Source organism: Terrapene carolina, unplaced genomic scaffold, assembly GCF_002925995.2.
Source record: "Terrapene carolina triunguis isolate 2854851 unplaced genomic scaffold, T_m_triunguis-2.0 Scaffold193, whole genome shotgun sequence".
Classification (NCBI taxonomy): Eukaryota; Metazoa; Chordata; order Testudines; family Emydidae; genus Terrapene; species Terrapene triunguis.
In genome coordinates, this window is record NW_020664544.1 from 3,889,683 (window position 1) to 3,960,604 (window position 70,922).

A 70,922-nucleotide genomic window follows, 5' to 3' on the forward strand; every position below is an offset into this window, starting at 1 on the left:
TCCCTTTATGCCAGTAGGGGGCAGCAGGACAATGTGAATGCTGGGAAGCCAGTAGCAATGTAGGCTGGGTTGCAGAGCACTGACTCTACCTTGCCAGGGGTGTAAGGGAATTGTAAAGCAGGAGGCCAGGACACGCTGCTTCCAAGAGCAGAAGGGAGATTGCAAGAAACGGGATCAGGCTGGGCCTCAGGAGCAAAGCAAACGCTTCCTTCAGTTCTTCCCTGAGCCCTGGCTGCTGCTCCCTCCGCCCCAGGCCTGTGCAGGGTGGATGACTGACTGGAGGCTGCAGCTTGGTCCAACCTGCCCCCCCCCCCCCCCGCTGAGCCAGGTGTCATTCTGTGCAGATTCTCTCCCCCCTCTGTCGCTGACGACCTTGGGGTAGTGTCACAGTCAGTGACCCTTCAAGCTCTGGGTCCCTCCAGTCCCTCATGTGGGGCTGGGACTGGGACTGGGCAGGGCTTTCCTCTTCCTTCCCTGGTGCACTGGCACCCCCACCTCTGTGGCCAGGCTTGGGGGGTGGGACATATCCCAGCGACGATGGCCTCTTTGGCCTCACATTACCAAGCAGGGCAGTGGGCCTGGCTCAGGCCCTGGGGCAGCCCAGCCTGTGGTCCTGGGCTGATGGACTCTGAGCATCTCCCTGTCTGTGCCAGAGCGCTGCTCGGAGAATCAGTGAGGCAGGCAGCGGCTTGGCGCGCACATGTTTGTGTGTCCATAAGCAGGATCCGGCCAGGAGGGGGAGGGGATGCTGTGCTACCACACAATTGCGGTGGGAGCGAAATCCTGGGCTCCCAAGTTTAATTGCTCAAGAACTACATTAAATAATGGCGGGGGTGGGGAGAGGGAAACAAGGGGGTAAAAGTTTCTCCCAGAGCCTCTAGGAGCCTCGGGTGGGTGGACTGGCCCCGCTGTGGCCCCGAAAGTAACAAGAAGAACCAGAACTCCAGCTCCAAACGCTCCTGAAGCCTAGGGAGAGAGGGGTCGGATCTGGATCTCAACCTCCTGGCAAAGCCCTCCTGAACTGAGCCCAGGCCCAGCCCCGCCTGCCCTCCCTCTCCGTTGCGGATATTAGCCAGCCCCCTTGCCGGTGACATGACAGAGTGGCTCAGATTGAAGGTATTCTTCATCTGCCTTTTAAAAAAAGGAATTGATTTATGGCCAAAGCTAATGAAAAGGGAGCGTCTGATGGTGCAATTGGCTTGCATGTGCCCTCTTGCTGTCTGCAGACCAGACAGGTGTCTGGGTTGGGGGGAGCTAATGGCAGGCATGTGCTGGCTGAGCCAGGGATTTGCCTACACCCCTCCTGGGGAGCTGTACACCCCTCCTGAATCCCCCTCACCCAGTGGTCAATTAGTTACACAGTGTTGCTACGTTAGTCATTTTCCAACCCCTCTGTAAATTCAAACTGCCTCTAATTTCAATTCCTGGGGGAATCCCTGCCTGGGTCAGAGCAAATTCCAGGTAATCCAATTCTGTCATCGGAGCCCCATGCATGGAAGAGCAGCCAGGGATGGCTAGGGAGCCTCTCAGACCCTCTAGGGAGTCATCTGGGAGGAGGAGGGGGATGGGCTGATGGGAGCATTAGAATTGTGGATACCCAGGTTTGCCTCCTGTCAGCATGTCCCAGATCCGGGGAGCTCCAATTCCGCTTTCAGTGGGGGTTGTCTGAACCAGGAGTAGCGAACGCCTGAGGTCACTCCGTAAACAGCCAGATCCGGAGCAAGTCACTGTGCCTTGGTGCCTCAGTTTCTCCAGTCAGGGCCAAAAGCAGAAGAGGCTGTGGGTTGGGATTGAGGAGCATCAGGAGACGGGTGGAGGGCAGGGGAGCCCAGGGCTGGAATAGGGAGGAGCTGCAGGTGGTGCTGCTGAAGCAGTAGGTTTGTCTGGGGGAAGGGGGGCAGCTTGCCCGACCTCTGGCCACGCTTTGCCCAACTCCACTCAGCCCCCTTAGCCTTTGGTGCTCCACAAGCAAGGATAAATTCACCTCACCGCTGAACCAGGGGCTTCGACCCTGCTGCTGGCTTGGCTGAAAGAGGGTTAATTCCCTCCAGAGCTTGAATCCTCTCATGGGGGAAGGGGGCAGGCGCTGGAGGGGGTGGGAGGTGTCTGCCGGACTGGATCATTATTTCGTTTAATCAAGGCACTGGGACTCCGGGCTTGGCCCAATCCAGCTGAGACAGGGCCGGGTTATTAATCATCCTCATCAATTGCTGCACTGGTTCTGGTTGCTGCTCATCTGCCATGTGGCTCTACTCATTCATCTTCTTTCTTTAGCCTGTCAGAGCGTCTCTCTCCCCAAGCTCTCCCGCTGTTGGGTTTGCCTCCTGTCCCACAGAGCCACCTGGCACTATGGGTTTGGGTGTCAGGCTTGTCTCAGCGCCACAGTCCGGGCCTCAATCTTCAGGGTGTGCTGGGCTCTGGGGAATCTGGATGGCTGGGCCCTGCTCGGGTGCCCCGAGAGGTGCTGACCGGTCAGCCTCACCTGGGGAGACAGCCAGCCCCTTGGTGGGCAAGTTGGATGCTTCTGATCCAGGCAGAGGGTGTCAGAGCAGCACGGGCAGGAACAAAGCACTAGGCCTCTGTAAGCCTGAATTCAGGCAGAGGTGGGGCCTGGGGGTCAGCAGTGTCAGACAGACACCCCTTCATTGCGCTAGATGAATCCTCCCCCGACTCTGCCAAGATGAATGGCTGATCCCCACTGCCCCCAACCCTGCAGCCCCCTCCCTGAGACCACCTCTCCATTCAGGGCTTGGCACCGTTGACAGGCATGTGCAAATTGCTCACTGTGGGGGGGCCTCCCTGGGTAGGTTAGGATGGCATCTCTTTCCTGCTCCCCAGGGCCAGCAACCCCCCACCACAGCTTGGAGCAGAGTCCCGGCTGAGATCCCCAGAGCTCGGAGGACAAGCCCCAGTTTGAAATGGGGAGGTCAGTTCCATTCAGCGCAGGGGCTTTTCCTTTCCAAGGGCTGTCACTACCTGCTGCCCAGCTCCTATACCCCAGCCGTCTCCCCCTGCACGGAGGTCTCGCTCAGGAAAGCTCCTGGGAATTTCCTCCAGAGCCGGGAATGGAATTTACAAGTGGCGTGACCCCATGAGTGGCAGGCAGAATATGCTCCCGGGGGGCCTGATCTGAAAATGATCATAGAAGATTAGGGTTGGAAGAGACCTCAGGAGGTCATCTAGTCCAACCCCTACTCAAAGCAGGACCAACCCCAACTAAATCATCCCAGCCAGGGTTTTGTCAAGCTGGGCCTTATAAACCTCTAAGGATGGAGATTCCACCACCTCCCTAGGTAACCCATTCCAGTGCTTCACCACCCTCCTAGTGAAATAGTTTTTCCTAATATCCAACCTAGACCTCTGTCACACCCCCCCCCCCACTGCAACTTGAGACCATTACTCCTTGTTCTGTCATCTGCCACCACTGAGAACAGCCGAGCTCCATCGTCTTTGGAACCCCCCTTCAGGTAGTTGAAGGCTGCTATCAGATCTTCTCCTCTTCAGATTAAACAAGCCCAGTTCCCTCACCTTCTCCTCGTAAGTCATGTGCCCCAGCCCCCTAACCATTTTCGTTGCCCTCCATTGGACTCTCTCCAGTTTGTCCACATCCTTTCTGTAGTGGGGCCCAAAACTGGACACAATACTCCAGATGTGTCCTCACCAGTGCCGAATAGAGGGGAATAATCACTTTCTTCGATCTGCTGGCAATGCTCCTACTAATGCCGCCCAATATGCCGTTAGCCTTCTTGGCAACAAGGGCACACTGTTGACTCATATCCAGGTTCTCATCCACTGTAATCCCCAGGTCCTTTTCTGCAGAACTGACGCTTAGCCAGTCGGTCCCCAGCCTGTAGCGGTGCATGGGATTCTTCCGTCCTAAGTGCAGGACTCTGCACTTGTCCTTGTTGAACCTCATCAGATTTCTTTTGGCCCAATCCTCTAATTTGTCTAGGTCACTCTGGACCCTATCCCAACCCTCCAGCATATCTACCTCTCCCCCCAGCTTAGTGTCATCCGCGAACTTGCTGAGGGTGCAGTCCACGCCATCCTCCAGATCATTAATGAAGATATTGAACATAACCGGCCCCAGGACTGACCCCTGGGGCACTCTGCTTGATACCAGCTGCCAACTAGACATCGAGCTGTTGATCACTACCCGTTGAGCCTGATGATCTAGCCAGGTTTCTATCCACCTTATAGTGCATTCATCCAATCCATACTTTTTTAACTTGCTGGCAAGAATACTGTGAGAGACCGTATCAAAAGCTTTGCTAAAGTCAAGATATATCTTGTCCACTGCTTTCCCCATATCCACAGAGCCAGTTATCTCATCATAGAAGGCAATCAGGTTGGTCAGGCATGACTTGCCCTTGGTGAATCCATGTTGACTGTTCCTGATCACCTTCCTCTCCTCCAAGTGCTTCAAAATGGATTCCTTGAGGACCTGCTCCATGATTTTTCCAGGGTGGTCTCAGGGAGGGGGCTGCAGAGGCCTTCTGACCCTGCCCAGCTTGAACAAGGGTGGGGTGGGCGGGGGGAAAGCAGTGTCCCCATAACCTTTCCTTTCCCTTTGGAGCCAGGCAGCATTTGTAGCTGAACCTGGTTCTCCCCATGTTCTGTGCCGGAGCTTCCAGCTGAGAGTTCAGCTGATGGAACAAGACCATAGATGTTTGCTGGGGGGGGGGGTTCCACTGCCCGGCTCCCAAGGGGCAGCACTACAGTCTGTCGCATTATCAGCTAGTGCTTTGTTCCTGACCGTGCTGCTCTGACACCCTCTGCCTGGATCAGAAGCATCCAACTCGCCCACCAAGGGGCTGGCTGTCTCCCCAGAGCGCTCCCTCCTCCCTGCAAATCTGCTGGGGGGAAGGGGCAGGCAACTGCTTTATTTTCACCATCCCTGCCAGTGTAAAAGGACCCTGGTGTCTGGTTTGTTCTCCAGCTGGGGGAAATATCACGCACCATTGCTCCCAATGACCACCTCCCCCCCCCAAGCCGTGGGAAGTTGGCTTATTAGCTATCCCTTGTTATACAACTGGGGAAGCTGAGGCAGGGAAAGGAGAAGGGATGTGTCTGTCATCAGACAGGGACTCAGTGGTAGTACTGGGACTAGACCCCAATAGCCCTGACGCACAGGCCTCCCCTTGCTCTAACCCTCTAGACCCTACTCCCCTGCCAGAGCCGGCAGAGAACCCAGGTGTCCTGGCTCCTAGCTCCCCCTCCTGCTCTAATCCACTAGACCCCATGCCCTGACCAGAGCTGGGGACAAATCTCAGGCGTCCTGACTCCCAGCACCCCCCACCCATTAGAGACCCCACTCTCCTCCCTGAGTCAGCTGTCCTGGCTCCCAGCGTGTCCCCCATCCACTAGCGCCCCTGCCCTGTCCAGAGCAGGGAACAGAACCCAGGCGTCCTGCTGAGGAAAGGGAGGGGCAGGGAGGTGCCAGAGGCTGGGTGGCAGAGTCGGGCTGAGCAGCGGGGAGGGAGGGGGAGCTGGGGCAGGAGGGGGTCTCACCCCATCTCTGGCTCTCGCCCCCCCCCCCCCAGACATGGCACCCACACGCCAGCAGGGGGCACGAGCGCTCGCTCTCCCTGGCTCAGTCTCTCCCGCACGGGCAGCAGCGCCGGGCGGCTCGTGTCCCCCCGCCGGGCGAGCCCAGCCTACGTCCCGTCCCCCCTCACCGCCCTGGTTTGGTCCGCGGGGGCGCTGCGCTGCTGAGCCGCCGGACAGGGCGCTGCTCGCCCGATCCCAGCGCTGCCGAGCCTGGGCGGCCGGTGCCCGGAGAGGAGCCAGGGCTGGGGGGGAAGAGGCGCCCCGGAGCCCGCGCCCGCCCCCCAAGATGCGATGGGGGGTCCTTCTGCTCCTCGCCCTGCTGCGCGAGGCCGCGGGGGAGGCTCGCGGCAGGCTGGAGGCAGGTACGGCGTGGAAGGGGCAGAGTGCACCGGCGTGCGTGGAAGTGGACGGACGGACGGGCGGGGGGGGGGGGGGGGGGGCGGGGGCGAATGGGGGGGAGCGGGCACACGAGGGGAGGCGTGTGTGGCTGAGCGCGAGCGACGAGGGGTGCAGGGAAGGGAGAGCTCCGCCACGGGTGCCCCTGAGCGTGGGTGGAGGCGAATGTTCCCGAGTGGGACTTGGCAGGTCGGGTGTGCACACAAGGGTCACTGTGCGCAAATGGGAGTGTGCACCAGCGTCCCGGCGCGCGTGGCGGGGCGGGGTACAGGTGCCCCGCGCGTGGCGGGGCGGGGTACAGGTGCCCCGCGCGTGGCGGGACGGGGGGGGGTACAGGTGCCCCGTGCGTGGCAGGGAGGGTGCATGGACAGTCGTGGGCACGTTTGTGCATTTTTCCATTTGGCATCTCCACGGCTCCCTTTGGACAAGCTTCCCAGCAGAAGCAGCGCTCCCCCGAGCCAGCCGGGGGTCTGCAGGGTGCATTGGCCGCTGTGGAGGTGGGCCAGTTGAGCCAGGGTTGCAGCTCCGGGGGTTGGGTGTCCGCAGAGGCCCCCAGCTCAGGGCGGGAGAGGAGGCTGCTGGCTGGCTGCTTTGGGGGGGGCTCCCACGCAGCCCGGGGAGCAGCCTGCTGGAAACTAGAGCGAAGCCAAAGCCACGTGGATCCGATGGCTGTAGTCAGTCCCCCCAACCTGGCTCAGCCTCTTTGGATGTGGCCAGGCCACCTGGTCACCCACTAGCTCTCCAGCCACCCCAGTGTGTGCTCTGGAGTGGATGGACCTTTCCCTGCTACCCTATAGCTCCTACTGCGGGGCTCCTGCCGGCTGTCTGATGTAGGGTGCATGGGAGGTTGGAGAGAGGGACCCAGGAGTGATTGCAGTTTGCCTTGGGGAACCCCATGTGATGTGTAAGTCTAGGGGGCTGGAGTCTCCCCCTAAGCAGATCCCACTCCCACCTCTTGACCTGAAAAGCAGCTGCAGGACACACTCCCCCACACACCCCACTGAGCTGTACTAGGGCTGAAGGGATTGGCTGAGTGGGCACGGTCTCAGGTGTGAAACGACCAGACTGCCTGCTGCCACAAGCTTCGCTCAGCGCTTGCCTGCTGTTCTGCTGTGCACTGCTTGGATTCCATCCCAGAGGTGGCTGCATTTCCATGTTTCGAACACCAGACTCTTCCCCGTTCCTTTCGTTCCTCCAGCTGTGGAGTGAGGAGGTCTCAGAAAGCCTGGTGGGAGGAAGGGGTACTCTGTTGGCTGGGCCTTGGATTGCCTTGGGCTGCCCCTAGAGGGACTGGGGGGATTTGGGGGGATGCTGGATGGACGGCTGGGGGGGGCGGGAAGTTGTGAATGGAGAGGGAGAACATTTCACCTCTAGGCTGCAGGTTTGAAGCCAGCCCAACAAGCTAAAAGAATTGCACTTGCTGGAGGTGGCAGGAGATGAGTTTGGCAGGTCTCAGGCCAGTTCTTAGCACGGTTCTTAGTTCTTCTCCTAGACTAAATAAACACATCCTATTCCAGGTAACAGCAGGGCAAGTTTCCCCCCTCAACCCAGCCCTGGAGGGAACGCCCACCTTGATCCCTCCCCAATCCCGCCAGGTCCCCATAGAACAGTCAGCTCCCTCACTGGAGGGACCTGGCGGGATTGGGGAGGGCAGGACAGAAAGGAATCTGCTTAGTTTGCAACCAGGGAGATTCAGGTTAGATATCAGGACAACTTTCTAACTCGATAGTGAAGCACGGGAACGGGTGACCTAGGGAAGTTGGAGAATCTCTGTCATGGGAGGTTTTTAAGGACACGTATGACAAACACATGTTGGGGTGGATACACTCAAGTAGGGGATGGACCAGATGACTTCTGGTCCCTTCCAGCCCTACATTGCTATGATCTATTCCCCTCTCTGCCTGGCACAAGGTTGTAGGTTTTCAGCCTGTCCCCTCTCATCTGTCTCCTCTCAAAGGGAGACAGCCCTGATCCTTGTCTGTCTGGCCCTTTAAGCGAGGTCTCAGAGTGCCGGGCAGCATGGAGGAATACACTGCATCAAGCCAGCCTTGGATGTTTGGCTCAGACAGCTCTGTGGCTTGGCCCAGCCTCCCACCACTTCCTGGCGTGAAGTTATTAGCAGAGGCTGGTTATGAAAGAGGCAGCACTGACAGAATCTGTGCTGTGGTCTCGAGTGCCGGCTTTTCCTGTTTATACAGAGGGCTCCATTCTCAGGCTGGGAAAGAACTGGAATTGGGGAGGGATGCAGGGGGGGATGGCGTGACCAGCAACTTGGACAGTAGAGCCCTGGTTTTGCATGGTGTTTCCACAGTGAGAGAGAGCCAAAGGGCTTGGCAGATGATCTTGGCTTGAGTCCAAGCATAGGAAACAGGTGGCAGTGGGTTCTAGAGCAGACACTGTGATCTGTTGGGTTCTAGATCGTGCTCCATGCTGGGCTGACAGGAATTGTGGGAATGGGAGTGGGGTATCAGACGGTGTAGCGTGGATCCTGTGAAACATAGTGCAGGTTCTAGAGCATGGGTTCCAGAGCGCAAGGTAAGGAGTAACGCGCTGGAAGCAGGGCAGCAGGGAGATCATGGCTGATCACAGCAGGAAGGGCCCTCTGCACTCAGAGAGGGCAAAATTGTGGGTCAAAGTGGGGGAACACGGAGAGGAGAAGCGGGGTGAATAGACAGGCAAGATCCCACCCATGACCAAAAAAGTGGCTGAATACCATGGTGATGGGAGAGAGACTGGATCTATTCAGTGTAACTCAGCTATGGGACTGAATCTAGGGGCCAGGTCCTCACTGATGTAAGTTGCCAGGGTTGTATCCGTTTACAGCAGCTCAGGGTCTGGCCTTATCTCTGTGGGTGTGGCCGGCCCAGTGAACGTGGGAGACGTGGGGTCGCTCAGCGGCTCGTAGGGATGGGGGAGCCAGCAGTGTGTGAGTGAAGCTTGGGATCCAACCCGGAGCATCTCCTCCTCCCGCGCTGGTAACCGCTAAGACCAAGGGCACTGCTGCATGGGGGACCTGGTGAACTGCCAGCATCTCTCAGGCATCAGCCAGGAGGCTGGGACTCTTAGACGCCTGCCCCAGCACTCAGGCAGCGTCACAGTGGACAGACCTACCTCATCCCCACAGACCTTCAGGCCAGTTAGAGACTGTCAATAAGACGTGTCCTGACAGGCTGATAGTTAGGGACCCTCCATAAACAGTTCTGTGTTCCCAAGGGCTGTTGCGTGCCCGCCACCTCCCTTGGGGCAGGGCACAGACAAAAAGCAGACGGAGCCCACTCCTCCCCCAGGTGGAATCCTGGCATGAAGGTAATGTAAGCCATGCTTAATTCATAATGAAAGAGGTGCCAGGGCTCAAACCATTGCAGGAAGCCCAGAGGTGGCGGGGCAATGATGTAAGTAGTAAATTTGGGGGGAATCCAGCCGTGGGTCGGCCCACTGGGGTGACGGCCTGGCAGGTGGCATGGCTCCAGACGGCAGGCTCAGAGGTGAATTGCACATGCACGGGGTGGGGGGCGGATCGGACCCCCATACTGCTGACTAACTGGAAGGGTCACAGGACACCACTGCCCCCCGCCCACCCCAGCAGGTCAGTGCTGAGAGGCAGCAGCAGGGCTGTGTCTAGACTGGAATAACAGAGGGCGGGCTGCGCACACAGTTGTCAATCAAATATCCTGAGGCCCCCCTGCTTCCCCGTGCGTCGGGGGTGTCGGTGGGGGGAGGGGGATCTGGGCAAGCCCCTGCGGGTCTGTGGCGGAGGTGTCAGTTTGATGGATGGGGAAGCTGTTTGAAGGAATCCAGAGCTGGACGCTGAAGAGTAAACACGGTGCTGCGTGGGGAGCATGATCAGGGGCGGATGAAGGGGAGGAGGTTTGTGCGGGAGTCGGGTACCTCCCTTCGCCACGCAGGTCAGACTGTGCATCGCAGCCAGGTCCCAGAGGGGCCCTGATGGAGGCAGGGGATGCCCGCTGCTACGTGGCATGGGATTGTGTGCAGCATCTGGGTTAAGGGATCGGGGGTCCAAGCTCAATGCCCAGAGGCATTTCCCGGGAGCAGTGAGAGCCTGGTATCCTGGCCAGATTCCCAATGTGTGAGCCTAGACATTCCCATCCCTCTATGGTGGGGTCCTTCCTTCGCTTCCCACCATGCCCTGTTTAGCAGCTAGCGCGTCCCACCCAAGAGCTGGCTGCATTTCAGCGGCGAGTGAAGCGATCCCCTCCTGAGGCTTGGGATAAGAGGTGCCGCATGGAGGCAAATTTCTTCCCAGCACATAGCCTGTCTGCAAGAAGGGGCATGGGATGGGAGATCCCTGGCTGAGCTGGGAGCAGTGGGTTCTGGTGGCTACCTTGGGCCTGTTGCTTAAGATGCTGGGGTATTTTCAGGCTACTCTTGGCTCCTATCTCTAGGGCCCATCCTAGAGCTGGGAGGAGGCTGAGTGTCTCTCTCAATATGGAGTCATGTTGTACTAGCTGCATCTCAGGCTGCTGCTGACATTTACAGATATAGGCGCGGAAGGAGCAGAGTGTGCCGCAGTCGGAAGGGGTTTGTGGAGGAAACTGGAGCCTCCGTGGGCTGCTTGCTCATATGTGACGGTTAATCAAGGCTTGTTAGAGCTGGTCCTAATTGAAACCAAAGCACGGGGAAGGCTCTGCTTTATGCAAACATGTCAGGCCTCCGTCTGTGGGAAGGGAGTTGGGGATTTGAACCTTGGGCCCGGGTGGGCAGCCCAAGGAGGGGAAGCAGGATTCAAAGCCGGGTCTCCATAGAGGCCACCTCGACTTCAGGGGTGGGATTCGAGCCCTGCCCTCCACATGCCATTTGAGAGCACAGCTGCTTCTAGCATAACACCAGCAGTGTGGCCTCAGATCAGTCACGTCCCTGCTCTGTGCCTCAGTTTCCCCATCTGTAATATGTGCAGTGCGTTGAGATCTGTGGTTGAAAAGCACTACACAAGAGCTACATATTATTATATGTTTGGAGACAAGACAGGTCAGGGACAAGGGGGGCTTGAGGGGTTCTGCTAGTCAGCTGTCTCATAGGGGGCTTGGTGACAGAGTCAGAATCTGTGGCTGGGGCTGTTAGCAGAAGGATGAGCTTGTGGTTAAATCTCAGTGCAGGAGGGAGAGGCTCTCTGGCCTATGTCACGTCAGAGGTCAGACTAGTTGATCAGAAGCCTCTGGCCCGATCTCTTTGTGTGACCTCTGGGCAACACATCTGAGCTAAAACCCCTTGACCCAATCTCTCTCGGTACCTGGGTGAAGATCGGATCTGGATCAGAACTTCAGCAACTGGATCTGAATTTCACTGCTCAGGCTCATCCTGAGGGGAAACTCCCCGGACAGCAGGGGCCGCTGCTGAGGTCCCCTCCACACACACACAAGTAAGCTGGGTGGAGTTGCCCCCAGCTACCCAAAGAGCCAAGGCCCCCGTGCGAGGAGGTAGCTGCTTTTTGCGAGCAGCCCTGTGCAGGGGGAGTTGAGCAGCTGGGAGCTACAAAATGCCTGCAGCTGTTTGCGAGTTGGAGCGACACCCTCTCCAGAGCTCAAGGCTGCTGTCTGGGCTCAAGGCTTCCAGGGTGCGAGGGCTGGGGCAGAAGCCCTCGTGCAAGACACTTCCACAGCCGGGCCCTAATCCCGCGGTGTCTGATCACAACCCTCAGCGCCCGCCGCTTTTCGGTACCACGCAGCAAATTACGCTGAGGTGCATCAGCAGAGCAGTGTGTGTGTGGGGAGTCCAGGCTGGGATAGTGAAGGAGGGGCTGCGAGTCAGGAGTGAGGGGCACTGAGGAAGCTGGTTGCGTGGGGAGCCCATCTTGGAGCATGGGAAGAGGGACTTGGGGGTCCAGCAGTTGCTGCTGTCTGTGCTGACGGAGCCTGCCCGAGTGAATCCTAAATCCAGCCAGTGCCATCAGGACAGGCCTGGAATTGGAGAAGCAGAGGGTATGGGGACAGTAGCAGGAAGAGGAGAGCTGGCTGCCCAGGCAGGTGGGGCGAGGCTCGTATCTCTAGGGCTGTGGATGGAGCACCTCCTGGTGGCTGTAGGAACTCCCTGCATTGGAGAGGGAAGGGAGGAGTTGGGATCACGCTGTGAGCCCTCCCATCCAGTTTGGGAGGGGGGTCCCCTTTCAGCAGTGGGGCAGGGCAGATCCAGCCCACCATGGCTTAGACTGAACGGGGTGTTGTGCACCACTGGGACAGCCCCCCCTTGAAGCCTTATTGACCTCTTGGGGCCCCTGGCACATGGGACCCAGCTCTGGGCTCCCAGGCCCTCAATCCGTCTCTCCCCAGAGCCTGCGTGGCCGGCTAAGTGCAGGCTTCGCGGTGAAGCCAGGCTGCGCCAGTCCCTGGGCGGGGCACGTCCCGGAATAACAGGCTGCGGCTTGGGCCATCGTCCAAGTGGCCAGGGCAGTGTCCCAGCCCGGCCACAGGGCCTGGAGGCAGGGAGCTCGTTAGCAAGTCCGTTAGCTGGCTGACCTCACTCTCTCACTGCCCTACAGCATCCCTGCCCCATGGAGGCAGGGGGACAGGAACAGGGCAGCTAGGCCTGGAACGCCTTCCCAGGCCCGGAGACTCCGAGAGAGGCCATGGCTGGTTGGCATGGACTGTCCAGAGGGGTGTCACTCGGGAAGGACCCTGCACCCAGTGAAACCACTGGGAAACTGCCAACACACCCTGCTCGCTCAGCCTGCCCCAGGGTGCTTTTGTGCAAGACACGTCACACCAACATACACTGTGCTGTAAAGTCTGAGTGGGCAGGAGTAAGTGTGAATGTCTGTGGGTTTGTGTGGAATTCAGTGTTTTGAGGAGGTGGGTTTTGTGGGCTTTTGGTAGGGAGTGTGTGCATGTGTATGTCTTGTCTTGTGTGTTGCTGTTGGGTGTATGTATTTTGCATGTCAGTTTTTTTTTAAACAGAGTTCAAGATATACATGTGTCGGGTTGTTTTGCCTGCGTCAATGTTTGTGTGTGCTTTGTGTGCCTGTGCACCAGAGTCCCGTGTAGGTTTGCACGCGCGTCAGCTGTCTTTGCATTGTTTTTGGCAGTGGACTTGCCGAAGGGCTGGGTTGGCTGTATCATTAACGTGATTGTGAGTTTCTGCACTGGGTGTAGAAGTGCATGCGCGTGCAGGTGGCTGTTGTGGGTCTGGTTGTGGCAAACGGATGTGAGCATGCAGGGGGCTGTTGTGGGTCTGATTGTGGCACACGTCGGGTGTGAGCGTGCAGGGATTGGGGGTCTGGCTGCGGCATGCCCTGGCTCTGAGCGCTACCCCCTGGGGCCCTTTGCAGAGACTCAGTGTCCCAAAGCGCCTTTTGCACTCCTGCACCACCCCCAAGCCCAGCTGGCATGTGGTTCCAGGGCTCGGTACACGCTGTCCATACGCCCTGGCTGACAGGGGAAGGGCTTACTCAGCCAGAGGCCCAACTGCACAGTGTGGGGAGGGGCAGTGCAGGGAACCATGCACCGCCGGGGAGGCTCCCTCCTCACTGCACCTTTCCAGGGGACCCCTGGGCAGAATCTCCCCTGTGCCATACAGATGGCAACCCTGGGCACCTGTGCTCAGCAAGCCGACCTAGGGTGTGGCCCGTGGGCACATGAGCCTCCTGATCACCCGTGCAGAGGTGGCCAAGCTGGGATCTTTCCAGGCCCAGCCGGGGGCTCTGCTGCCACCCCCATCATATCCCCTGTGCAGCTGGTTTCAATTGCAGCTGGATCAGCAGCTACAGGTGGGAAGCCCCTCCCAGGGCAGAGCTGTCCCCCCTCCCCCCCACTAATGGAGCCACTTTTTGTTCTGCTCCACGTGGGACGTTTTATGCAAACGACAGGGTTGGCTCATTTGCATATTGACAGCTCCCCGGAAAGGCCACGTGGAGCTGGCGCTGGTATTGGCACTGACACCGGGTTTGCTTGCTCTGGGAGTGGGGCTGGACCGGCAGGTCCCTATCCCTGACCTGCCTCCATAATGGAAGAGGAGGCTTGTGGGAGCCAGAGGTAACCAGAGGACTATGCTATTAAGACTGTTCCTCCATAACCCCTCTGACCGCAGCTGCCCCCAGGGCTCCCTGTCTGTGCTGACCCAGGGCTTGGCTTCTCGCTGCTCTCCGCCCGTCCATAAAGAGCCATTCCAAGGCCGGAAAGGAACATTTATAATCATCTCCTCTGACCTTCTGTATAGCACAGGCCCTAGAACGTCCCCCGATAATTCCCAGAGCAGACCGGTGAGAAAAACATCCTGCCTTGATTTAAAAATTCCCCATGATGGAGAAACCTTGGCAAGTTGTTCCAGTGGTTAATTACTCTCACGGTTAAAATGCTACCCCTTCTTTCCAGCTTCAACTGCCAGCCATCCTCTCAGGTTAGACCATCCTCTGCTAGACTGAAGAGCCCCCTGTCAAATATGTGTGTCTCCCCCCCATTGCACCCCTGAGGTACGTGTAGGCTGTGATCTCACCGCGTAACCTCTTTGTTAAACTGAATAGACTGAGCTCCTGGAGTCTATCACTCTATGGCAGGTTTACTAATCCTTTAGGGGCCCCCCTTGTTCCCTCTGTGATCTCACAGACCTGGAACCTTGTCAAGGTTTCAAAGGGGTGGGTCTTCCCCAGACGACCCCATTACGTCTCCTTCTCCTTCACCACGTGACTGAACGCCAGCTGGCAGCGGAGTGCTGGCATGCCAGGTGGTGCCCAGGCTGGGTGTCCAGGCTGCAGTGGGTAGCACAGAAACTTTTGAGGGCGGGGCCGGCTGAAGGGAGGTCCCTGGGGTGAGGTCAGGTGCCTGGCAGTTTCAAGTGGCTCTTAGTCCATTGTGGGTCACATCACTGTAGCCCAGTGACTAGGGCATGGAAGTTGGAGTCAGGACTCCTGGGTTCTCCTCCCAGCTCTGCCGGTGACCTGGGCCATGTCCTTTCCCTGCTTTTTGCCTCAGTTTCCCTTCCCCACCCGTAGTCTGTTTAGACTGCGAGCTCTTTGGGGCAGGGACTGTCTCTCATTCTGTGTCTGGGCAGCGCCTGGCGCAACGGGCTCCTGATCTCGGCTGTGGCTTGTAGGCTGTAGTGTAATGCTGCTATGAATAGCCAGTGCCTTCCCCTTAGGGGCTGGAGCATTCCCGGAGGTTCTCTTACACTCTGTGTCCCGGGGGGGTGAGGGGGAGGGTAGTCGGGGGAGCTGGTGGAAAGGGCTGGTGTGACAGTCTCGGAGGCTGAAACTGCTTTCTTCACAGGGCAGAGCAAGCCTCCCTGTTCGCCACCCCCTTTCCCCAAAGCCCTGCCAATGGGCCCCATCTCTACTGGTCTCATCACCGGCGTCCAAGCCCTTACATTTACCTCCCACAGTCCATTCAGTCCCTGGGGTTAGCTCAGGCCCAGGTGTTCTTTGGTGATGTCCCCTAAGATCTGGCCTGAGACACCAAACTCATCTCTCCTGGTCACACGACAGTCCCTTTGGGCCACCAGGGTGGATCCGAATCTACAGCCCTGGAGTAAAAGGTGGCATTTGATCCCGGACCTAGACTCTCTACCTCGCTGGCTCCTTCCGCCACCGACCGGCTGATTCCCCTTCCCATGTGTGCTCCACAGGACGCCTCCACGGCCGCTTCTTGGAGCGGGGAGCAGGGACAAAGCTGCTGACCTGGAGGCGGAAGACTCAGGAGAGTTTGCTGGAGACCGACAGGACCCGCATCAGCCAGGACCTGGTAGGAGGCAGCTTGGCCATTGACACCCTGCCGGACAACGAGACGCAGATTGTGGTGAGTCGGCGTGGGGTGTTGCTGCCCGGTGTCGTGGGGGCAGGTGGGTGGTTGTGGGTTTGTGTGACCTTAGCACAGCTCATGTGTGTTCTGAAATGCCACCTCTGGAGTGAGACGTGGCAGCTGGTTATACAGAGATCCCTGAGAAGCAACTGCCTCTGGGGTGGAGGGGAGTGCCACGGCAGCTATTTTTATACAGGGATCACTCACCCAGCACTGAAATGCAGCCACCTCAGTGGTGGGACATGGCAGCTGCTTACCAGCCATGCAGCAGCACTGCAGTACAATTTAGAGCAGGAGGCAAAGAAGCATCCCCTCAGGGCAATTTAGGCCAGCAGGATTCCTGGGATAATATCCCTGCCCTTGCAAAAAGAGTTGTGGGCTCGTTAATGACCACAGATGGTTGGGTTCTCTCTAGCCCAGGGGTCAGCATCCTTTCAGCAGTGGTGTGCCGAGTCTTCGTTTATTCACTCTAATTTAAGGTTTCGCGTGCCAGGAATATGTTTTAACGTTTTTAGAAGGTCTCTTTCTATAAGTCTGTAATATATAACTAAACTATTGTTGTATGTAAAGTAAATAAGGTTTTTAAAATGTTTAAGAAGCTTCATTTCAAATTAAATTAAAATGCAGAGCCCGCCCGGACCGGTGGCCAGGACCCGGGCAGGGTGAGTGCCACTGAAAATCAGCTTGCGTGCCACCTTTGGCACGCATGCCATATGTTGCCTACCCCTGCTCTAGTCACAGCACCTGCTAGCACCACTGTCTCCAAGGGAAGAGCGCCCCCTACTGAATCGCTAACTGCCCTGCAGGAAACAGTGATGGGCATCAGTTTGATATGGGCTCAGAGGGAGGAGCATCCACTACTGAACCCCCAGCAGTTGCAGCACTGCTGCAAGACCCCCGAGGTCTCCCTGCCGATGGCTGACGCTGTTGGGCTGGGGAGAGAGGCCCTGATCAAAGCCTGGGGTGGCTCAGCTCCAGGCGGGGGTGGCATTAGGGAGATGGGGGGTATCCCCGAAGGGAGGGGCTCTGTGGCTTGATTGTGTGCGAGGTTTCTGAGCCTGGCACGGCGCCCGGATCGATGGCACGGTGTTGGTGGAGCTGGAACTAGAGTGGACGCTGCATCCCAAGAAATGAGACAGAATTTAAATTCATTAAAATCAATAGGGAAAATGTGTTGCACATGTTAATGGCGTTGTGATGTTTACACTTCAGCCGGGGCTCTGTTCTCGGGTCACTTCATTTTAAGGCTTTAACTGACATGCTGGAAGATTTCAGCTGCCACGGCATGTAATATGTAAAGCAGTGAAAAATAGATCTGCAGCTCCGGGCTCGGCTCCCTCCTGGTGCTGCACTAGCAGGGACTGCAGCAGCCTGAGCTGCCTCATGACAGTGCCTTGTCTTTTGTGGGTCCCATTCTGGGGGATCCCCAAAACCCTCTTTTAAAGAGGGAGGGAAACAACCTTATTTTAACAGCACCTATGTAATACCCGCCCGTATTGCGTCTGAGGCCCTGACAAAGATCAGAGCATCATTGTGCTAGATGCTGCATATATATTGCTTCTGCCCCAGAGAGTGTACAGTGTAATGGACGAGAGGGGAAAGCGAGGTACAGAGATTTCCCCTAGATCAGTGGCACGGCTGGGATTAGCACAGAGGGCTCCTCACTCCTAGCCCAGCACCCTGTCCGCACTGGACTATGTTGCCTCCATTGAGGTTGGACTCCAGTGTGGTGAACTTCCTTCCAGCAGTGCCCTCTCTGTCGCAGAGGATGGCTTGTTGCCTGATGCCGATGTGGGATGGACACATAGCCCTTCTACATCCCGATGGGTGAAGGGATCTCTGTGAAGGGGATGGGGAGATGGAGCAGGAGCTGGGGAAATAAGGAGACCCGCATTTGACTGCTGAGCCCCCTCTCAGGTCCGACCCCAGTCATGGAGGGAGGAATGGCTGCTGTCAAACTTTCCAGACCGGGAGCAGCTGGGAGGTTGTGATCAGAATCTTCTCTGTGATGCATCCACATCCATCCTTGTCTCTCTTCCCCTTTTCCTCACATCCATCCCCTATTAGCCTCCATCTTGGCCCCCTCCCCCGTCCAGTAATCAGCATCTCTGAAGATGATTATCTCAGCAAATAGCCGTTGGTGGCTATTTTGTTTTGCCAACCAACACCACAGCTAGCAGCAGTAGCCTCCTTCCCTGCTGGTGGAGTCCGCGCTGACTCAGCCTTTTCAGGCCAGGATAATGTGAGGGGCGTGGGGGTGTTTTGCTTTGTGTTTAAAGAGCAATAAAAATCCACAAGCTCCTGTGTGTTTCAAGGGCCTGATCCCTGTTGTGGAACGTCCCTCTCCCCAGCAGTACTGGGTCTGTGCATTAAAGGCCCCGATCCCCATCCTGGTGCGGAAAGGCTCTCTTCTGCCTTCTGTGCTCAGCCCCTGGGAGCTCTTATCTGTCCCTCTCTAGGGGCCTGATCCTGAGATGTAAAATCAGTGGGAGCGCTGGGTGCTCATAGGGGGTCAGGCTCAATGGGGCTGCCCTATAGAGGCCCTGTAGGACCTTGGCTCTTTGAGAGACCCATGCAGGTGCTGTGTACCATACTCCATGGAAGACACGTGCTACAAGTGTGAAGCAGGTGACATGAGACACACATGCCATGGGCTTGCATTTGCACTAACATGCAGTCACTGAACCTTGAGTTTCCTCTCTAGCCCCATCAGAATGTGCTTCTCAACTCCCCCCACATGCTCCACCCCCGCTCCCTGGCCTCCTGCAGCCTCCCCCATGGGGGGGGGGGGTGTCTGCCAAGCATGCCCACACGTCACACTCTGCCCTAAGGCAGATCTGGCACATGCCAGGCAGAGGCCCATATATATGAGCTCTCACAAGCCTGGTTAATGGGGCATAGGGAGTTTGCATTAGGCTTTTATTTGTCTTCACATTTTCCACTGGCTTGTTTGTTTTTTTCAACAGCCCAGGGGGCCTTTACAAGGCAAGTGCTGCCAGGGGGCTGGGCTCCTCGTGGCTGATGGGGCCAACAAGGGGGGAGGGACACATGGGGTGCAGCTGTGCCCCATAAATGGCTTCCGAAGGCAAAAAACCCCAAAAGGTCAGAGGGGGACTATCCAAACAGCTGCACCCGCTGAGCCGAGAGGGGGCTGGATTGGAAAATCCAGGCTCAGGTTTTGACCCCCTTAAAGGCGGGGCAATCTGAATCTGGGGTTCAGGTGTGGGCTGTTCTCTAGCGCTGAGATAACCAGCTGGAGAGGAGGAGCCTGGCAGAGCTGTTCCAGAGGGACCTTACCTACTTATCGGCCCCCCATCGCTGTAGTGCCAAGCCTGCCGATCTCTAGTGCATTTGCCCTATCCGCTCCATTGGATAGACGGGGAGCTGAGGCACAGAGAGGCTAAGTGATCTGCCCAGGGTCATGCCGGGAGTCTGTGACAGAGCTGGGACTCAGACCAGCATTGGGCCCTGAATCTAAACCTGGGGGCTGAACAACCCCAGCCTTCAAAATCCAGATCCAGATTTTGCAAATCACCCCCTGGCTTTTGACCCCAGACTGAATATCCAGGTGGTTTGGAATCTGGATGCACCTTCTGCCACTTGGGCTCATCCCTGGCTTTGGGATGCGTCCATGGCAGGACTTTTCTCCATCCCCAGCCCCCAATGCCTTGGTTGCTATGACTCCCCATCTCCACTGGGAGGACCAGGGGCAGAATCTCAGGACTCGGACGTCCATCTATAGCTGGCTCCTCGAGGTGGGAGCTGACAAGAGATCAGACATTTGGGCAGCAGAGATGGATATGAACCTTACATCATGGAGCCTCTGTTCCTCTTGGAGGTCATGTGGAGATGGGCTTCTCCCTGCAAGGGACAGAGGGAACTAGGGTGACCAGATGTCCTGATTTTATAGGGACAGTCTCGATTTTTGGAGCTTTTTCTTACATAGGCTCCTATTATCTCCCACCCCCCGTCCCGATTTTTCACACTTGCTGTCTGGTCACCCTAGAGGGAACACGGGGCAGGGAGTGGGTTGCAATCAGTGCAATAGGCTAAGTCCGTAGTTGGAGGTGATGTTCCTTCGGGAGCTGATGGAAGTGTTGGAGGGTGGGGGCGAAGAGCAGCTTCAGAACTTTCTGCTCCTGACCTTAGTCTGCCAGGACCCTGAGACATTGCTCTTCAGGCTGGGTTGCATAGTTCCCCCAGGGGAGCTCCTAGGCAATCAGATGGGCTCTCATTATTGCTGCTGTCATTATGGGTGCATGTTATTGTGACACTTTACAGGCAGCTGATTATGTATTTGTTGGAATTATTTTTTCCCCCCGGTTCTGCGTGTTAGGGTGATTGTCAAAGCGCCCGGAGCGAGGAGTAGGCACTCTGGAGGAACAGAAAGCAATAAAAGGAAATAAACTTACAAATGGGATTTGATTCTGTAATGCAATTACTGAATTAAATTCCAGCAGAGAGAGAGGGAGACAGCAACCGATAAAGAGGAAGGGGTAGCTGGAGGAGGAGCAATATTTGAGATAACATTTGAAATGACAGGGAGAATTGATAAGAGAGAGGGGGCAGAGGAGCTGTTCCAGTCAGTAGGGTCTTAATATATTGAATGACAAATATTCCCAAACAGGAGACAATTACTAAAAAAGCAGCTACTGACTGAAACATACACAGCTTGAGTTCCAACCTTGTCTCTGGTTTACCAGGGACCACACACTGTTAGAATCTCTATACAACACACAGACACCTAGTGGCTGGATAAAGTACTGCAAGAAAACATATTGTGATAGGCAAGAGCTGCGTGGGAGAAGGCTCTTGCATCGGAAGAGGGTGATGGACGGTGTGGAGGGTCAGGACTTGAGTAGGGAAGGAAGTAGAAAGGTTTGTGGCATGATCGTTAGGGTCAGTATGGAAGGGTTTAAAAAGGAGAGGGTAACTTTTGAGCTGCATTTGAAAATGAACAGGGAACCATGGGGGGGGGAGGGGGTGATGCCTGAATATGGAGGGAGATGTGATTGCACTTGTTGGTACCTCCTGGGTAACATGGCAGCAGTTTCCTGGGAGGCTTTCGGAGGGTGGAGAGTCTTGTGGTTAAAGCACTGGCCTAAACATAGTAGATCTAGGTTCAGTTCCCAGTTCTAGACTGAGACCCAGGACTCCTGGGGTCTGTTCCCGTCTCTGCTGCAAGCTCCCACTGAGAGTCACTTAATTGCTCTGGGTCTCAGTTTCCCCACCTGTAGAATGAGGATAATCATGCTTCCTTTGTTCCACCTTTTGTCTATTCAGGCCATAAGCTCTTTGAAGCCAGGACAGTCTCACTGTGTACGTGCAGTACAACAGGGACCCAATTTCAGCTGGGGCCCATAGGCACATCTGTAATGCCCATAATAACAGAGGAGATAAAGGCCCAGGTGAGAATTTCAGCGTGGGGGGGTTGGGCCTGCGGGGTGGTGTCTGTAGGCAATTGGGGCTGGGGAGTGCATAGACAAATTAGCAAGGGCTGGGGAGCTCATCAGCGTCTCTTTGTGGCATGCAGTCTTGCCCACGGCCCCTGGTCAGGAGCTGAGCAGAGTAGTGTGGGCTGGGCCTGGCAGCCTTTCAGCACCTCGCATGGACACTGCCAGCTGGAATACGCAGCCTTCCAAACTCGGTAGTGGCTGGGCTTGAAGGAGGGCTGGTGTTTGCCAGGGTGTGGGGGTGCATGCAGTGCCCAGCGGCAAGATGGGGTGCAGGCAGGCTGGTGGATGTCTCCTTGGCATGGCTCAGATCACTAATTACAGCTCCCTTCAAGGAAACTGAGGCCCCCTTTCCACCCTTATTCTGTGTCTCTTCCTAAGTATTTTTCTCCTCCTCCTCCTCTGAACTCTCCCACCTTCTGGGTTTGTTTTTGGTTTTTTTCCTCTCTCCATCTCTCCTGCTCTATTGCTTTGGTGTGTCTGTCTTCCCCCGTGCCCGTACTGTGTCTCTCCCACTCCCATCCATCCTGTCTCTGTCTTTCTGGAAAGAACCCAGGGTTCCTGGTTGCAGCTGACTGCAGTTATGAGCTTCAGGTAGTAGTCAGCCCTGTGCCTGCATCGCTCAGTCTGCTGAACACTTCAGCAATGCTCAGAACTAAATGGCCAGGGGGGTGGCTTTCTACTTGCAGGAGAGAGAGGAGAGAGCGCGCGCACACACTCTCCCTGTCTACTCTCACACACCAGGGGTCTGCTCTTTCAAGTGCTAAGTGCAGAACTGCATATGCAAAAAAAATATATTATAATAATACAAAAAGCATCTGCAATAATCTCAATTGCAATTATCACAATCGAGAATGCAAATTGATTATTTGAACATGCAGCTGCCTTAATGTGCTTTTTTTGCACACACAACTGCACTGAAAATCTCGTGTGTTTGTAATATTCTGCCTCTGTGTGTGAATGATCTCTCTCTCGCTCTCTGTCAGGGCCCTCCCGCCTTCCCCCCTCCATTCTAAAGCTCCTCCCAGCCCAGCATTCACTAAGCAGCTGATAAAATGCCAGCAGCCTAGGAGTTAAGAACTCCCATCTGCGGGGTTGTTTTTCACTTCAATCTTGGCCAACCAGCTGAAGTGACAAGGCCCTGAGTCCATAGGAGAGGAGTCTGCAAGCTGCCTTCTCACAGACAGAGCTGGCAGGAGGGACAAACATGCCAGACTTGGCATTGTCCCCAGCAGAGAGGGCCTGGTTGGCCTGCAGAAAGCTGCCCCAGGGAGGGAGTTCGGGACAGGGGGCGCAGTCTCATGGTGTTTTGGCTCCAGCTGTGCCAAAGGTTCAAATTAGAAGTGAAAATGTAGAGGCACTCTTCCAAACTCCACCCGCAAAATGAAGTTCTGCCCACAGTACCAGCTCAGTGTGTGTCCCTATTTCCCTCTGTTGGACAGAGTAGAAACTGTCCAGCTGTGTGTCATATGCCCTGCACTGCTAGCAGAGATTCTCCTTTAGCTCAGGCTTGGGCTTTTGGAGCAGAAGGATCTGAGTTCTAGCCCTGCAAAGTTCCAAGTGGCTCTGGTCCATGTAGTGGCAACAAAAACTTCTGGGAAGCCATGGAAAAATTGTAGTTTTTCCCTTCTTTTCAAATTAGCATCTTCCATCCAAGCCCCTTAAATGACAAATGTTAATTAGCTTTGCAGCACAGTTTGGGGCTGAGTTATCTCCCGTTGTAAACAAGGGAGAAACTGAGGCACAAAGGGGAAGTGACTTGCCCAAGGCCACATAGTGAGTTAGTGGCAGAGCTGGGAATAGAACCCACAAGTCCTGACCAAACCCCTCTTCCCCCATCCTGAGCTTTAAGCATAAGAACAATCCTTTCTTCTCTTTGATCAGACAGAGAGAAGCAACAGGGGGGAAAATGCCTCTGATCTTGATAATCCCCCTTCCAAAGCAGTGAGCCCAGTGCAAAATAAGGCAGAAATTTACTAGCTGCAGCTCGTCTCCTTAAAGGACCTTGCTTTATGATCTCGTTTAACATCCCTGCCCCCCGCATCCTTTTTTTCACCCCCTGCTTATTTGTGCATCCAAAAGTTCTCCTCTTTAATTCCTGCTGTAACCAAAGCAAGGTGACGGATTGGGACATAATAATGATTCAGAGATGAGGTCATGAGGATGGCTGAGAACTCAGTGTAGCCGCTGCCAGCTCCCATCCCCATGTTGGCTGTTTATATTTTTTCCCAGTTTTATTGGGAACACATTGGAAAGGATGAGGGCAGCAGAGCGGGGGCGATAAGGACTCATTTGGCCCCTTCTCCCTCCTCCTGCTTACGCAGTCGAACATCCCGGGGGGTAAAATGAGCTCTTTGGAGCAGGGTCACCTCTGGATTCTTCCGCCCGCCTCCACGGCCTTGCTCGGAACACAGTGTCCCCTGGGTGCTGTGGTGTGTGAAAGACCAAAGCCCAGCGATTTTGGCGATGGAGATGCATGAAGCTTGCCCCACCCCCACCCAAAGAGAGAGGGAAGCCATTTCTACCCCCTACCTTGTTGACAATGCTGCCTCTTAAGGGAATGGTCAGGCTGGCTGGGATCCCAGCTTACATTGGCATAAATCTGCATTTAAGGCTAGTGGGGGTTACTCTGGATTTATGCTGGTACAAGCAGATTAGCTCCTGGCCCACTGTCAAGATGAAAACCATCCACCAGATCATGGAGTCCTGGATCAATGGCTGAATCCAGCCTGGGGAATCCAGGGTGTCTCCCAACTGAGAGGGTGAGTGGGAGGAGGATTCTGCTTCCAGTTACTCTGGGTAAATCCACCCGGCAAGCTTCTTTGTGCCGTTACTGAGCAAATGTTGGCACCTTTGAGGCAGCGGCTTTCCCCGTCTCTCTGCTGCAGAAAGCTGGGGTGATCTGCTGGTGCGTGTTGAGGGCCAGATACTGAGCTGACGTAAATTGGTGATGAGTGCACTGGGGCTACCTTGATTCATGCCAGCTGGAGATCTGACCCTCAGAGCAAATGGGGTGGCCTATGCGGATAGACACTCGCTGATGACCTAGCCGTCTGTGTGTGTGTGTGTGTGTGCGTGCGCATATGCAGGTAGGGCCAGCCCTGGGCATTTTGCTTGCCAGGGTGGAAAATGTTTTCGGCGCACACCCCTACGCCTGGAGTGGCTGAGCCAAAAGCAACACCCCCACAATGGGCAGCCAATCAGCAGAGCAAAAAAACACCCCCCTACAAAAGGCACAGCGGTGTGCCACCTCCCTGGAAGTTGGCACCCAAGCTAACCGTCCTGCTCGCCTGCCCCTAAAACAGGCTCCCTGTGTGGAGGTTATTTTAAGGTTTAGGATCCCAAGCGTTATCTGGCAGACTAATAGTCCATCTAGTCTGGTCTCTGACAAAGGCGACCAGATGCTCCAGAGGAAGCCATATTTTTCGTCCCACAATTGTACAGTGCTCCCCATTGTGCTAAGATTACTCCGGTGATGGTCATATTCAGAACTCCTCAGCATCTCCCACACTGGGAGAATTCTTCCCTCCCCGACCTGATAGCCATCTCATCCACCAAGAGCTTATATCCCTTGTTGCTGTACTCCTTGCTAGTGTTGCTCCGATGTGATTCTCATTCACATTAATGTCCACTCCTCCTGCTCAACTGTTTACCTCACCAATATCCTGCAGCAGGGAGTTCCACAGGTTACCGGCATGTTGCATTAGGATATTTTAATTACGTTGCTTTTCATTTGCTATTGTGTGATGGTGCTGGGGTTAGATAGAAGCAGCTGTTCATTTCTCTTGCTCTGTGCTAGGCTGTGAGACAACCTGGTTGCTAGCAAAAGCAGGGCAAGATCAGCAGTGTGCTCCAGTGGCTTAGAGGCAGGACACCTGGATTCTAGTCCCAATTCTGCCAATGCCTCTCCTGTGTGATCTTGGGCAGGTCATGCCACTGCTCTATGCCTCAGTTTCCCCTACCACCCTTTGTCTGTCTTGTCTATTTGTAAGCTCTTCAGGGCAGGGGCTGCCTTCCAGTCTGTGGAGCCCTGATCTTGGTAGAAGCCACTAGGGGCTACTGTAATAAAACCAATAAGATCACCATGTTTCCAACTACCCCCTGTCTTTCCATTGACTTCAACAGGATCAAGAGCAGAGGTGAGTGGGTTACCGGAACAGAGAGAGACTATGTTTTATGATGGTTAGAACTCAAACCTGAGCTGTGTCACTGACCTACTGTGGGCAAGTCATTTGCCTGCTCTGTTCCTCAGTTTCCGCACCTGTAAGATGAAGATGAGGATGCTGCGAGACTTTGATCACGCTCACAAATCACTTTGAGCTGCTGGGTGGCAGGCACTGGCGAGGAATGAAGGGCTAATCTAGTTCCCAAGGAAAGGGCTATGGGAGGGTTTCACATAATGATGAGGGTGGTTTTGTTCGGTTTTGGGGTTTTTTTTATAGGAAGTGAGACCATTTCGCTGGAGTTTTGCTGAAGCACGAAAAACTGCATTAGCTGATTTTAATCGAGTTTCTGCCGTGTTCCTCTCCACGTCTTGCAGAGCTACAGAAGGCTCTCTGGGAAATATACCAGACCATTCAAGTCAGGAGTGGTTTTCTCCTGCCATTTACAGGGACACTGTTAATTGTTTTGAGTTACAGATTTTATTTCCTTTGCTTTTCTGCTGCTTGCAAATTCTACAGCCCTCCGTTGTGCCCAGTTACAAGGTAAAGGGGATGGTGGTGAAGACAGCTGAAATAGCAGGATGACAGGCATATGGGGGGCCCAGGCATGGATAGTTGGAGGTGCTGCAGGTCAGAGTTAGGGGACGACAGCAGATCTATATGGGGAACAGGACTAGAATAGCAGGGGCTGTCACAGTTTAGCGTTGGGCATGTAGAAATGCCTATGAGACAGGTGCTGGGGGAATCCCAGGGCAGGGAGAACAGGAGGCCAGAACTAGAGTGCAGTGGCACAGCTGTGGCGAGGACAAGACTGGAGTAGCAGTGGGGGGCTGCACTGCAGGAGTGAGGTGTTCAGTACAGCGCCCCAGGCGTGAGTGTAGCATAGTGACTCAGTACACAGGGGCTGTAGAGAGCCCAGGAGTAATGTGCGATAGCAGAGCAGTGCGGGGCGAATAGCAAAGTGCTGCAGCCTTAAGCCAGCTCGCCTTGTCCTAAGCTTCAACCCAGACCAGATGAAGGGATCCAGACTCCAGGCTGCACCTGGCCCCGGCCAGAGGGGTCATGCGGGGGAACTCAGATACCCAGGCCTTTGTGCATGTTCTTTCCTGTCCCAGTCGCCGCTAGGGGATGCTACATTGCCCCCAGAGGAGACTGTCCTAATAGCCCGGCTATTCCCAGGCACAAAAGATGGCACAGTGGGGAGAAAAGCATGGGCCCCGGAATCAGCAGCTGCTGGGGCAAGACTGTAGTAGGGTCCCCAATGAGCAGCGCTGTCGGGGAATATCAGACCAGACTTGGTGGCAGAGACAGGGCTGCTGACATCTGAGCCGTTAGGGAGGGGAAGTAGCTGGGAGGAGTGACAGGGGAAAGAGGAATCTAGGAGGGGAGGAGGAGAGACTGCAAAGGGGAAATGTTAGTTCATTGCCAGCCATCATGCCCTGGTATCAGTGAGGCCCCTGGCATGGCCTCAGAGTGGGCGAGTGGCATCTTCCCAGTTGAAATTAAGACACCTCTGGTTTCACAGAGCGTGAAGCAGCCTCCCTGACAAAAGGCTTCTTCCAGCTGGACCTTGGGTCAGCAAGGTTCATGTGCCGAGCAACTGATTAATTACACCACCTGTGGGGGCGGATTATTCCAGCTGTTCCGCAGCAAAGGCTCCCCTGAAGGGTTGCATAGCTTTACTATGGCCAAGCTGGCCACAGAAGCCAGGAGTCTGGGCTCCCAGTACATGCTGTGGGCTGCTAAATGACTGCAGCGTTCCACTCCAGAAAACGCTGCCTTTTGATGCCATCATTTTTATGGGTGGGCAATTGTCCTGCTGCAGCCAGGTCTCCGGGTAACGGATGTTGCTTCAGGGGCCACAAAACTACAAGCACTGAGCCCAGCAGGGGTGTGCTTCGTTTGATATATTCATGATCAGCAGTTTTAGAGGGGTCGGACTTGCACATCAGGTTTCTTGGCAGAGCTCCAGCATGCCCCAGGCCTCTCAGGTTTATCAGCTGTCTAGAGATGAAGAAAGATTCCATTGAGGGACTAGTGATTAGAGCAGGGAGTTCTGTTCCCAGCTCTTGGGTGGAGTGTGGAGCAGAAGGAATAGGTGCCAGCACTTCTGGGTTATGCCACTGAGTTGGTGTGTGACCTGGAGCATGTCACTGAACCTGTTGGGACTCAGTTTCCCCATTTGTAAAATGGCTATATCAATATCTACTTCCCAACGGTGCTATGAAGTTTAGTTCGTTATCTGAGAACCTTGGATAAAAGGCCCTCTCTAATTACAGTCTGATGAATAACAATGCTTGGTTATCCTCTTCAGTGCTGCCTGCCTGATGCTATTATCAATAATAAGATTGCACTGGGCAGGGAACTGGGAGCCAGAAACTCCCAAGGCCTAATACCACTTCCCACACCAATTCCCCCCTTGCAGCCTCTGTGTGCCTCAGTTTCCCTATCTTCACCAAGGGGATATTAATACCTACACCTCAGGACTGTGGTGAGGAATAGTTATGGGGAGCTGAGCTTTGGAGAGAGGGGAGTGAGGTTCATAGATTTTAAGATCAGAAGGAACCATTAAATCATCTTGTCTGACCTCCTGCATAACACAGGTCAGACTTAGAAGAATTTCACCCAGTTCCCCCTGTATTGAGCCCGATAACTTGTGTTTGATTAAAGCATCTTCCAGAAAGGCATCTAGTGTTGATTTGAAGACATCAAGAGACGGAGAATCTACTGCTTCCCTTGGGAGTTTGTTCCGATGGTCAGTCACCCTCAGTGAAAAATCTGTGCCTTGTTTCTAATTTGAATTTGTCTGGCTTTAGCTTCCAGCCATCGGTTCTTGTTCAGCCTTGCTCCACTAGATCAAAGAGCCTTTTAATAGCCGGTAGTTTCTCCCCATGAAGGTACGTATATGCCATAAGCAGGTCACCTCCCAATCTGCCTTCTGCTAAATTAAACCAATTGACCTCTTCACGTCTCTCAGCGTGAGGCATCTCTGGTTCTCAACTCATTTTCATGGCTCTTTTCCACACCCCTTCCAGTCTTGTAACATCCTTTTTAAAATGTGGACACCAAAACTGGATGCAGGTTTCCAGTGTCAGTCTCACCAGTGCTGTATTCAAAGGTAAAATCCCCTCCTTGATACTACTCGCTACTCCCCTGTTTATACACCCAAGCATCGCCTTTGCCTGGTTTGCCCCAGCATCCAACTGAGAGCTCCTGTTGGTTCGAGATCTGGATGCAGATTTTGTTCCTTGGGGCCTGTCTACACAATCCTTGTCATCCTCACCCGCTAACCCCATCTCTCCGTGCTCTGTGGCTGCAGGAAGACAACCATAGCTACTATGTGTCGCGGTTCTATGGGCCAGGAGAGGCACGCACCAAAGAGCTCTGGATCGACGTGGCAGAAGCCAACAGGAGCCAAGTGAAAGTCCATGGGATCCTGTCCAACATGCACAGGCAGGCCTCGGTGAGCCCCCTCCCTCTGCTTAGCTGCTGCCATCCCTGCATCGGGCATCCGCCACAGTGCCATGCCAGTGACCCAAGAATGTTTCCCCAGCAGCTTCTCTCTTTTCAGGGATTTCCTGACCTGGGGCACTAGCACCTTGGCCGGAGCTGTGGTGATCTCCCCACAGCTCCCTGTGCCTGCATGGGAGAGACAGGCTAGAGACAAGCTTTGCCTGTCGGGTTATCAGGAGAGATGTAGGTGAGCGCAGCCTGTGCTCCAACTGGACTCCAGTTCAGGTGTTTCTCCACCTCCCAGGGGCCGCCCCTGGAGCCCATTCCGAATGGGCAGATGAATCCATTTCTGGCATTTCTCCTCCCAGCAAGGGCTGTGCCCAGAGTCTATGCCAGATGGGCATGGATACCCCGGGCAGGGTGCAGCGTGTCTTCGAAGGAAAGTACACTGCCCTCCAGTGCTGTCTGCCCCTGCACCCCCCTCTGCTTTAACCCATCTCCCTGGGAGCAGCACCACCTGCCCCTCCCAGACGCCCATGGTCACACGTGGCACTTCCCAGTGTGGCTCCCACACTGATGCTGTCGTCCCTGTCTGTCTTCCACAGAGAGTCATCCTGTCCTTCGACTTCCCCTTCTATGGCCATCACCTGCGGCAGATCACCATAGCAACAGGAGGTGAGTGAGGCCTCGTGAGGCCACATGTACTTGGCTTGCCTGGGTGTGCTGACAGGCAGCATCAGCTGGAGAGGCAGTGTTGCCTAGTGGGGTGACATGGGTGTCTCTAACCAGCCTCCCCTCCCACATCCTAATCCCAGCTTTGCCACTGATGCGTGGGATGGCCTTGGGCAAGTCTCTTCTGCTCTCTGTGCCTCAATTTACCCCACTGTAGAATGGAGCTCACTCCCACATCACAGGGGCTTCTGAGGTCAAGTCCATCTTCTCTAATTAGTGCTGAATGGTATCATGACACATGAGCCAGAACCTGGGATCCAAACTGCCCAGGTCCAGGGTACTTCAGTTCACGCCCAGCTCTAGTCAAGGGCAGTGGTGGGGGGACATCGGGGGTAAGGGGGTGGGGGAGAAGCTGGTAACGGGTGTCCTGGGGCAGTAGAGTGGGGATGGGGGTAGAAGCTGGTAGCGGGTGTCCTAGGGCAGTGGGGTGGGGGTGAGGGGATGGGCACATAAATTGCCTTCCCTTGCTGTCGTTCCAGGTTTCATCTTCATGGGGGATGTCATTCACCGCATGCTCACGGCCACCCAATACATTGCACCCCTGATGGCCAACTTCAACCCCAGCTACTCCCGCAACTCCACCGTCAAGTACTTCGACAACGGTGAGCCACTTCCCCTGGCCTGCTAGGCCCTTTGCACAGCCCCGCTGCCACACACAATGCACAGAGCCCCCTGGGGACCTTGGCTGCTTCTCGGCACCTGCACCAGGAATTCCGAGATCATTGGGCAGCGCTCATCCCTGCAAGGCAGGGGCGAGGAACCAGCTGAATCAGCAGCCAGGAGTGTCCAGGGGGCAAGGTGCTGAGAACATACCGTTCAGGGCCTGGTACTGCTTTGGCCTCTGGCATCTCAACTGGGTACACAAACAGTGCTGCATGGAGGACCTCAGAAACAGGCCTGACTTGGGAATTCACATAAGTGCTGAATTTATGTCTCTGTGTGTCGTGTGTGCCTCTGAGTGACATGTCTGTCCATGGGATGTATCTGTCTGTGTCCCTCTATGTGCGATGTGTGTGACACGTATCCTTGTGTGCGTGATGTATCACATGTGGCCTGGGGGGAGTGTGTCTCTGCTTGTGTGCGGGCTCAGAGGATTAGCAGCAGAGCTGGTATATCTGATAGCGCTGGGTGCAGCTTAGGATGTTTATTTGGAGCTCAGTCCTGCATCTGCTGAAAAACATGTGCTCCAGACTTCAGGAGAGGAGGATCTGGAGTGTCTCATGTGGCAAAAGAAAGGGCCATCTCCTCCGTACCATTGAGATAAGGGAGTAAAAACTGGATCATCACATCCCAAATGACTCACATGAGTTCCAGGAACTTTTGGCTGTGGCCAAATCAGTTGTGCAACAGTGAGCTTGCATGTGTGTGGTGCATTGCCGGCAGCGGGGAGAGGTGAGGGTCTGTGGCTGGAGCTGGTGGGTGTGGTTGTGGGACAAGATAATATCTTTTATTGGACTAGCTTCTGTTAGTGAGAGAGCAGAGCTTCCGAGCCAAGCAGAGCTCTTCTTCCCTCTGGGAAATATACTCAGTCACTGCTAAATACAAAGTGTAACAGATTGTTTAGCATAAGTAGTTAACATGCATTTCAAGGGACCATTCAAGGTGAAGTGGCCAGTTAACAGATTCAGGCTGTGTGAAGTTTGGTTGTGGCTGTGGGCTGGGTTTTTTTGTGTGCAAATGGGGAGTGTGTGTGACTGTTGCAGCTGCTGCGCTGTGTGGGGTGTAATGTATGTGACTGCAGCCAGGTTGTCACAGCGAGTACACCGGCTCTGCAAGTGCCTATGGGATGGTCGTTGCAGATGTGCACAGGGAATTAAATTGACCCCTGCAATCTCCCCTGCTGCTCTCTGCTCCACTGTGTGGTCTCCTCTCTCCCCCAGGGACGGTGTTTGTGGTGCAGTGGGACAAGGTCTATCTTCATGGGAAGGAGGACATTGGCAGCTTCACGTTCCAGGCTGCTCTGCACAGCGAAGGGAGAATCGTCTTTGGGTACAAGGAGGTGAGTGGGACCAGCTGCTTGGGGCATGGTTATTGCAGGTGTTGTAACACCGGTGGGCAGATGGGGCGGGGAGAGTGGGAGACAGAACCTAAACCCCACCAAGGAAAGACAAAGGAGGAGTCCCTGGCCCTCTCATTCCAATGGCTTAGCTGCCCCCATGCTGAAAACAGTCACTGCATCCTCAGGTCAGGGCCACCCAGAGGGGGGGGCAAGTGGGGCAATTTGCCCCAGGCCCCGCAGGGGCCCCCACGAGAATGTCGGAGGCTCCCCCCCGCCTCCACCTTCCCCCATCCCCTGGCGCCTCAGCGCGCCGCGTCCGGGAGCGGCCCTGGACAGCGCTGCAGCAGTGTGGCCCGGGCAGGGCCTGAGGTCCTCCCGCTCGGAGCCGCGTGGTAAGGGGGCGGGGTTGCGAGCTCCGGCGGGCCGAGCAGCAGGAGCTCCTGGACGTGGCTCGCTGAGGCTCTGGGAGAGGGGGGAGGTGGGGGTAAGCAGCATGGTAAGCCCCTCTGAGACGGTCACCCCCTGACCCCATCCCCCCACAGCCCTGATCCCCAGCTCCGAGCCTAGCCCCTCTGAGCCGGGCACCCCCCGACCCAGAGCCCAGCTCCCCACCCAGCCCTGGGCAAGAGTAGCGCCACCCCCAGGCAGCGACAGCCCATTGGCACCAACCATCACCCAGCGACAGCCCATTATGTAATTGCAAATGTATACATACCATTAAAGCATTTAATGTTTTTAAATAATGTATTTTGTGTATTTTCAAATTATTAAAAATTAATTTTTGAATGTATTTCACTGGTTATTTTTTACATTTCCAAATACATGTTACTATAGTATTGCAACTTTTTTTTATGGAAGGGGCCCCCGAAATTGCTTTGCCTCTGGCCCCCTGAATCCTCTGGCCGGCCCTGCCTCAGGTGATGCTGGGCTCAGTGAGCACAGGGAAGGTCTCTCCAACCCAGGCGCATCTTCAAGCAGAGGCGAGATGGCGCATGTGGGATAGGATGAGGGGGTCTGCTGGGGAAGTGAATGGGGCAGGATTAAGGGGGTGAGGGGTTGGGAATAGAGTAGGAGGTATGGGGGAGCCGGGAGGGCTGGAATTGGAGTGGGAGGCATGGGAGGGAGCAAAGGACATGCTGGGAGGGGGAAAGCATAGCAGGGAGAATGGCTGTCTTCCTTCTCCACAGCAGGGCCAGGTTAGGGCAAACCTCTGTGAGAAAGGGGGGTCTGTACGTATAACCCACTGGTCAGTGTGTGTTATGTGACTCCCCACCCCGGGCTTGACTATGAGTCTGGAACATCTCCACCCACAGAGCCTGGCTCTTTCACTGACGCTAGAGACTCATGCACCTAGCTCAGGAGTTTGCCAGTTCAGTCCCTGCTGTTGTTAACCCAGAGGGCGGCTCGTCACATGCGCTCCTAATGTCCTGTATGCAGTGCCTGGGCCGACTATGCTTGTTATTCCCAAGGGGGTTGACTGAGCCTTGGAAGGCCTGGCCGATGGGCCTAGGGCACCTCCAAACACACACGGGCAAACCCAGGCTAGGCATGGCCCAGGCTGGTCTAAAACAGCAGCCTCAAAACTGCTTCTGGGATGTAAGGGAAATAGGAGGGGAGAAGACTCAGTGGAGCATCAGCTAAGCCATTTCATTGCTCTTCACTCAGCTGCTTCCCCTTGAGAGACGCATCCTGAGCCCACAGCCTGGGGGGAACCCCAAGTTTTCATGGCCCCTTCTCTCTCCCCGTTGCAGATCCCCATGTCAGTCCTGGAGATCAGCGACACGCAGCACCCCGTCAAAGCTGGCCTGTCTGATGCCTTCATGCTCCTCAACCCTTCCCCTGACGTTCCCGGTGAGTCTCTGCTGGTGGGGCTGCATTTGCTGACTCGATGGCAAGAAATGGGGGAGGATGGAAGATGTGGAGTGGGGCTGATCACTCACCCATTGGAGTCCCATTGGCCCTGTGCCCACAGCACATGACTCTCAGATGCTAGCACCCCAAGGGCCTCGCTGCTGCAAGAGGAGAACTTTCCTCCTTCATATGATCAAGAAAGAGAATCGACTGGCTTTGCACTCTATATGTGCCATATTGCATGTGAGCTGACTGCACAGTCTGTGTTGCCTGCATGTTGTCACATGTGCTGTCTGTGTTGCATGCATGTGTTCACATGTGCTGTGTGTTGCCTGTACCTATTGTGCTAGCTGCATGTGGTTGCAGTATACATGTTGCATGCATGTTGTCATGTGTTGTGTGAACCTGTCAATGCAGTGTGTGTGTGTGTGTGTGTGTAAAAGGCTGTTTCAGCCTCTCTCTCATCTTTCTCTCTTGTAATGAGAAACTTGACCACACTCTCCCTGTGTCCCTGGGAAGGTTGTGCTGCACCCGCTGCGGTTGCTGTTGCTTATTTATGGAACTGGCCATCTGGCCCTCATTTATTACCCGTTTAAAACATCAACAGGCCTGCAGCATGCCTCTCCTGCCTCCTGCCTGCCCCCAGCTAGGTTCACACTGCACATTGGGACCATGCCCCTGCCTTCAAGGCCCCCAGGCTGGTGTGGACCTAGCAGGGATGGGAGGGGCAGTGTGGAGCTGGAAGGAGGTGGTGGAAGAGAAGCATTGTGCCATGCTCATCCAAGAGTCTCCAAGCTCTGTACGTACAGTGAATATGAGCCAGGCACACAGTTGAAGGGAGGGTCAGCCACAAGCCCAGAGAGGTAAAGTGACTTGGCCGAGGTCACACAGAGTCAGTGGCAGAGCGAGGGAGAGAACCCAAGAGTCCTGGGTTCTGGATCCCCCTGCTCTGGCTGCTAGACTGAGGCAAGGGGCGGCGAAAAGGCAGAGTGAGGGGACCAGGGGACAAGCAGCACTGGAAGTGTGTTGGGATAGGAAACAGGGGGCTGGGGAGCCCAGAGCAGGTGCCTCCTGCAAAGGGGAGATATGGGTGTGGGGGAGGCTTGGCCTCATGAGTCGTTGTGCCCAGGTTTCCTGAGAACGATGCAGAACCAGATCATGTTGGTTTCAGGAGTTTGTAGGTGTCGGGGAAGATGGAGACAGGACAGACAGCTCCAAACTCCTCCCAGTGTGAAGCAGAGAGAACATGGAGGAGGAGGACACCCCTTCTCCCTCCACCAGCACTCCTTCTCTGCCCTCTCTCCCAGCATCCCTCTCTTCCCCACTCCTCTCCCAGCATCTGCATACTGTTATCTCCTGCAGTGATGGTCCTGGGGCTCAGCTGCCAACCTTAGCATTTCAGCTAGGAATTTGCATACAAAGCCACTCCCCACACCAGGGGTTCGGGGACCCTTCCCCATCCCTGACTCGATTCCCAGGATGAGCCCAGGTTCTTTGAGTCCCTTCACCACCCCACAGGTCAGCACCCAAGCCCATGTGGGTTGGGGAACGGGGAGCAGGTGGGGGCTTGTGCCTCCGTCTGATGCGGCCCCTTGCTGTTGCAGAGTCTCGCCGCAGGACGATCTATGAGTACCACCGCGTGGAGCTGGACACCAGCAAGGTCACTAGCGTGTCGGCTGTGGAGTTCACCCCACTGTCCAGTGAGTCATACGCTGTCTACTGCATGTCTGCTAGCCAACTCTTTTGGTTACAGGCACAGGCCTATATTTTGGGGTTGAAGATCCCGGATTTGATGCCTGCTGACCTCTGTGCTTATGGAGCTGCAGTTGCTGCCTGGATTCGGTCCCACCCCATAGCAATTGCCAAATGTGTAGCACCATTGGGGCTGCTTTGTAGCAGAGATGTGGAGCGGATGGCAGCAAGGCTGCCGGGGTGTGGGAATGGGTGAAGGGGTAAATCTGGGGGCACCAATAACACACCCTCTGACTAGTTTTGCAGTCCTGAAGTGAGAACAACAGACACAACACCCCCTGCTACTCCAATCGCTGGGGACCCCAGCCCATCAGCACTGTTGATGCCTGTCCATCTCAGTTTGCAGCACCCCTGCTATTCTCATTCCAGCCGGGCCAGTCACACCAGTTTGTGTTGGCAGCGTGACTGGGACAGACCTCCACAAGATCTGAGACCCAGCAGCTTAGGGCCATGTCTACAGTAGGAATGTTTTGCCGATACAGCCTTATTGCTCTCCTGGTGTGCATGCAGCTTTTGCTCGTATAGCTTATTCCAGCTCTCTCCTTAGCAAGCTAAACTGGTACAAGCTCAGTTTTGCCAGTATAACTACATCTACGTCAGGGGCCTTTGCAAGTAAGGCTGTGTTGGTCAGGGATCCCACCTCTTCACACCCCTGACCGACACAACTATGCTGTAGTGTAGACATGGATTCAGTGTGCCTGTGATGCAAATCTGTATTTGAACGCCAGCTCTGGAGAGAAGGGAAAGAAAGGCTAGTGTATGAAGCAACTCCTCTTCCATGCCATATGGTTTCCCCGCCCTTGCAGATAACGATTCTAAGCATTGCAGTCTAGTTCCCGAGATCCTTTTAAAGCAAGGTGGAGAGCGCTCCTCAAACAAATAACCAGCCCTCCCCCTGTGGTATTCACAAACGATCCTGTTAAATAGATTCATTTGGCAGGCAAGGACCAAGGACACTCACGCACAAGAAGGGTTGTCATGCAGTACATAAATACCAGGCAGAGAATAAACCTGTCCTGAGTATGCCAAGGTTATGCATTTAAACAGCATCCCTTGGGTATTTTATAACCATCTTAACAGCAGGCAGGGCTACTGCAAAGCAGATCATAAATAAGGATTCTGTTATTTAAAAAAAAAAAAATCCTAAGACTAGCTGCTTTGTTTTCCCCTGGCAGCTGGGGGAGTTGAGAGCTGATGGGAAAGTACTAGATTCCCTCCTGGAGATGTGAGTTTCAGTCCTATGTAGGCCACAAGTGGAATGAGTGTGGCAGGGCTGTGACACTTGTCTCCACTGCCATGTAAGTTCATGTTCTCTGTTAAGAAGAAGACCAGGACTGGAATAGCTGAGTGTGGGGGTGGGGTTGGAGGCCAGAATTGTGGGGTATCAGAGGAGTGTAGGGCAGGGAGCCTAGGGCTGGGATAGCAGGGGAGCTGTGGGTCAGAATTGAGAGGCTTTGGCAGAGCTGTGAGTGTGGGGAGCCCAGGGCTGGAGTAGCAGTGGGGCTGGCAGTTAGGACGGAGGTGCTCTGGGAGAGGTATGTGGGGCTCAGAAGAGGATGAATGCAGAGCCAAATGTGTGCTTGGTGCTGTAAAGTATTAAACCAAGGTTAAACTCTGGACTGTGCCATGATGCGATGGATGGATGGGCCTCCCAGAGGCGGCCTTGTTAAAACTCTGCAGCCAAAGGGAAGGCTGGGATGCTTTACCAGCTTCTGATAGAAGATGGATGCTGTTAAACCATCCTTCCCAGAGACGATGACAAGTGAATGACTCTCTCAACAACCAAAGTTTAATTGGTTTGTGTTCCCTCCCTCCTTGGCTCTGTGTCTAAATAGGAAACGGCATAGGCCTGGGATCGGTTTTATCTCAGGCTAAGTTGGGTAGGAGTCCCTTGCTGAAATATCATCCCATTCCTGCTAGGAAGATGCTGACTTGATTTCCAAGCTCATGGCAGCCTGAAGTCAGCGCAAAGGCTCATCTGTCAACGGTCTCCTTTGGCCATGCCCCCTCCCAGCTTTGACTATATGCTCCCTTGTAACCGATCCGCCTGATGATAGTGTGTTGCTGGCGCATTTCTTCTTTTTCTTGCAGCCTGTCTCCAGCATCAGAGCTGTGACGCGTGCGTGACTTCGGAGCTGACTTTCAACTGCAGCTGGTGTCATGTCCTGCAGAGGTAGCTCAGATGGGTTTCCTCTCTGGGTCCTAGTTGTGCTCGCGCTTCCACAGCTGGAAGAGAAAGTTGCAACCTTGGGCCTAATCTAAACTGAGACCTGTAACAGTGTCAGCATCTTTTTAGAGTTTGTACATGGCTCTTGTTAGGAAGGTGCTAATGTGGTCCAAATCTTAAGGGTAAGAGATGACTTGATCACAGTCTACAAGTACTTGACATTTCTGATAGTAGAGGCCTCTTTAATCTGGCAGACAAAGGCAGGAGATCCAATGGCCAGAAGCTGAAGTTAGACAAGTTCAGACTAGAAATAAGATGCATATTTTTGACAGTGACTGTAATTAACCATTGGGATGACTTACCTAGGACCCTGGTTGATTCCCCATCACTTGAAGTTTTTAAATCAAGACTGGATATCTTTCTGAAAGGTCTGTTCTTGCTCAACCAGAAGTTATGAGCTGAATGCAGGATTCACTGGGTGAGGTTCTCTGGCCTGTTTTATACAGGAGGGCAGACTAGCGGATCAGAATATCTATTAATCTTGGGCTGTGTCTATGCTGGAAACACTACCCCATTTGATGTGAGATGTCCATTAGGGCAGTCCCCCTTCTTTCTCTCCCCCTTCCATGAGCTAGTATTGCAAACAATTGTCCTGCTAGTGTGTTTAGGAGCAACTGAATCTAGCACAAAGTACAGAGGTCCTGAGAGCCTGCAACTCTCATTGGTTTCAGTTGGATTTATGGGTGCTAGGTACTTCTGGAAATCTGGCCTTAGTAGTGCTCAGTTGAGGAAAAATACATGCCATTTATGGACTGGGGAGGAGGTCAGTGGAGGAATCTGAGAGGGCTGACTGAAAGGCCAGCCCCTACTTTTTTCCTGTCTGCTCTTCATTAGCAGGATACCAGCCTGGAGTCAAATATTGTCTCTTTCTGCTGTCCGCCTTCTCCTTTCAGTGGTGTCCCAATCCAGGGTGGCTTCCACAGTGCTGGACTGTTGGCCTCTAACTCTGCCATGGGCCTAAGCAACCCCACGGATCTGACACCCCGAAGCAACTGGGATGGGCTTGGAATCCTAACCTGGATCCAGAGCCAAACTGGACCCCTGGATCCAACCCCACCCAGCTCTCCATCTGGACTTTGTGGCTCCAGCCCATCTCCAGTATAGATTAGCTGAGAGCAACGTGTGAGAAAGGAATTCAGCCTGGGGGAGGAAGGGGTGGGGGCTGCCCATCACAAAAAAACGCCCCACCGCCTTAACTGGCACCGACAGGGCCCCTTGCTGGCAGCTTCAGCAGGCATGACTAGGAGTGAATGCAGAGCTCCCAGCTCTACTGCATGAGGCAGTTCTGCCTGCCGGTCCTGCTGCTCTGCAGCCCAGGCGGCCTTCTGTGGACAGGGGCTGCCGTCTTCCTGGCCCTTCCCTGTTTTTAAGAACAGGCTAGACAAACTCCTGCCAAGGATGGGCTATACTTGATCCTGCCTCAGCACGGGGAGTGGGCTGGATTAGATGACCTCTCAGATTTCCTTCCAGACCTACATTTCTTTGATTCCACACAGCAGAGAGAGGCCAGTGAGAGAAGGAGGGGAGCTTCCCAGGGCTAACTTTAGGTTTCAGATGGAGGGACATGTGGAGGGTGAATGGGTCATGGAGGCTGAACTCCCCTCTGGTCCTTACAGTTGTGGGCCAAGGGTCCCCTTGGGTCAGGAGTGAGGCATGTTGATGGGGGAACCTGCCTGTCACCGCTGTGCCCATCCTGAGGGTAAATAGCGGACTCCAGTCTCCAGAGTGGTCAGCGTGGATCCTCCAGCATCTGGGGTGGGGGGGGTGTGACTTTGGGCTCTGCCTGCCATCCCAGGATTTAAATAGGGCGTCTCCTTTCGCCAGCATGGTGATAAGGAGCATGCAGCAGTTTAATGAGGTTTCAGTGAAATAGGATGTATTTTGAGCTGCTGGCAGGGGAGGGGACCTAGTAACACAGATCCACTGCTTCCATGTAGTGATGTTCAAGGAGATGCCCGGCTGCTCAGGGACAGCATTCCCTCTGGCACCCTCTTCTTCTCCACTCCCAATAGCGCCCTAGATAGGAGGTGGCTCTGTCCTGCCTCCCTGGCGGAGAGGGGCTGACTGGGATAGGACTCCCCAGGAAGCTGTGTTCCTCCTTTCTGCCTCTGCTTTATATCAAAGTCCTCCAGGACTCATGCTCCTGTCTTTTCTCCCCTTTGTGCAACAGCTCCATCTCCAGGCACAAGCGAACCTGTGTGACACAGCTGGGGCAGCGAATGGCCCTGACCCCCTCCCTCAAGCTAGCATACTAGGCAGGCATCAGTCCTAAATTCATTGCCTCCCGCTGGGCTCAGGCTGAAGCATAACCCATGGCCATGGGGTTTTCTTCTGAAATGACCATCACCCAGTCAGTGGCTTCAGAGGAGAAAATCTTCTGTTATTACCAGCGGGAGAGATGGGTGAAGCTGGTTGTAAAAACAAAACCCAAACTAAGGCAGATCAGGTCAGGGTCCTGGCTGGTCTGAAACACTGATGCTCATGGCAATCCTTTTGCAGCCCATCTCTAATTATTGTTGCAGGCAACTCTGGTCTTCCAACCCCCAGTTCACTGAAGCTCGGTTGTTCTATTATTATTTGTATTACAGCAACACCTAGAAGCCCTGGTTGAGACACATTTCTCCCCAGGACCATACATGCATATTGGCCCGCTAAGAGCTTACAATCTAAATAGACAAGACAGTCAAAGGCTGGGAGAAATGTGGGGAAGCTGAAGCATGGAAAGATTTAGGGGTGGGATTGTCGAGAGGACCTAAGCTAGTTGGCCACTATCTCACTGACTTCCAAAAGGGACTCATCCTCTTTGAAAGATCCCACCTGCTGTGACTTGCCCACCATCACACAGGAAGCTGGTAGCACATCTGAGAATTGAACTGTGTCACCTAAGTCCTAGTTTAGTGCTTTAACCACAAGACCATGCTGCTTTTTCGTCTGTCCCTTGGCTAGGACAGATTGAATCTTTGCTCTTGCTGAGCTCCTAATTTCCACGGGAGCAACATTTCAGCACGGTGGATCTTAGGAACTCTGTGGGACCTGAATTCCCCAGAGGCCCCCTTCTGCTCAGCTTGCTTGTAGTTGGGTGGGTGCCTTGTATTGGCTGAGCCCTTGATTCACCCTTCGGTGATCCCCTGAAACCTTCCTAAGGTCAGAGTTCTGCTCAGTTCCCTCTGGTTTTGCAGAGATTTCTCAAACTGGTGTTTTCTTGGTGCTGTATAGTATTATTATTATTATTATATGTTGCTTTTCCTGTGCAGATGTTGCTGGAAAAAACACACTGTGGAGTTCATGGCCTTTCCCTGGCAGAGTCCAGAGGATGGAAATTCAAACTCACTATGTATATATCTATATCTATAGTCCTACTTCTCTGCCTCTCTCTGTCTTCCACAAAGAGGAAAGTTTGGGTCCTTCCAGCACAGCTGTGTTGGAATCCCAATGTCCATGGGGACCCCCTTCTATCTGATCTTTCCAGTTGTCTGCAGTTGGCTCATTTCGGATTGTATTTGTCCAATTATCTATACATGGTGCCCGTCGTGGTAGCATCTGGGATTCTCACACTGATTACCAACATACATGTGAGATAAGCAATGCCACCCACATAAGGTGGCCACATGACCATTACTGCTTGAACCCTGGCTGCCTTTGCTAGCTGTGTCTAGAAGAGAATGCATCCATCACTGAGTAACATCCCTTCTCTCCGTAGATGCTCCAGTGGGTTTGACCGATACCGTGAGGAGTGGCTGTTACATGGCTGTGGCCAAGAGGTAAGATCGAGGGGAGGGTTATTTCCCTTGGGCTGACAGTGGGATGATGTCAGTGGCCCCCAGCTTCCCAGAAAAGGTGGATTCGGTTCACAGGTTACTCTACCTCTCTCTCTTATGGTGAGAGATTTGGCTGCCTCTGGAATTCCCACTAGGACAATTGGTTTTCAGACCTGTTTGTAGCCATTTGGCTCCTGAGACAGAGAAAGGGTTGAGTTGCATGACACAGAACAAAGGAAAAGAGATTCAGACAATGGCATATGTCCCATCCCTCCAGAGATGAAGACTCATTATGAGCTCTGCATGGTCCATAAGAACATAAAGACTGCCATTCTGGAACAGACCAATGGTCCATCTAGTCTGGTATCGTCCTTCCCTGCTGCACTAGAAACAGTGATCCATTTTGTTCAGTATCTCACCTCCCTGCCTTAGAGGAATGATCGATGACCCATGTAATCTGGTATCCCACCTTCTTGCTATACTGGAAGACACCAGTAGTCCTTCTAATCTGGTGTCCTGTCTCTGGCATTGGCCAATGCTGGATGCTTCAGAGAAAGGTGTAAAAGCCTCCATAAAGCACCTGAAGGTGCAATCCCATTGGGGAGATTTCTTCCTGATCCTCTGGAGCATGATTATTATCCACCCTGAAGCATGAAGATGTTTAGCCCTTGCAGTTTTAATCCTAGCTAGTATAATTATCTCTAAACTGCGTGAATGAATCTGTTTGCCTCCGAAAGATCAGCTCTGGTGATACTTCTTGTTGGTTTCCCCCTTCCTGACACCCCCAAAGTCACTGCTTTGTGCCGAGTTTACTGACTGGGTTGATTTAGGCACAAAGAGGTCCTCTTGCTGGAAGATTGCTGGGAATAGTAGCCTTTCTCCATTTGTCTTTTCAGTCAGACGAGAGGACCTGTGAGGATTGGGCAGAGAGCGACCACTACTCACTGTCCCCAAACAGCCCCTTCACGTCATTTGATGAAGATGTCACTACCTCCTCTCTTTTCATTGGAAGCCTCACCACAGAAGGTACCAGCATCTGGGAATAGGGTGAACAACTGGGGTAGGGGAGGCTAGCCCAGGGCTAAAGGGAAAGCAGTATCAGTGCTCTCCGGGCACATTGCCCCAAATGTCTGCCCCGGAGAGATCTTTCTCTCCAAGGCCTAGTGAAATGAAGTCATATCCAAGAGAATGTAGTTAACATTTCTGGCTACCCAATCCTATGGCTCGAGGCACAAGGAGAGGAGGAGTGGGGCAGAGAAAAGGAAGATGAGACTAGAGAGGGGAGCAATTCAGCATGATCTAGAAGGTAGCGTAGGTGAGACCTCCCCGTGGAGGGGAATTCACAGCTGCATTGCAGCCGCCTTGCACTGATGGCATAAGGTGACTACAGAGCAGCCATAAGGCTCTCCTATCATGAATAACCCCTGTGTGAAGGGGCAGCCAGGCACAGAAAGCTGGTGTAACATGAAGCATTTGATAGGGCTGGAAAAAAGTGCAAGTTATGCTAGACTCATCTCTGAACATGGCCCAGCTTCTCTAGACATGGAGCCACAGAGTTCCTCACTGTCTCGATCCAAGCGTTCTCCTAGTTTGGGGACTGTTTGGGTCTGGGGCTTTGATTTAGACTCTTCTCCAAAACCTCCCCTTGGTGTAACCCACAAGACCACAGTGTGGGTCTTTGTCTCCTTCTAACGACTGGTCCATAAAAAAGGTTAAGGACCCTGTTAGACTTTATCCTTTAGCTCAAGCAGTAGAGATCCCCTGTTCGATCCCCACTGATGACCCATGGCTGGCGGTGCCATCACATTGTGGGTAATAAACCCATAGGCATGTGCATTACCTTCTGGTACAAGAATGGAATTCTCTCTGGTATAAGAAGCCCCAAGTAAAGACCCAGAGTCCTTTGGGACACCCCTGTTCTATTGTCTGCTAATCCTATTAACACATGGGCCGTGTCCTCCCGTCCTAGTGGCAGGTATCACTTCAATTTCACTGTTTAATAGTCCCTCATGCAAAACGCTAATTAGAATAAATAGAAAGGAGCATGAGTAATTGTCCTTGAGCAATGGAGGATGGGGGCGTGGAGAGTGCGTGGCTGACGGATCAACTTTGAAAAGAGCAATTAAGGAAAGGGGGGAAAAACACCACCACTGAGATGATTTTCCAACTCACGGTTGAGTCTTGGAAGAAGAACAAGAGGCTTTTTGTGACACATTCAAGCATGAGATTAATTTGTAATCTTGGACGGAAACAAGCAGGCAGCTGTGTGAAGCAGCAAATTTTATCTGGAGAAGCAAAGCAAAACAAGACCCACCCCTCTGCATCTTCCCCACCCAGCCTGGCTTTGCTCAGTGGAGACGTATGTGAATGCAGCTAACTAGCTGGCCTTCTGTCATTTATTTCAGCGCCTGGGGTAGACAGAATCCAAGCTAAGCAGCAAAGAAATCTGGGCCAGGATTTTTGCTGGACTGTCTCATAGATGCTCATGTCAGACAGGGAGGTCAATGGTAATTGGGACAAAATACAACATGGTTTTATAAAAGGTAGATCGTGCCAAACCAACCTGATCTCCTTCTTTGAGACGGTAACAGATTTTTTAGACAAAGGAAATGCAGTGGATCTAATTTACCTTGATTTCAGTAAGGCATTTGATACGGTTCCACATGGGGAATTATTAGCTAAATTGGAAAAGATGGGGATCAATATGAAAATTGAAAGGCGGATAAGGACCTGGTTAAAGGGGAGACTACAACGGGTCATACTGAAAGGTAAACTGTCAGGCTAGAAGGAGGTTACTAGTAGAGTTCCTCAGGGATTGGTTTTGGGACCAATCTTATTTAATCTTTTTATTACTGACCTTGGCACAAAAAGTGGGAATGTGCTAATAAAGTTTGCAGATGACACAAAGCTGGGAGGTCTTGCTAATACAGAGAAGGACCGGGATATCATACAGGAAGATCTGGATGACCTTGTAAACTGGAGTAATAGTAATAGGATGAAATTTAATAGTGAAAAGTGCAAGGTCATGCATTTAGGGATTAATAACAAGAATTTTGGTTATAAATTGGGGACACATCAGTTGGAAGTAACAGAGGAGGAGAAGGATCTCGGAGTATTGGTTGATCACAGGATGACTATGAGCCGCCAAAGTGATATGGCCGTTAAAAAAAGCTAATGCGGTCTTGGGATGCATCAGGCGAGGTATTTCCAGTAAAGATAAGGAGGTGTTAGTACCATTATACAAGGCACTGGTGAGACCTCATCTGGAATATTGTGTGCAGTTCTGGTCTCCCATGTTTAAGAAGGATGAATTCAAACTGGAACAGGTACAGAGGAGGGCCACTAGGATGATCCGAGGAATGGAAAACCTGTCTTATGAAAGGAGACTCAAAGAGCTTGGCTTGTTTAGCCTAACCAAAAGAAGGCTGAGGGGAGATATGATTGCTCTTTATAAATATATCAGAGGGATAAATATCAGGGAGGGAGAGGAATTATTTAAGCTTAGTACCAATGTGGACACAAGAACAAATGGATATAAACTGGACATTAGGAAGTTTAGACTTGAAATTAGATGAAGGTTTCTAACCATTAGAGGAGTGAAGTTCTGGAACAGCCTTCCAAGGGGAGTAGTGGGGGCAAAAGACATATCTGGCTTCAAGACTAAGCTTGATAAGTTTATGGAGGGGATGGTATGATGGGATAGCCTAATTTTGGCAATTAATTGATCTTTGATTATTAGCAGTAAATATGCCCAATGGCCTGTGATGGGATGTTAGATGGGGTGGGATCTGAGTTACTACAGAGAATTCTTTCCTGGGTGCTGGCTGGTGAGCAGGGCCGGCTCTGGCTTTTTGGCTGCCCCAAGCAAAAAAAATACCGCCTCCTACAAGCTGCCGCCCCAAGCACCAGCTTGCTCGGCTGGTGCCTGGAGCCGGCCCTGCTGGTGAGTCTTGCCCACATGCTCAGGGTTTAACTGATCACCATATTTGGGGTCGGGAAGGAATTTTCCTCCAGGGCAGATTGGCAGAGGCCCTGGAGGTTTTTCGCCTTCCTCTGCAGCGTGGGGCACGGGTCACTTGTAACAGGGCAATACAGAGAGGCATGTTTTAGGGGTGGAATTCTATATGGGGTGCAGTGGTGTACAGAATGAAGAAGCCCATAAGGATCTACTAACTTTCCTACCCTTTTCTTGCTTTTGTTTCCCTTTTACAGATGACACAAAGCTGAATCAGTATGCAGGAGGGGATGGTAAGTCCTTAACCTTCTCATCACCCAGTCAGATTCTTCCTAAGGGGAATGTGTTATGTGAAATCAAATGCACTGGTTAGTTATGTGAAGTGTTGTTGCCACGTCAGTCCCAGGATATTGGAGAGACAAAGGTGGGTGAGGTAGTATCTTTTTTTGGACCAACTTCTGTTGGTCCAAGAAAAGATATTACCTCATCCACCTTGTTCTCTGGCTAGTTATAATAAATCAAAGGAGTGGGCAAGAAAACCCCAGATTTAAAGAGATGCAAGCGAGATCAGAATCCGGTTATCCTCACCTGGGTTACTAATACTACTTTGGGATGGTAAAAACTGAGAGAATTGGAACAATCTGATTATCCCTGAAGCTGTTTGTCTGTATTTGTCTATTTCTCAGCCCTGGCAAATAACTAGGCTGATCAGTTTTCACTTTCTATATAATCCATTTCACTCTCTAGTCCCCATGCATTCCCACAGGTGAGTTGCCTTTGGGTTTCCTCAACAGTTCAGGAGAATGTTTAAATCTTAATATTGTAAAGCAGCTCTGCTATTAGTCCAGCTCTGATTCTCTCTCTGTTTCCTTTATGCCAGTGGTTCATCTCCCGATGTCTAGGTTATCATAGTGCTGTTATGACTGGGGTCTGAGGACTGTCACAATGCTTCTTGCTGTGATGTATAGTTCACAGCCAGTGCTGTGGCACCAGCATCCCTAGACATTTGTGGAAGGTGTATATGTAAACCACAAGTCCATCCCACTTATGCTAAAGTTGCTCATAGAGGTTAATGATAAAATCCCACTGACTATCCTAGGTGCAGGATTGGGCCCTCTGTAAGCACAAAGCCTTTGAAATCTGAGACCTTCTCAATTTCAGCCAAATTGCTTCTTGAACGTCTGGTAATGTCAATACTAATCTGTGCTGGAATCACCCTCCATGGCTCTGCTCCCTTCTCCCCTCTGTGCGATTGAATATTCATGGCTAAGAAATGAAAGGGACTGTGGGCAAGATATGCTAAGGACACCAGGCAGCATATGGCTAATGGGTTTCCATCAGAATGAGCATTTTGGTACATGAGGAATATAGATTGAGGGAGCTGTTGCTCATTCCTCTCTCCAGCCAAATACTGCCATCCTCTGAAAGGGAGCCACTCCCCCCACTCCATGGGGGGGACAGTTTGCTTCATCTGAATTATTTTAGTGTTAAAAAACACAAGAGCAGGATGTGGAGAATGTATTGCAAGCATCACTGTAATAAGTGAATTGGCTGCAGGTGAGTCACACACACAGCACAGCTGGAGTCATGGGCCTCTACCAGTTGAGCTAGAAGAGATCTCCTTGATAGTCACAGTAGCTCACTTCTGTTCTCTATGAGCCAGCCACATGCTTGGCTTTGCAAAGACAGCAGCACTGGGGGAACTGTGTCTGGCTTTCCTTTCCAACTCGCTGCCACCACTATGCACAGGACAGTCAAGAGGTGTATCCCATGTAACTGAGTAGGCCTGACAAATGTAATCACCAATGGGCACTGGTATGCACATCACTGTATCATTGTTGAAGATGAATACTAGTGTGGCCGAAGTCTTCTCTCCTCACTGCCGCGCCGCTGTAAGCTCTAAGTGGCTGTAGTGTAGCCACTCTAAGCCGACAGGAGAGAGCTCTCCCATTGATTTAATTAATCCACCCCCAGTGAGCAGCGGTAGCTATGTCAGCAGGAGAAGCTCTCCTGCCAACACAGCACTGTCCACACCAGCGCTTAGGTCGGTGTAACTTATGTCACTCAGCGGGGTGGCTTATTCACACCCCTGAGCGACATAAGTTATCCCGGTTATCCAAGTTATCCAACAGTAGTGTGGACAAAGCCTAAGTCTCTCCCCTTGTTCCCAGTTCTGTGTGCTTTCTCTGACTCTCAGTGATCCCAGCCATTCTCCCTGCATTCCCACCCTCTATCATGATCCCCTTTTCAGGAGTGAAAAATGACCTTCCCACGAAGACAGGCGGAACCCCGATTCACACCGGGACCATCGTGGGGATAGTCCTGGCCGTCCTGCTCATTGCAGCCATTATTCTTCCTGTAATTTACATCAGCAGCCACCCCACCTCCAACGCTGCCTTGTTCTTCATTGAGGTGAGTGGACAGATCTCGTCCCAGACCGGCTCTCTCTTCCTTTGCTATCATCAACAGAGGTACAGTCACCTGAAATGAGGGAGACATGTCCCAGTCCCCCAGCTTTTTGCTGGCCTGTTGTATGAAGTCCTCTGCAGGACCCAGCAGGCTTGAGTACTGACTCAATGGACTCTGAGGGCCAGATCTTCAGCTGGAGTAAATCAGCATGGCTCCATTGACTTCAGTGGTGTTACACAGCTGAGGATCTGGCCTCTAAATCTATTTCCTTCTCTTTTGGGGGTGCCTAACCTCAGCATTCACATTGATTTGTGCAGCTGCCGCATGCTGAGCCATGCAGTTGGATGTACTGAGCCATGAATAAGAAAGAGACAGTTTACCTCTAGGTACAGCTGCCCTCAGGGAATCCTAAACTTCTGGAGCAGGGGAGGGAGTGTGTCTCTCTCTCACCTAGGACTTGGGAACCGACTATGCATTTAAAGTTACATTTTGTTGCAGTCTGAATCCTCTCAGCAGGCTTGATTCAGATATGTTTCAATTAAGCTTGCTGCCTTGCACTTATACTGCGTTTGGGGAAGCGGGGAGAGAGGAGCAGCAGGGGACCTTTGATATATTTCAAATCTATGTGTTTCTTTTCATGGTCCTACAGTCACAGCTAATCTTCAGCTTCCAGTTGTTGATGTCTAAAACACAGGTTCTTTCTCTTTCACTCACACACCCAGCTTTTCTCTTTCACTCTCTCATAACCTTTCTCTTTCACTCATTCACACACAGTCACAGACTTTCACATGCTCACCCACAGTTACTCACACTTTATTTCTCTCTTTTGCACTCTCTCTGACACAAATGCTCAAAACACACACAGATTCCAGACCAAGTGCTCAGCTGGACTGGAGCTGTAACAAAGGCGAGATTGCTTCCTTTTGAGTTGGGTTTTGGAGATTAAAACTGATGGGCTTTAATAATAGATGCCGTTCTATCCTCCGAGATGTAACTGATGGTGTGAATGTTTTAAATGCAGATTTTTCATTTCCAAATAATCAGGGGCTCTGATGTTCTCTCTCTCTCTCTCTCTGCTGTTTGCAAATGATTCCTTGGCTTTCACAGACACCTGGGGCAGTCAGGAGTGGGTTAATTAAAAGCATGGGATCTATTTTGGGGGAGGTGAGCAACAGGAGGCTTCCAGCCTTTCTCCTGATAGCCCTTGTTATTCCTCAATCTGTCTCTTTCCTGTGATGTCTTGTGGCCCCTTTTACCATAGTAGCTGAGTGCCTCACAATCGTTTAATATATTTATCCTCACAACTCCCCCCATGAAGCAGGGCAGTGCTATTATCCACATTGTACAGACAGGGAACTGAGCCATAGAGAGGCTAAGACCCAGATCCTCAAAGGGATTTAGGCTCCTGACTTCTATTGATTTCAATGGGCGATAGGAGCCTAAATACCTTTTTGGATCTGGGTCTACGTAACTTGTGCAAATGTCACACAGGAAATCTGTGGCAGAGTAGGGAATTGAACTGGGTATTCCCGAGTCCAAGGCTAGTGCTCTAACCATTGAACTGTCCTTCCTTTCTGAAGGACCTGAGGCCTGGTTTCACCAAAGGCCTCATTTCCTCTCTCGCCTCACTTTAATCCTGTTAAGTGGTTAATTCATTTGGAGTTAGCCTTTTAGGCAATAGTGTTAGCCTACTGGACTGTAGTGATGTGACACTAGATTAAAGCCTGGTCTACACTTAAATTAGGTTGACCTAAGTATGTTTTCACACCCCTGAGCACAGCAGTTAAGCTGGTCTAACCCTAGTTTAGGTATGGCTAGGTCAGTGGAGGAATTCTTCTGTTGACCTAGCTACCACTGCTCAGGGAGGTGGATGACCTACATTGATGGGAAAACCCCTTCTGTCGATGGAGGAAGCATCTACGCTACGGGGCTACAGCATTGCAGTGCTGAAGCTGTGCTGCTGTTTCTCCCGTAGCTTAGACGTGGCCTCCGCTTTTCCTGTAATAGTGTTCCAGCACTGAGGAATATGAATACAATGAAACCTGTCCTAAGCAGGGCCGGCTCCAGCTTTTTTGCTGCCCCAAGCGGTGAAGAAAAAAAAAGATAAAGCTGCGATCGGCGGCACTTCAGCGGCAGCTCTACCGCGCCGCTTCATTCTTTGGCGGCAATTTGGCGGCCGGTCCTTCCCTCCGAGAGGGATTGAGGGACTCGCCGCCGAATTGCCACTGAAGACCCAGACGTGCTTCCCCTTTCCATTGGCTGCCCCAAGCACCTGCTTTCTGCGCTGGTGCCTGGAGCCGGCCCTGGTCCTAAGTGATCGCAGATCTACACAAGTCAGCTGGTTAATGAAAGTGGGTCTTCTCCTAGAGAAGGAGGGTACTCCGTGACATATGGAATGGTCTCTTACGGCAGGAGGTTGCCTTTTTAATAAGGAAGGGTTCTTGTACAGGTTAATTGCTGTTGTTTCAGGTCTGGGTTTCAAACTTCCCAGCATGCCCCAAATTAAAGCCTCTTCCTTAGCTTTTAATGCACCTGTGTCTTTGTCCACAGCGGAGACCACACCACTGGCCAGCCATGAAGTTCCGAAACCACACCAACCACACAACGTACTCTGAGGTGGAACCTGCTGGCCATGAGAAGGAGGGCTTTGTGGAAGCAGAACAGTGCTGAGCACATTTCTTTTCCTTCCCCGCCCCCGCAACCTCCCTTGTCTTCAGGGTTAGAGTCTCCCGTTATTCTATTGCAAACGCTCTCCTCTGGAAAGGAACAGGAACCGGAGGAAAAAGACCCAATGGAGCATTGAAAAAAAATGAATCAGGGCAATGCAAGGATGCGACTGTGCAGGACTCCTCTGGGAACAGCAGAGCCTGAAGCAGAGGCAGTGCATTATGGCCTGCAGTTTGGTGCCAGAGCCCTGGGGGGTGTCAGTAGGGAAAGCTGCAGTCGAGTTAGGGGTCTTTTGTGTGGTGTTGACTTCTTCCCTCCCACCTCAGGCATCTAAGAGGAGCAGTTCCCAATCTGGGCCGCATCCTTTCCTCCTCCACTCATCATCCCACCCCACTGCTTTGAACCCTACCCCTCTCTCCTTCAAGCTAATATATCTCCCCCCGTCCAGGGAGCAAAGCAGATCTGGCCTGTACTAAGGCTCATGCCCTGTAAAGTGGCACTTCTGCAATCATCTGTCCTTTCTGGTCAATCACATTATTTTGCTGATGCCCCTGAGGGAGATGTGGGGGTGGGTGAGAGACCTCAGATCCCTTCCTCCAAACCCAGGTCCTCTTCTACTCTCATCACAGCCGCCAAACCAGATCAGATTACAATGGGAGAGGTGGGGAAAGAGCATTATGGAAAATGTTATTCTCCCAGAGCTAAAACCTGAAGTAAACTCAAGCAAATTTTTCACTGAAGACAATGGAAGTTTCACCTTAGTGAGGACAGAGATCTAGAGTTTTAACTCAGTTGCACTGTCATAAATCCAGAGTAACTCTATTGGAATCAATGCATCTAAAGCCTGATCCAAAGTCCATTGCAGTCAATGGGAGTCTTTCAATTTACTTCAGTTGGGTTTAGATGAGGCCCCTACTGAGGATTTTCACTGGTATCACATTCTGGCCCAGAGTAAGGACTTTAGCATTAGACCTCTAGAGGTTTTCTTTTTCTTATCCTTTGCGATCAGAACCAAAGACTAGTCTACAGAAAATAAAGGCTTTATCCTGCTCCCTTTGAAGCCAGTTGAATAACTCCCATTGACTCTAACTGGAGCAGGAGTGGGCCCAAAATTAAGGAAAGACAGACACCCAAACAGACTCCAAAAGCTGGTGTGGAGTGCTATTTGCATTCCTAGAAGAAACAGGGTGAGTTTGTTGTGTTGTTTTTACATGGTCCTTGTCTATTTATTCTGATGTCATGTTTGGTGCATATTTTATCTACTGGCTGGTTCAGCTGTCACTGGCGGTGATTACTGCCAAAGGCAGGGTCTGTCTAATTAATGTTTTCTGTCTCATGGGCTGAATTTATATAGCCATTAAGGATAAATATGGATGCTGGGTGGCATTTAGACCCTGACTTATACTTCTTCAGACTTAGCCACTAGGGAAGCTTTTCCTGCATCTGATTATGTCATGAAGACACCAAAATTCTCAAATAGGGTAAGTCAGGCAGAACCATGCCAAGTTTTTATGGGCCATCAGCCCAGACATTCTCTCTCCAGGGATATTTAGAAGATAAACTTTAGCTCCAAGCAGGATCTTGAGCTAGAAGGTTGATTTCTCTCCTCTTGCCCTCAGTGGAATACGGTTAAAGGAACATTGTCATGTAGTGTATACCCCAAATCTGGCCTTCTTTAAAATGGTTACAATCTGGTAGGGGATTTCCCCTGGACTTTCAGTCTCTTTATAAAATAATCACATTTTTTTCACCTGTTAGGGGTATACAGAATATTAACTGGCAAAGAGAAGGTCAGTTGGATACTCCTGTTTACCTGTCTCATAATACAAGAGGACATCCAGTGACTGCGAAAGGCTCCAAATGGAAAGCAAATATACTTTACACAATGTATAATTAACCCATGTAACTCATTGCCACAAAAATTATTGCAGCCAAGATCTTAGTAGGGTTCAAAAGAGGATTAGACATTTAGATGGAGAATTAAAACATGCAAAATTGTGTTAAGTAGGATAAAAATGTATAAGTTATATAATAAACTGTCATGCTTCAGGGCATAAACCAAAGGCCTGTAGTCTGAATGCCTGTGGTCAGGAAGAAACTTTCCTTATGGGCAGTTATTTCATAGTAGCCCACTAAGCAGTTTCTTCCATTCAGGCATCTGATACTGGGTACTGTCAGAGACCGGATATCACATTAATCATTAAATGAACAGCCAGTATTATCTAGTAAGGCAATGTTCCTAATTTCCCAGCAGTGAACAAAAAAATTTCATTATTGGTTATGCTATGACCATGGTTTCTGGTTTTCATCGTTTTAATATTTGTGATTTTTATGTTAATTTTTAGGTAAATGTATGGCTAATTTTCAAGGAGCAAAAAGTTTTATTCAGTGTTAAAAATATGGTTCTCCTTGAACTATAGGAAAAAACCAGACCCTTGCAGAGCTCCACTTTGCTGAGCACGACTTCTCAGCGACACTGGAATGCTTGGGGTTTCCATAAATAATTGTCAAAACGGCAAACATTGTAAATGTTAGGAATTTATCCAAATTGAATTTTAAATTTTTCTTTGGTAGGTTTTGATAAGTTTTAACCTAAAATTGTCAAGCCCTGTCTCTGACTTTACAATACTTCATTTGAGGAGAGAGGATCTACTGTGTAACCATACGGAGATCATTCTCTATGGTCAGCTGAGAGACAGTGCAGTGTGTTAGCACCTGATGCCTCCTCTTCCGCTCTTTCTCCTAGAAGGGGACTGAACTGGAGTGCAATTCTCCGTTATTCACCCCTTCACCTAGCTATTGTGGGATCCTGTGTCAATGTTCAGAGAGAGCAGAGATGCAGTATAATGTGCCAGTACCAGCTGCCTCCTCCTTTATCCCCTAGAGACAGATGTGAGCAGACTCTGTACTTTCTAAGCCAACATCACCTAGTTGTTGTGGTTGGATCCAGAGTCACAAGTGGACCACAGAGGGGCTAAAGAAGGAAATCACCAACACAGAGAAAACAGTGTGCTGTGGATAGGGTGACCAGACAGCAAATGTGAAAAATCAGGATAGGGGGTGGGGAGTAATAGGAGCCTATATAAGAAAAAGACCCAAAAATCGGGACTGTCCCTATAAAATTGGGACATCTGGTCACCCTAGCTGTGGAATCCTGATGATTTGAACTCCTGTTATCCGAACCTCCCTTTCTATGTCTGCCTGAGGACGAATCCTTCTCTATTGACTGCCAATTATCTGAACTCCAATTTATTCCAACATATTTGGTATCACCCAGGCAGTTCAGCTAGCTAAGATTTTTCTGGACAACTCAGAATTAACCCTTGAAGTGTTAAAACAATGTGAGTTCCCAGGGGCATGTGCTTCCCTGCATTTCTTTGGAACCTTGGGCTTCTCTACACTACATGTTATGTTGGTATAACTTACATCACTCAGGGGTGTGAATAACCCCCCACCCCCTGCCCCGTGAGGGACATAAGTTGGTGTGGACAGCGCTGTTGTCAGTGGGAGAAGCCAACATAGCTAATGCCTCTTGTGGAGGTATTTTTATTATGCCAGAGAGATTGCTCTCTCCCGTTGGCATAGAGAGTCTTCACCAGATGTGTTACAGTGGCAAAGCTGCATCGGCTAGCCCTTAGTGTCAAGTGAGGCCATTTGGCCCGAGTCCATGTAAAAGCCCCTACATTGCCCATGCTTCATGTGCCCATAAGGCACAGTTAGGCGGCAGCATTGATTTCAGAATTAAATGCTGATTGGTAAAATATAGGAGCATGAGTGTGGGATGGAAGAAAACAAAGGATCCCAGGCATTCTTCGGTAGTGAGGTCTGGCTCTGGGAGCTCTAAGACCACTTTGGGTCAGTGGAATCAATAGGGATCAACCTTTCAGCATGCAGGATCTCTAGTTTTCGTTGCATGTGGCTTCACAGTGGAACAGCTCTGTATCCTACTCTACAGGGCAGTGGTGGTGATGATGTTAAAGGGAGGAAGGAGAAATAAATGTGAAGGATTCTCACTGCCAACCTACAAGTGCTGCACCATCGTTCAAAGAAATGGAGCTGGGACCAAGTCGGCTATCAACGTAACTCAGCTGATTTGGAGATGCAGGCTAATCCTGCCATTCTCATGTGCAAAGTTATAGGAAGGAATGCCAGCTGTGTGCCTAGAAGCACCTGGGTGAAGAAGGTCTTTATATCACCTGGCTTCTATAGCCATGTCCTGAAGTTTCAGTTTAGATCTGGGGTGAACACTTTGGCTGGACTTCCTCCGAAGCAAACTGTATAATGTACATGTGTATATTGACCTGTGTATTTTATAGCTATAAAATGGGCTAGGGCTGTTAGCTGTGCTCAGTCCATTGCTCTGCTGGTTACAGCAAGATACAAAATACAACCAACCACTTATGCCATTCCCAATGTGTCTTTTTAAGGACAGCATCCTTGCAGTTTGTGGCAACTGTTGATCATGTTGTTAGAGTGTAGCGGTGCTGCTTGTACTGAAATGGAGAACAACATCAGGGCATATATTAACTGACCACTTCTCTGTGTGTTCAGCAGTTGGGAAAATATACAATAGGCTTTATTAAAGACAAACTAAACAAGGGCTTGTTTCTGCTCCAGTTGAAATCAGTGGCCAAACCCCCTTTTATTTCAATGGGAGCAGGACCTGGCTCCAAAATATTTTCTGTCTTAGTAACTAACTGCCTACTTTCCACATACTTGAATTTACAGCACAATTGGACTATTTGTGGGGACTAAAGGCACTTTAGCTGTCTTTTAATGCAATGTATTTACTATTGATTATCTGCATGGAATACAATGTTAATACTCAACAAAAAAACTTTTTGGACTGCTTTGTTTTCAAAATAAAAAGGGCAAAGGATTGTTGGCAATGTTATGCAAACTTCTAAGCATAATGGAAATAGTATTTTATTTATGTCTTGTGCATTGTTTAATGGACACTATCAGAATAATAGGCATATAAGTATATTTTTAAAGATTTCCTTTTCTGTGTTACTAATAGCATATTAGATTATTAAAACAGAAATAATTTTCAAAAACATGGGGTGAGATTCTGATCTTATTTACCAGAGTAACTCCACTATCTTCAATGGAACGACGCCTGATTTACACCAACGTAACTGAGATCTGAATCAATCCTATACTTTTATTTTCATTATGTTGTTCATTAATCTTATTTAGATTTTGCAGGTTATTCAGCTTGGACAATGAAATTAGGCAGGTCAGTTTCACTTTCTTGGTCTCTGGCACTAGTACCAAGGTACTTTATAAATGCAAAATAGTTTATTTTTTTATATATGAAAAGATCACTGAGGCCTTCAGGAATCCCATGGTTTACCCCAGTGCCCTTCTTGTACGGGGAAGGTATAAACAGGGAAGAATTATATCATGGACATATTGTCAGCACCTTAGCTATGGTGTCGAAAGGCCAGTGCTGCAATTAGCAACAGTGGGCAACAGATTAATTCTATCGAGAATTTCACTGTGATCGCTTTTATATATATATTGTTCTCAGAATGGTAATGGATACAAACAGCAAGTATTTCCCTCAGGCATCCTCAAGGTATATTGCCACAGCTGGATTTTAACCCTTTGAATGCTTGAACTTTCCAATTGGATAAAGAGACAGATCGGGGTGTGAGAGTTTATATGCCCCCCCCTCAAAAATGTGTGTGTATGAAAATAAAACTCTTCAATGAATCTTTATGTTTATGCTAATAGTCTGTCTGTCTATAGCACTTTCCATCCAACAATCAGAAAGCACTGTAATTAATGGATTAAGCTTCACAACATCTCTGGGAAGTAGATATTAGTCCCGTTTTACAGATATATAAACTGAGGCATGGGGAGTCCACAACAGAGGAAGGATGGTCTTTTGGTTAAAGCACTGGCGGTCATGGGATGAGTCCTTACTGATGCCCCTTGGATGTATATGATGATCTGTTTGATCCCATGCACTATTTTTTCAGGTATTTTTCTAAATGATATGCTGTAGTGCAAGCACAGTTTGGGCATGAAGCAGAAATCCTATGGCCTCTTATGCAAAAGGTCAGATAAGATGATCACAGTGGTCCCTTCTGGCTTTAAAATCCATGAATTACTGGACTGGAACTCAGAAGATTCAGATTTAACTCCTGACTCTGCCACAGACTGGCTTCATGACCTTGGGCCAGTCACTGAATCTCTCTGTCCCTCACTTCCTCCATCTATAAAATTGGGATAATTATCCTCCTTTACTCCTAACCTCCAGGAAGAATTAACCACTACCTTCTGTGCCCCCAAATCTGCTGGGTGTATTTGCTGCTAATGCAACCTATGTACTCCTAAGTTAAAACTCAAAGCCAGGATCCAGGGTAGCTATCAGCATCTCTGCCAGGTGAGTTGATGGAAAATCTCATGTACAACTCCTTTTTCTGCACCCCTAACTAATTTGGCTGAGCTGTAAAACCAGAGGTGCCCTGAGAATCATCAGACTTAGAGATGGCAAAGACACCAACCCAGTGCAGACTTGTTCCCTACATTGTCCAGTTTCAGGCTTTGTCCGTTCTGGTTTCAAGTGTCTCACGCAGTGAGGCTTCCACAGCCTGGAAGAGGCTCTTTAAGCTTCTCTCTGTAGTGAACAGCACATGAGGACAGATAAGAGGGAGGAATCTGGTAGTGTGGTGGGTTGATAATTATCATCTCATCCTCCAGAAAAGCTTGACTAACCAGTTGAGTCTAGAGGAGCAGAAAACACCTGCATACCTCCCTTTAGCTATATCAAGCAAAGAGGCTCAATGCACTAAACTTCACCTTCTCCCACCCCTTTCTCATTACAAAGGGATGAGGAAGAAATTCTGAGTCCATTTCACATGTTGGAAATTTTCCAAAGGCTCAGTTTTGGGGGAAGTGGGGATGGAATGTATTCCGTTTGGTAAGTAGGCACCAGATTTCCTTTCTCTTGAAACTGACCTAAATTACACAGATCCCACCTCCTTCTCAACTTGTGCTAAAAGTCATAACAATAAGTAAGCAGTTTTGTTATTTTTGAAAACCCAATAAAAACCTAGACATTTTGGCAGGATGCATGTTAAGCCTTTTTCCTCTGCACAAAAATCCATCTCAGGGTTGCTTTGATAAGAAAAAAAGCGCATTCATATTCTTTCTTTTTAAAAAAAAAAGCAATGAAAAGAAAAGAGCAGGTTTGCTGTTCTTTTCAGAATAATAGTAGGTTTCATGCTCCCTGACAGGCTGCATGCTAATACACTCTGGCTTCCCGGTGCCTGCTGCTAAGGGTTAGTTCAATGACTCTACTTGGCTGTGGAGGGATTTGTAACTCTGTCACCCTACAGGCCTACAGAATAATAAGAAAACCTGCAGTGAGAATTTCCCACTTTCTCCATGCTTCCCCCTACCCTTGGCTGAAGGAGATGGAGGTGCCAGACAGTCCACCAAGGAATGAAAATATATCAAAGCTCTCGCTGTTGGCAGAAAAAGTAAGTGATGCCTGGTGATTCCTGATGGAACCAATAATAGAGCATGAGTTTGCACTCAATCCTCCAAGACACAGTCTGTGCCACAGGCTTTAGAAATGGAGACAGGCAGATACTCAAAATTAGGCACAAATAGTAGAGCAGGAACCTTGAAACAGTAGTTGGGTAATTTCTTTAATATTTATGACATTCCTTGTTATTTTACTCTCTTGCTTCAACATTTCTAGTATCAAGACCTTACCAGAGGCCAGATTCTCTTCTCACTATTGGCTTACTTCTCTGGAGCTGTGCTGTGGTAATGTTGTGGAGAATCTGCATCTAGCTGTGTGTGGGATTGAGATTAACTTTGGTCTATAATGAATAGGGAGCCTACTGTTCAAGTTGAGAGACATGAGTGTATGATTGGAGATGGTGGAATATGTTTAATTGTTAAGAAGGTACAAGATAATTTCCTCCTCCCATTGTTATCTACATACCAAGAAATCCTTCAGGAACTCAGCTTTTTCTAAATCTCTAGAAAAATGAAATCCTACTCCCCTAAAGCAAGAAGATCTGTGTCCCAATAATTGTAGGATCTGGTGTTTTTCAGTTAAAAGGAAATATTCAAAATAGGATGCTTTCCCACAAACCTGTCTCTCTCCCCTCCCCTTCCATTGGAAAAAGTAAGATAATTAACAATTATCTTTATGGTTATTACATTTCTATAGCATCTTTCATTCAGAAGAATACCAAAATACACTACAAATGTTAGATATACAGAAATCATTGAAATGCACCAAACTCTGATGTGGAACATGGTAACTGCTTCATTGTGTACAGCAGCATTAGACAATAATTTAGGATAGGAGTAAAGAAAAACTGCAAGTTCAGGGGGGATTTAGGTACACAAAATGTAATTCTACAAATTGGAATTTGATAAGGATCTTAAGGGATAGAACTCCTACTTTTGCAAAAAATGCCATGGTACATTTAATCACTATGTTGTCAGACCCTTAGTTTTATATCTCCATCCAAAGATCTGCAACCACAAGGTTTCCTAGCTAAGTTTTGTGTTAACTTTCTGTAATGTCCTAGAGACAAAATCTCCAGCCTCCTGGCCAGAACTTTGGAAGAAACAAAGAGAGACTGCTGCTGAGAGATCCTTCCCCAGTTTATTGCAGTGCTGCTCGGATAACTCATGCAGTGCAGACATGATCTGTAAAGCTCATAGTTACATATCACACTGTCAAATCTAAGTGCGTTGATAGATGGAGCTCCTACTGAATCACCAGCAACGTTGCCTGCAGAAACAAGATTTTCCTTGGAGATGTGTCATCCACAATGACCAGGCCTACCAACCTGCCTAACTTGGGCAGTGAATAAGACCACAGGCCAAGATGGTATTGGCTGCAGTAAACTTCCTATCCTTTGAGAAGCTTCCGATGGCCTGAACAGGTGATTATCTCCATGTGGTGCTGACAGGTTCCTACATCTTAAAAAGCATCAGAGAAGAAAACAGCATCTGTTACGCTTTAGCGGTCTTGCTTAGCTCTTCAGAAATCCAGAGGAATTTGATCTGAGAGGCTAATGAAGTCATCCAGGTCTTTCTTGTAGCAATGACTATTTTTCTGTAAAGCTGAAGGATGGAATGGGTCTGCTTGTGCTGCTGGAGATTGAAAAATATGCCTTTATTCTACTAGGGAAGGAGTAGACTGGAAAAGCCGGCTCCTCCGCTGGCATTTATTCATTTTATTGGAGCTGTGCTGATCTGGACTCAGCCCAGAATGTCCAGTGAGGATGTATAACACCAGAGGGCACAAGAAGAGGACTTTTCACAAGCCTGCACCACCTTCCTGTTTATCTGACCAACGCTCTTCCCTGCCTTGTGTCTTTCAGTCTCCCATTTCCTCCACTGAAATAACTTAGTTAGAGATGGGGACTAAGGTTTCCTGGATTCTGTGCCCAACTTTGCCACTTATCTGCTGCATGACCTTGAGGAAGTCACTTCACCTCTCTCTGCTTCACTCTGTATCTTATCTGCTTCCCAGGGAGTGTTTGAGACTCTGTGATCCAATGTATCCAAAGCATTTTGAGATCCTCAGATGAAAGGAACTGCAAAAGGACAAAGTATTATTAATATCTAATACTGTAACTCTGATCAGCTTCAGGAAAGAGGTGGGGGAGACCATTAATTCCATTTCTGCTTTCCTTTAGACTAGGTCTCTCTTCTGCTCTGGTGCCAAGAGGATTGAAGGAAACGGGGAAACACCTTAATTGCCTGCATGCTGGTGAACATCCCATTATGTCCTTCAGAAACTTTGAGCTTCCATGGCGCTTCAAAAGAATACCACTCTGTTCTGCTGCTGCAGTGAGGACCAGCAGCAAATGGATTAATGCAGCACTACAAAAGTGAGATTGGGAACACTATAGCAAGGGTTAACCTGACAGAATGATTTCAGTGTGAGCCCTGCACTGTGGGACCAAGTGGATCCTCAAATAAAGAATTAATGCTTAGTCCTTTCCTCTAATTACTTTGTGCTTAAGTTTCAATGATCTTTCATTCCTCCTACTGCATCTGATTCATGTTTTCCTTGTTTCAGTATAGAAGAGAAAAAGGGAAAGTATGGTATGGAATTTCAGCTATTAGAATACACCAGGATTCCGTCTCTCTTTCTTTGAGCACCATATCAGGACTTGGCTCATGTTCTCTTTGAGAGCTAGGCCAGAACCTGGGTTCTGTGGGCTCCCACCACTCCCTCTTAGATCTGAGCCATACGTCTGATTGCCTGTACATACATTGGAGGCACTGCCTGTATAGAAATTCTGATTAACCAGAACATAGTGGTTTGATCCTGAGATCTCATTAAGGTGATCGTATGATACAAAATATCACCTTAATTTGTTCCACATGCTAATAGAATGAATAGCAGAGCTGGTGCAGACACAATCTTAAGGCTTCTTGTAGATTTTTGTTGTTTCATAAAAAGCTTTAAACAGCTCTGTTCAAGTGTAAATGAAAAGATACATCTGAGCGGTTTAACAGCATCCCAGATTTCCATTTAAATCTCAGGAGAAAACAAGTGTTTGGCAAATGAGGGAGAATTTTTACTTAAACAGAGTTAAAATAAGCATTGAAGAACCTTTACTGCCTCGCTAAGCCTCTGTGTGGAGTGCCATGAAATTAGGTATGTACTGCATTCTTTCTTCCATGTATTATCATTATTATTTATTTTCATTGTGGTGGAGCCCACAATGAACTGGGTGCTGTGTGCATATGTAGGAAGATACTAGTCATGCCACCTATCATGATTTTATTGTGAGTCTCACCATATTTGGTATTTTTCTTAAAGCCCCAACTCCTGGTGTCAAGAGACCATAAGAGAATCTCAGCTTTCTAGCTTTCTGTTACTATGTAGCTTTCTAACTATTCATTACGTTTAGAGCCCTTAGCTGGGGCAAAAAATTTAAAAACATGATGTGAGTGTACCTTAAAGAAGGGAAATAAAAAGAACACTTTTTAAAAAATCTCATAATCTTGAAGACATGACTTTTGGGGGGGGCTGACTCATGATTTTTGACTGCTTGGGGTTGGCAATATTGTCCCTGTCCCCAAAAGAGGTCACAATCTAAGAAGTTTCAGAGTAGCAGCTGTGTTAGTCTGTATCCACAAAAAGAACAGGAGTACTTGTGGCACCTTAGAGACTAACAAATTTATTGGAGCAAAAGCTTTCGTGGGCTACAGCCCACTTCTTCGGATGCATAGAATGGAACATATATTGAGGAGATATATATACACATACAGAGAGCATGAAAAGGTGGGAGTTGTCTTACCAACTCTGAGAGGCCAATTAAGTAAGAGAAAAAAACTTTTGAGTGATAATCAAGATAATCTAAGAAGTGTTAATGCTCACAGGCGCAAGCCAAATCTGGGATGAAGAGGGGTAGAATCTATGGCCATAGAAACACTTCCCCTGCAAAAAAAAATAATAATAATAATAAAAAAGCTACCATTTGCTAATTTGACCCATGCGATGCAGATTAACTAGACTGCACATTAGTTTAATTGAACCTATAATCATTTGGGTTAGAAGGGACCCCTTGTGGCTCCTCTAGTTCATCATCCTGTATTATAGAAGCCTGACTTTCTTTACTCCTACACCATCCCTGACTGATTGGGTGACAGCTGTTAATTCCTGTTCTTGCAGGTATAGACCCATGCTAGTTGCTTTAAACCTATTTGCTGCTACTGTAGCAAGGTTCTAGCATGTTTTCCCTGAACAGTATGAACATATAAATATTTTTAGTTTTTGAGAACTGTGCAATCTTAATGGTGCTAAATATTTAGGCCCTGTCTCCACTGTCCTTGCAGCAGAGTTTAATAACCATGCTTAAATAAGGTTGCAGCTACCCTATGTTTCCAGTGGATGCAAGGCATCTAACCTGCTTAGGTATTTTTGAAAATCCCAATAGGCACCTATCTGTATCTTTAGGCACCTAAATATCTTTGAAAATCTGGCTCCATGTGTCTATCCCAGACTTTTCACTTAAAACTTCCCCCTATTGATAGCACCGGTGCAGCTCCACTAGTAGTAGGAAAGTGGGAGAACTATGTTAGACATCTTGCTGGTATAATAATAAAAAATAATAGTGTAGATGGCGCAATATAGAGTAGAAATATAAGGTCACTCGTGTGCAGCATGAAATATTTAACACTCCAGTAGAACATAGACTGTTCTGTCAAGTAACTTGCATGACAGAGGGTAGCATGGGTTGCTGTAATAAAATCATATGACCAGCAAATGTTTAGTATTTTTAATTATTTTAATGACCTCAAACTGTACCTTTGCTTATAATATTATATATAATGACTGTACTTTGTTTTCCTTAGCAACTTTCATCCAATTATCTCAAAGCAGTTTACAAACATTAACTAAGATTGCAGTGTGCCAAAGGAAGATATATATAAGAATCATCCCTTCCACCATGGGAATTCAGCTATCTCTGGGGTGGAACACAGTAATACAAAGGAACAATGCACATAAGTTTAGTACAGGAAGTGAAAAAAAAGTACTATATGCAATTGAAAGTGCAAGTGGAATTCTACCAGATGAAATTTAGTCAGAACACTAGGGTTAGCAGCCTCACTCTTGGGAAAAGAGCCATAGGGTATTTAATAAGCACAAGTGGTTAGTATGTTAACCAGGAGGGAGCTGGCTTGCTGACAGCAGAAGGCTTAATGAGGTCCCTGAACACAGCAGGTGGGAAAGGTCAAGCTGCAGAAATCCCTGAATCTTCCGATTCTTTACCTTCATTTGGGTCCTTCCTGCATTAATCTCCACTGCATCCCAAAGGAACACTCTCCATGCCCCATCAAGACACAGCAGTTTTATAGCCTCCTTTAGGGAGAGGGTTTGAAGTTCACACATTGTCTCTGGAAGACTCCACAGAGAGACCTCTGTAACAATCCTAGCTTTCAAATGTAAGATTTGCTTTTAAAGTACAAGTTGTCAAATCTGACTCAACTATATGGGCAGAGCATGCGGCAAAATATAAGAACAACTAATTGTTTTACACCAGGAGTTCTCAAACTGGGGGTCAGGACCCCTCAGGGGGTCACGAGGTTATTACATGGGGGGTCACGAGCTGTCAGCCTCCACCCCGAACCCCGCTTTGCCTCCAGCATTTATAATGGTGTTAAAGATATTTTAAAAAGTGTTTTTCATTTATAACGGGGGTCACACTCAGAGGCTTGGTATGTGAAAGGGGTCACCAGTACAAAAGTTTGAGAACCACTGTTTTACATTATCCAGGTTTCAGAGTATCAGCCGTGTTAGTCTGTATCCACAAAAAGAACTAACTAAATTTGTTAGTCTCTAAGGTGCCACAAGTACTCCTGTTCTTTTTACATTATCCAGTTTATCTATGCAGCAAAATTCCTACAGCACAGTCGCATCATCATGGCATTCCCATTCTGTAGAGTCTGATCATTCTCTGCACTAGACAGCTGTCAGAGGCCATGACGCTTGGGTTTGTTTTTAGCGTTTGTTTTGTGTTTCACTTTCTAGGAAGAAAAACGAAATAAAACAAACAAACAAAAAACGCCTGACTTTACAAAGGCTATTTGTGAAAGATCTATTAAATCTACTGCAGCCCTCTACTGCCATCTCCTGGAGACTTTTGTGAGAGCACCACCAGGTGGTGTACCAAAGGGTTCAGTTGCCCCCCCTTGGAAAAATCAGTTAATAGTGAGTTACAGTACATTGGAAGCTAAAGTTGCTGCTGGAAAGAACATTGTTTTTAAGGTTCATTTTCTCAATGATCTTGACCTAATTACCACTCATATTAAGAGTGGCCACTTGTCCTGTTTTTCTGGGACTGTTCAGTGTTACGTATCAACAGTGTGATTTTTTTTACAGTGTAAGGACTGTGTGGCAACTTATTACTTCTCATGGTGGCACAACTTCCATTGGAAATATTCCGGGTTGGTGTTGTGCAATGCCTTTGGTGAACAAGACCACAACGTTGCTTCAGTACACAGATTTTGTGTTGTGGCACGGTGACTTTGTGTCATGACATCTTTGCATCACAATATTGTCCGTGGATCGCAGCACAATTAATTTGTGTTGCGACTTCATGAACTTGTATCACAACATTGTGCCTTGACATCATGGTGCAAGAATTTTGCACAACGACAGTGTGACCTTATCTCACAGACCGTTATGTTATGTCACTACAGACTGACTTTGCATGGTGTAGCGTTCTTCTCTAACAGAGCAAAAACTTTGCCATAGTACATAATGGCCTAGAGTCGTAGGGCAATAACTTTGTACAACAATACTGATGCTGTGATGTGATAACCCTGCATTCATTAAAAGGTGATGGTGTGCCTCTGACCTGGGGATATTTTGCGGACAGGGTGACCTTGCATCTATGACGCACTGATAGTTTATGGTGTCCTGGTGACCTAGTGCTTGCAAGATGATGATGCCCTGTGGTACCACGGCAACTCTGCAACCATAATATGGTGCTACCCCGTGGTGCCCTGGTGAATGTGTGCCTGTGACACGGTGAGAACCACAGGTATGGCACGGTGGTGCCACAGCAAACTCTCTCATGTGACACAGTGATATCTTGTGTTGCCGTGAAAGCCACGCAGATATAACATGGTACTCCCCTGTGGTGCCACAGCAACCCCACACCCGTGACACAGTGCTGTCTTTTGGTGCCCATGGCAACCGGGTGTCCTTAAGATGCTGCTGCCTTGTGGTGCCATGGTGAGCTCGCGCCCTTGACACGGTGACACCCTTTGCTGCCATGGCCACCGTGCACCTGTCACATGGAGCTGCCTTAGGGTGCCATGGCGACTGGGGCGCCAGCTCAGGATAAAGCTGAGTAGACGTGTGTGTGGTAACCAATATGGCAGAAGCTTAGTCAAGCTGAGACGGGGGGTCACCACAGGCATGAGGGGCTCCCAGCCTCCCCCTCCTGCTGGGGTCACTGCCCCTCCCTCAGCGAGCGGTTCTATCTGAAAGGGAAGAGGGAGGGGACAGAGGGAGCCTACCCCCTCATTAATTATTCATAAGAGGGGCAGGGATTCCACAGTAAATAACCAGGGAGGGCGGTGGTTCTGGGTTAGAGCTCGAATTGAAGGGCGGGGGAGGGATTGTTAATTATTCATAAAGGGGGCGTGCCCGAGCTGGCGGGAGCTGCCTGTCTCGAGCCTGTAGCCTCCCCTCGCCCTCCTCCTTTCGCTTAGGGCTGAAGGGCAAAAAAAAAAAAAAAAAAAAGGCGGGAAACCTGAGGCGATTTAAAAACACTAATAAAGCAGCTGAAAAACCATTTAAGTAATTACCACTGGAATAAAATGTTCGATTTCTGTGGTAATTTCCTGCCTCCAAAAGTCTACATTTGCTACTTTTCCGCCCCTCCCTCCCCATTTCCATGAATTAATTCACTTATCAAATTATCTTATCAATTGTTGCTGGAATGAAAATATTTTTTATTTCTGTCGTAATTCTATGTAGTTCTATTCTGCACCTCCACCCCTGTATAAACACACAGTTCTTTTCCCCCGAGGAAAACTATTAAAGCCTTCCCCTCAAAGCAAATGTGGTAAATTTTAAAAAAAATCCCACATACAATATATACTCTTTCATGAAGTTTGAGAAATTTCAGCTAATTCAATGCAATTTCTTTTTTGTTTAGGCAAAGTCGGTGCCCTTATAAATCCAGACAGCAGAGTCTGAGCTCACCCATCTCACCCCACCCTCAGAGGAATTTCCCTAGGGGTGAAACAGGGTTTAGATCTGGTCTGTATCAACTGGATATATGTTTATTTGGAGGTATCACACTTTAAAAAAATCTATTATCATTGATGTGTGGCAGGTTTTGGAGCGGGAGTGCACAGAATGGGGGTCAAAATGTGACCCATAGGGTCATATCATCCGGCCCAAGGGTTAATTACAGCCCACGGTGTTTATTAAGTGAGGCCCAAGGTACAAATGTGGCCCAAGAGGTTCTGAAGTGCAGCCCAATGGTCACACCAGCCAACGGAGTCATGAAATGCAGACCAAGGGCTTGTGGTGACCCACAATGCAGCCAAAAGGCCAAACATGACCCATGGTTTCACACAGTGCTGCCGAAGGGGCAAACATAACTTGTGTGATAACAAGCAGATGTTAGCATCCCTTCCCTGGGATTGCAGCATGGATCAAAGCACAGACACTTTGGGGTGAAGTCAAAAAAGCAATGCCTTCTAGCAGGAAGACACAAATAAGAGCTAATGTTAGGATTATCACGGGCATTTATTTTTTAATCTGTAATGTTATGTATGTTTGTTAATTTAGATGGCTTTGGGACTGATTCTCATTTATACTAAGGCCTTTTTACACCACTCTAACAGTGAGAAGCATCCTTAAAGTGGGAACAAATCATACTGCATTTCATCCACTTTAAGGCACTGCCAATCTGGTGTGAATGAGAATCAGGTCCTTTTAATGGCAAATTAGGTGCAGCCCATGGATGGCTGGCATGCTGCCACTTCAGTCCTCTGTGTCACAAAGTTTGATCACCCCTGCGTCAGAAGCTCTCATGTTTTTAAGTGTGTGTGAAGGGAACTGGAGAGAGAATTCCTATTTATGTTCTTGGTGATTCATTTATTTATTTGTGAAATGCCTAGGGAGGAAAAAAGACAAAACCCTGAAGCTGCTGTTTGAGGTAAATAGCTGTTGGTATTATATACTTAGCAAAATGATAATGCAAACCCCAGAAAAATTTAAATGATTAGGAAAAAGATGTATTCATTGGATGAAAATATATGGACTGTTTATAAACAGAAAAGAGTATAGAAGGAACGTTGACTGTTGATGGCTTCTGTCTGCCCTATAAATAAATAATTATATACAGAATAAATAAAAGAAAATCACTGTTATTAATTATTATAATTAATTTGATTTTATATGCTTAACATTTACATTTCCCTCTTCCAGTCTTGATTAGCAGTTCTCCAGACAGGAGGGATCCACACAGAGGTTGTTGAGGGCTGCACAAAATTGCTAAGTGAAATCAGTCTTGTCATGTTTTCGCTGATCTCCCTGAGAAATGGCTCTAAAATGTGGCCCATAACGTAAAACTTCTGTCACATGCTCAGTTTTTCTTTAAATTGCCCGGACTCTGCTCCCAATGAAAATAAGGGAGTTTTACCATTGACTTTAATGGGAGCAGTGTTCAGTGCTTTTGAAAATCCCACTCATCGTGGTTAAGTGGCTGCTTCTGCACATAATATTTCTGCAGGCTCTGGATGAGATTTTCAAAAGCACATACCGTGTTTCCCCGAAAGTAAGACATCCCCCGAAAATAAGACCTACTTCCAGTTTTGCCTCTCGCTGTAATATAAGGCATCCCCCGAAAATAAGACCTCCCCTATAATAAGGCCACCCCGGAATATAAGGCCCCGAAGCTCCAGGAAAAATAAGACCTCCCCTGAAAATAAGACCTAGCGCATCTTTGGGAGCAAAAATTAATATAAGACACTGTCTTATTTTCGGGGAAACAGGGTAGTAGTGCTCTAAACGCCTATTGACTTCAGAGAAGCAGAGTTAGACCAGCACTGACTGCTTTCAAACAAATAAACAAAAAACACCCTCAGATTGTAACTCTATTTCTAACGTACGAATCAGCAAAATGTATTGGACTTAGCCAGCCTTGAAAGAGTTTTAGTGGTGAAGAGAGTTATATTTTTCTTTTACTAAAACAGGCCTTTAACTGCCTTTATGTACAGAGTAAGACTTTTTATTGCCCCACACCTGCAGTTGTCTGTAAAAAAACTCTCACTGACTTTAAATGTGGATTTCTATGCTTTTCAAAGGTGCTGTTACATACATCTATGATGTTACTTAAATGAATATTTTTGTTGTTTTTACAAGTATCAAATTCATTTGCTCTCCCTGGTTGCTTAAGTAGTCTAAAATTGAATAAAACGCTGTAATTTTAAAAGTCATTAAATTTGCTCACAAGCCATGTGAAAAGTTAAGCTATGGATTTTTTCAGCTAGCATGAATTATCTCATAACTAATTTAAAGATGCCTGTTATAAAGTGTAATTCCCTTTCATGAACAACTGAAAAATGAATTGAAACATTGTCCTGGGCACAGAGGAGAAAATACTATTCATTCAAACATGTTTGTAATGCTTTAATTAAATGGTCCATAATTTTTTGAGTTCATTCAATATACAGTTCTTGCATTGGGATTGTGATAATTCACTATGTTATGTAAAATGGTTCAGTGAATATGTGTTAGAGAAATGTGCCTTGTTTGCTTGATGTTTTCAAATTGTTCTTTGCTTAAGTAAATGTAACCTGTCGACTGACTAAGGTGCATCAGTACATTTTCAACCCTTCAAACAATGAGCATAATTGAGAGGAGAAAGGAGTCCACTTGTGGTGTTACCACTGTTGCTAACACTTACAATTTTATTCCAAGTCTTGCAACATTTGGTGATTGTCTGAAAGCCCCAGTTGCTGGAATCAAGAGATTGCATGAGAATCTTAGCTTTAATTTTAAAAAAGAAGTTATTAGCCCTCATGGTTACAGAGAAAAGCTTGAAAATATTAAGTGTGTCCCCCTTAAAGGCTCAGAAACCAGAAGGCAAATATAAGAACACAATGTTTTTTGTTTTTTTAAAATATTCTCATAATTTTACAGACAATCTTATGTGTTATGGGGGGCTTGTCTCATGATTTCTGTAAATCTTGAGGATGGTAATACTGTGCTACATTACAATATTTGCACATTCTGTGCTGTGATATTTGTCATTATCAGGAATTAAGCTATACCTCAGTTTAAATACTGCAGGGAAAGTGATATCTTGATGCCTACTTACATTCATAGAATATCAGGGTTGGAAGGGACCTTAGGAGGTCATCTCTGGTCCAACCCCCTGCTCAAAGCAGGACCAATCCCCAGACAGATTTTTATCCTAGTTCCCTAAATGGCCCCCTCAAGGATTGAATTTACAACGCTGGTTTTAGCAGGCTAATGCGCAAACCACTGAGCTATCCCTCCCCCCAATACCAAATCTTAATTTTTATTGTCGTGTACAAGAATACATACAAGTAGAGTGCCTCAGACAGACAAGAGACATACAAATCCTTTGAATGGCCTCCTTAATTTTTAATGTTCTGTTACATGGTTAAAGTAACATGGAAGGGTAAAGTACTAGAAGGATATTGACTTATTTATAATAGCTCCTTAATATATTTTGTGGCATTTCATATACTTCCTACACTTTTATTTTTTCTCTTAATTATCTTTCAAACCTCCTGAGGCCCTCCCTGTCCCAATACTGGTCACTGCTATCGCCACCCCCCTCTCCACTTATAACTTCTAATCGGGATACTTTCTTCCCCCAGACACTGAATTACAAAGCAAAAATAATTTCCCATACACACACACAACACGTATACATTCTCTCTTTTTGTGCTATATGGGGGAAAAAAGAGTGGTTTTACTGATTATACTGGAAAGAAAGGAAATATAGAACAGGAAACTATAAATATGGATTTTGGAGTGTATTGATGTAATTTTGTTACATTTAAAGTAAAACTGTACCTTCCTACCCATGCAGTAAAACTTTCATATTCCATTACCATATCACTCAATCACTTATTTCATTTTATCTCCCTCATGGGTTTAATTTCCTTCCCTATATGCCTTCTGTTTTTTCTCTGCAGGAAAAATTTATGGGACTAGTAGAAGGATGACATCCACTATAAGTACCAGCTTCACCTTGATTCCCAACCAGAAATACAGGCGCAGTAGCCGTCGCTCCAAACCATTCTGCAACACTGTGGACACAGATTCCGAGTCACTGTCAACGCTCGGGAATTTCAAAGCACTGCCATTAGAGATCTTTCAGATGGTCTTGAAATATCTCTCAGGTGAGGAACTGAGAGAAATTATGTTACTGCCCATAAATGAAAACGATCACATGCAAAAATCCCATTTAGTAAAAACGCCAAGTTTGAGGCCTATGGGCCTTGCTCAATAATGGTTCACCTTACTACAAATTGAAGGGATTTTCATTAGGTTTGTTCATACTCAGCTTGGGTTCCTGAAGAGCCTCATCACACACACACCAAGAAAAAAAAAAAAGAATGAGAGTACTCAGGGAGCTCTTTGAAGTTCTTCTGCCCACCGTATATAAAGATGACAATTTAACGGATATATGCAAAATCCTGAATGACCATAATTTGTTGGCAAAGGAATTTACAGTAATGACATTGTCTCTTACTTCTTTCTGAAGTCTCTTGGCCTGCTTGTACTGAGATGTATAGTAAAGTTCTTGACTACTGAGCAGTTGTGTTTTTGCAATAAAGGTTTACAGGTATACTGGGTTTTGCTTTTTCAGTGAAGGATATCAGCATGCTAAGCATGGTGTCGAAAGCCGTCAGCAACCGCCTTATTAATTACATCTCAACCTCATCAGGAAACAGAAGGCTTTTACTGCAAGATTTTCATAACCTTGAGATATCTGGCAAGAGAGAAGGATCCTGTGTATTAGAACACTACAGATCTCTAGGTGACCTTTATAATAAGAATGGTAACAATTAGGAGAGAACTAAAATCAATTAAAGAGCTTCTACTGTGATATTTAGTGATTGATAGCAGATTAAAATGGTGAAAATGTTTTCTGAAGTGTATAGGTGTTTGTGACCCTCATTGAGGCTGAAATTCATCCTTGTGCGAAGGACCAGCAACAAGGCGCATACCTACTTAAGTCTCAATTAAACTTTATGCATTGCGTGTATTTCATCATGAAATAATTCTTTCAACATCTCTTAATATAC

The 70,922-nt window shown here is 49.6% G+C and overlaps 2 protein-coding genes across 2 annotated transcripts in view; both read left to right on the plus strand.

Moving 5' to 3' along the window:
- Positions 1–5,665: 5,665 nt before the first annotated feature.
- On the plus strand, positions 5,666–50,593 carry PLXDC1 (plexin domain containing 1). The gene is made up of 14 exons (XM_026654755.2): positions 5,666–5,912; positions 15,514–15,683; positions 28,622–28,765; positions 29,361–29,430; positions 29,967–30,089; positions 31,368–31,486; positions 33,238–33,337; positions 34,942–35,037; positions 37,181–37,262; positions 41,017–41,077; positions 41,971–42,100; positions 45,287–45,322; positions 47,281–47,441; positions 49,989–50,593. The coding sequence occupies exons 1-14, from the start codon at positions 5,837–5,839 to the stop codon at positions 50,106–50,108; spliced, it is 1,488 nt and encodes a 495-aa protein (XP_026510540.1). The 5' UTR covers positions 5,666–5,836; the 3' UTR covers positions 50,109–50,593.
- A 19,224-nt stretch (positions 50,594–69,817) lies between these two features.
- The window catches only part of FBXO47 (F-box protein 47), a 14,512-nt gene continuing 13,407 nt past the window's right edge, over positions 69,818–70,922 (plus strand). The window contains exons 1-2 of the mRNA XM_026654875.1: positions 69,818–70,013; positions 70,484–70,654. Of these exons, the coding sequence (XP_026510660.1) occupies positions 69,833–70,013; positions 70,484–70,654 (352 nt within the window). The 5' untranslated portion in view covers positions 69,818–69,832. The remainder of the gene's footprint in view (positions 70,014–70,483; positions 70,655–70,922) is intronic.

Coding starts and splice junctions, on each gene's coding strand:
- PLXDC1 (XM_026654755.2), top strand. CDS start 5,837: ATGCGATGGGGGGTCCTTCTGCTCCTCGCCCTGCTGCGCGAGGCCGCG. Junction 15,684..28,621: donor ACAACGAGACGCAGATTGTG/GTGAGTCGGCGT, acceptor CTGTGGCTGCAG/GAAGACAACCATAGCTACTA. Junction 45,323..47,280: donor TCAGTATGCAGGAGGGGATG/GTAAGTCCTTAA, acceptor TCCCCTTTTCAG/GAGTGAAAAATGACCTTCCC.